Raw genomic sequence first — 66769 nt, forward strand, 5'->3', positions numbered from 1 at the left:
ATATTTTATTTTTTAATATAGTGTTAAAATTCAAAACTAATCATTTAAATTTAAAATTGAATTTTAAAATAATTTTATAAAATATGTTTAAAAATAATATTAGAAACATATAAATAATTATATTACAAAAATTATAAGTTAGTCAGATAATATTAAAATAATATCTGATTAATGTAATAAAATATAAAATTTATATTTCAAAAATTTGGGTTATAATATGAATAATTTTAAAAATAAGGAACTAAAATATTAGATACAAATTTTCATATTTCACCACCACTTATAAAGATAATGAATTTAAATCAGATAGTTGGGAGTTAGCAATTTTAATTTCACTTCAGTATAAATTGAAATAATAACTTTTTTTAATCTTAAAAATTTTCTTTTTTTTATTGAATTAAATTTTGATTTTGATTTATTTCATTATTACATGAGAGAAACCCAACTGGACTATTAGGATTTTCAATTTCAATTCTATTTAGAATATTGAATCGTTAATTAATTTGGTTTCAAGTTTAATTAAATTGATTTTGATTTAATTTTAAATCCAAATCGGACTGTAATGGAGTTTATTCATTATAACAAGAGTTAAACTTTTTTTGGTTTGAATTTATTAATATCAAAATCAACCATAAAATTAAAAAGAAAAATCATAATTTAATTGATTTTATTAGTAACCCATCTCCATTAAATTAAAGATTTCTACATCTTAATTAATTTAATCTTAGGGAAAAAAAAATCAATTTATGGGGCTAGAGTGCAAAATGACATTAACCTTTTCTCAATCAAGTCTGCATTTAAGAAAGGGATATATGGCTTAGGACAAATTGATAGTGTTTAAAACGTGGCAGTCTATAAAACCGAACCAGACACGGTTTGGGCGAAGAAAACCGGATTGAACCGGATAAAAGGAGTTGGTTAGGGTAGTTTTGGAAGAACTGTGCTGGTATATAACATACGAGACATCTCGGTAAGCGGTTTAGGGCTTAAAAGAATAAACGAAGCCGTAGAAGAGGGCTCTTTCTTGGCCGAGCAAACTTATCTTCAAATCTTCAAGGTATATCTCTCCCAGATCCACCCAAACCGTAGTTTCCTTGTTCCTCTCTCCGATTCATCTTAATTTTTTTTTTTCAATTTTTTAAGCTAGTTTTTGTTAATGTTTGGGAAGTTTTCACTGTAGATGGATCGGTACCAGAGAGTGGAGAAGCCTAAAGCTGATACACCAATTGACGAGAATGAGATTCGTATTACTAGTCAGGGAAGGATGCGCAGTTACATCTCATATGCCATGAGTTTGCTTCAAGTATGTTTTCCCGGCTATTTTATTTCTCAGCTTTATTTGCTTTTTTTTTTCCCTTTTTTTTTTCTGTGATTCTTTGCTTACATCAGATGTTAATTGATATTGGTAACTATGTGTGGTCTGTAGGAGTATAGTACTTTGACTGTTCATATACATGTCGACGATAGGTTCAAACTTTGATCTTTACCGTGTAATTCAAAGCGTTTGTGAAATTTTAGAGCCAAAGTTCGGATATCTTTAAGCTGTTAGGATTTTGCTAATCCTTCTACCCCTAAAATAGATGTCAGAGTGGCCTTTTCTGGATGTGGTGACTTTTTATGGATGTTAATTATGTTCTTGTAATTAATTAATTCAACTTACACTTCATGTTAACAACTCAAATTATGTATGGAGGAACGTGTGTTTTATATTGTGTACATGTTTCTACTTTGCTAGCTCGGAAGCACTATAACTATCTCTTTTTGTTGGTTTAATAGTTTTAGATGCCATGACCCCTTTTGTCCTATTTGTTCTTTTATGCCTATTTTTGCAGGAAAAAGGATCGAATGAGATTGTGTTCAAAGCAATGGGAAGAGCCATCAACAAGACTGTGACTATAGTGGAGTTAATCAAGGTTTTTTTTCCGCTTTCCACAATTATTGGAAGGTAATTACTGAGCTTCTTATCATTCAGTAATTAATGGCAATGTACTCTTTCTACTTGTAATGCAGAGAAGAATTGTTGGTCTCCATCAGATCACAGCAATTGGATCCACAGACATAACTGATACATGGGAGCCCCTTGAGGAAGGCCTCCTTCCGTAAGAATAGTCTGGAAAAGAAAATTTCAATGTCTAATATTATTTTTTAAGCATTTGGCTTTTGTTATTGATAACAATTCTAACAATGACCCTTGTTTTAAATAATACAGTTTGGAAACCACTAGGCATGTGTCAATGATTACGATTACCCTTTCCATGAAGGAACTGAATACATCTTCTGTTGGGTGAGTTTTTATAGAACTAATATAAAGCATTTTGTTTGATTTCTTAAATTCTTTCATAATGCACTTTTTTTTTAGGAAGAAACCATGTGAGAGCATAATTAGGCAGGCTGAGGTTTTTGGATGTGAATTGTGATGTTGATTTTTTGAGATTTTACTAATTGCAGACATTATAGCAAGTGAACATTGATTCTAAGTTAATGACTTGCATTCTTTATTGGTTTTTGGAGTCTTTCTTGCCTGTGACTAAATGGCGTGACAAAGAAGTGTGATTATATACATATTTTTTCATATTTTAGTTTTTGATACGCAAATATGCTACTGCCGCCTCAAAAATTTATATTTATTGAGGTTTTGATATGATTGCCTTTTTGTTTGTTTGCCTTTCATAATATAATTGATGCTGAGGAACCAATTTAATGGTAAGAAATAGTTAATAGAATTGCATACAATCTTTGCTTGAAAAGCAGATCGCCATCTTCTGTTATTTGATTATTAAATTTGTATATGCCCTTTCAGATAAATACCATTCTTTAATGTTTCTTTTGCTTTAATGATGGGAGAAGTTGTTCCTGGATGGTATATAGCAAATGATATATAGATAATTTGTAGTGTGTTCTTTAGTAATATATGTGTATCTAAGATGTCAGGACATTCTTGTTTACGAAGTTTATGTCAACTGGAACAAAAAAAATTAATGCCATTTGGGTAGTATAATACATGTTGGTGGACAGTTGAATTTATTGTTATTCCAAAATCTGTAATTACTCGTGAACGCTACCCTTTTCAGGTACCAGTCTCCCTTACCTGCAGAACTGGTGAAGGGATCAGCAGAATTTGATTATGAAGGAGGTGGTGCTTATTTATAATCTATGCACATTCTGAATTATCCAAATTTACATTTGTTTATAGTTAATTTTGTGCTGCAGAGGGCTCACCAAATGGCCGAGGTAGGAGTCGAGGTGGTAGAGGGAGGGCAAAGGGTAGAGGTATGTCTAAATGGCGTTTGATCACATGTTTTTATTTGAAATTTCCAATGGATATGTTATCGTGTGGGTTTGTTGCTGTGAAACCAGCAGCTAATGATTCTTCCTTGCACTTAAACCTAGCTCACTTTCTTGGTTTGTGAACTTAGTTCATGTTAACATGGTTCTTTTTTCATTTACTTAAAGGAAGATCTTGTTCAACTTTAATGGTTGGTTTACAGATTGCCATTATTGGGAGTTTCTATGTATTGCAAAATTGTTCTAGAAATATTTTGTTTGCTAATTTGAAATCTGAGTGATGGAAGCTTCAAATAAAAAGACAGGGTTTTAAGTTATCTGGACTTTTTCATTATATTAACAGAACTATTCTTACTTCAGGAAATGGATTTGTTATCGTATATGAAGATGGCGGTTGGGATCGCAACAGGGGCCATTTCAGAGGTAGGGGAAGAGGACGAGGACGGAGTTTCCGAGGCCGTGGGAGAGGAGGGTACAATGGACCTCATGCTGACATGCAGCAAGATGGAGGTTACAATTATGATGCACCTGCTCAAGGCCGTGGTACATTTTTTTTTTCCTAGTGTTTTCTTTTCACCTGTGATTGATATTTCTACGTTTATGTTTTTGGGGTGTTTCTATGATGGCTTCTAGTGTGAGCTCTAGACTTCATCCTTTTTATATAGCTGCTTCATTATTGGGTTATCCTGGATTCATACTCTAATTTGAACAAAATTCTCTTAACAGATGCGTTGCTTCTAATAAGTGACCTTTAGAACTGTCATGGACATCTAGGCAATCATTTTAATAGACTGTTTTTTGCGCTGTTAATTTCTATGTAACTTATTATTTGATTAAGACCTGTTAGAATAAGATTCATGATATGATACTTGCAACTGATATAGATGGGATGCATGAAATTTTTACCACGCGTGTTACCGTAATTGAGAGTAGTGAAGAGGTGGATGTGCTAGTTGCCATCTTTTTAATATTCAAGAGTTTATAGATGAAACTCGTGCCATTAGATTTTTCTAAATTCCAAATTCTTTGTCAATTATGTGGAGGTGTGTACTTGGTTTGTTGAAAGTTGATCCTGATCTATTATGTTGTAGGTCGTGGCCGCGGGAGGGGAAATCGTGGAAGGGGCCGCGGATTTAGATCCAATGGGCCGATCCAGGCAACTGCGTGAGATGCTCATGTGGCTTTCCTTTGATTGCAGTGCTGTTGACCATGTTTTATGTCTTCTCCAATATCATATTTTATTAGTCTCTTTTATCCAAATTTTCCCCTATGTCCGAATTAGGAGTTTTTTATTTTTATTTTTTTAACTTTAGGACATATTCATCTGTAGCCCTTAGACTAATCTTTGTAGCTTGGAATTGTTGGCTTTGAGGCGTTCTAGGTGTAATGTGTTGCTTGAAGCCTTGAACAATCGTAACTGTGTTTATTTCTTTTGAGCAGTGCATTCTTTTATTTTTCTGTTTGTTTGGGGCCCATTTGGTAGTTTTGGTGCATAATTATTTCCCTTTCTAATGCCATTAATCAATGCTTGGTTCTATGGATTAATTATTAAAAAATGTGAAAAAAAACTATTTACAATTATAATATTTGAATCTGAAACTATTTATGAAAGTAATAGTTGTTTAAGAAAGGGTCATTGGGAAAGAGATTTTAAAGAAACATTTATGATAAAGAAAATGGCACTGGAAATAGCCTTTTTAAAGATACGTTGTATTAGGTGTATAGAAGTTGTAAGGAACAATGTGACGTGATTTTGAAAATATTATTCTTAACGATTTTTTTGAGAACATTAATTTTATATTCTGTTAAAAAGTTGATGATTTGATGTGTTAAAAAAAATTTTATTCATAATGATTTTCTTAGGAGCAAAGAAATATTATCTGTAAGGCGTACATAAAAATTCTATTGGGAGTTGGTTTCATATTTTTTTTAATAAATCTTTGTTTGAAACTTTACTCATTTTTTAAATAAATACTACTTTTTAAAATAATTTTAAATTTACACTACAAACTGATTCTATTTAGCCATCTCTGAAGGGAAGGCGTTGACTAGAAAGGTAATTGCAAAAATGATTTTGTTTGAATTTAATTAATTATTTAAATATAATTTATGTCTTAAACATCATAATAATAATTATTTAAATATTATCTGAATTTATATAATTTTATTTATTTTAGTCAATAATTTATATTTTAAAATTTTAATAATTTTAGAAAATATTACTTTTTATTTATTTAAAAATAATATTAAAAATATTTAATTATTTATTTATATAAATAAATTTTATGAAATTCCTCTAAACTAGGGTATTATTTTTTTAAATTTAAATTCATTTTTAATCTATTTATTTATGTATTAATTAAACTCATTTTTAAAGAATTTAGTGGGATTGAAAATTTAAAAATATTTGATTCATTGTCATGTTTGGATTGGCAATGCCATTGCTAACGAAGCGGAGAAGCCGTTCTGATATATAATAAGAACAAAAGGGATGAATACTCAAGTTTTGAAAGACTTGTTTGTTTGGAAAGAAAGAGGGAATCAAAGAAAATGTATTTTTATTCTGCAAGTTAAATGTATTTATTATACGTAAGGAAACATAATAAAATAATATTATATAGACCGCAAATTCATTTTTTCAAGTGAATCTAAAAACATAAATAAATAAATTAATTCAACCTAAACAGAAGAACCGTTGATGTTTAGCATCCAGGTTGTAATTAGGTACGTAAATCTTGGTCAGAGGAAGCACTAGGATTTTTTTGTCCTCTGATAGGGAGGATTTTTTTTGTTATTGTTTTCAGAGACCTGCTTGCTTTTCAGTCAACAGGTGTGGCTTTGCATTTCCAGGCTCTCAGGATATCATATGGGGTCTTTTGGACCATTATTCAAATTTTTATAAATAAATAAAAAAGGAACTTGTTTTCAGTCTTGAGCATTGCTGTTTGTCGCTGCATGTTCCATCTCAAATCTCATTTGCTGATCACTGCGTAGTCAAATCTCAACAATCTTTTTCTTTTTAGAATATGTCCTTTCCTTTCTGAAGTTTGGCCCTGGACTGTTGAAATATGTTGAAAGGAATTATTTCTACTCTGTCAAGTTGTGGATATTTCCTGCAAGGTGCCTATCTATTATTGGGTTGTTTTTTTCCCAACACCTCTATTTATGCAGTTTATATTTAATAATTTATATTCAAACTCTGTTTAAATAAATTATTAAAAAGAAAAAAGAATAATTTTTTTTATTATTTATTTTTTCTCTTTCTACTTAAATAAATAAAAAATAAAAGATAAAAAAATAAAAAATAATAAAGAGAAAGTTTCTTTCATTTTTTTTCTCTTTAAATTAAGAAAAAAATAAATAAAAAATAGGATAAATTTTTTTCCATTTTTTATTTTTTTTATTCTAACAAAGGGAAAATTATTTTTTCTCTTTGATTTTTTTTAACTAAAAAAAAAGATAGAATAAATTTTTTTTCTCCTTTTTTATTTTCTTTATTTTATCTAAATAAAAAAATATCTTTTCAAATTTATTTTTTCCTTATTATTTTCCTTCTCTCCTTTTTCACTGTAAGTCGATTGAATTTGGTTTCTGAAGGGGAAGTCAGGATGGGCTTCAACATTTTCGTCGAACTTGTAGCCTGCCTTCTATCTCGACCGATTCGCTGCCTAAATACTCATCTAAAACGGAAGGCGGGCCTGTCTTGCTCCGTGGGCGCTGAAACACAGCAATTTTGTTTTTAAAAGGCGGAGAGTATCCCTGGGAACTCACATTTGAATGCAACTACGAAAAGCAAATTTCTCTTTTTTTCAACATAACGTACAATTGCACTATATTTATCCACCCAAATTAAATTTTATGTTAATTCAGGCACTAGTTTAGTCAGAATTTTCTGGGAAAAACCATTGTTAATAATTTCATATACCTCTGTGATATGATCAAGAGCCAAGAGGTTATATTCTCTAGTTTACAGCAGAAGTCCCACTTTATGACATTAATATAACAAAAAAAGGCATATGGGATTAAGGTAATGAAGGCAAAAAGCGAAAAAGCTACATATAAATGGATCAAAATGAAACAACTATTCATTTTACAAGCACATAAAGCGTAAATTAAAAATAAAAAGAACATATTACAAAGCTCATGGTAACAAATTATACGTATGCTTAAGCTGCTGCAGCTTCTAATTTTGCAGCAAAATATGGAAATTTGCAGCTTCTAATTTTGCAGCAAAATATGGAAATTTCTCACCATATATTATGTATCAAGCTCTGTGCTTTCTTGCTTTAGAAAGGCACAAAGGCTTGGTAAGTAGTAGCTAGCTTTTAGTGTTCATGGGTATCATCTCTTTTGATGAGAAACAGAAAAGAATGTGGCGGGCTGCTCTAGTAAAATTATAAGCACGCCTCTGCCAATTCAAACCCTGAACTCCAAAGCCCTTGATGATTTAATTTTAGAATTGTACTGAGCTAGAGAAAGTTTGGCCAAATGCCCAATTTGCTGGAGCAATGTCCGTGAATGATCTGGTCACCCCATCAGTAGTCGTGACTCTGAAGGATAAAGATTGCCCATTGAGATAGGCATTAGATTGCCAATTAGCTCCCCAGTTTCTTGACATTGTCATCCACCCTGTTTTTGAGCCTTTAATGGATACAGATTGGATGGAACCAGCACCTGCTACATTGCTTATCAACACAAGCTCGAAATAGTCTCTTCCATTAACTGTGAATCTAACTCCGCCTTGTTTCTGGCACGGAACCCTGCACCGATCAGTCAGCATTAGATTTATAAAGCAATTGGGATGTGAGAAACAGGCAATATCCAATCAAAAAGCCTAAGCTAACATGGGTTTTGCTTGATTAGTTAATTATCTATGGAAGAATCCCAAGAAGAAGAAAAAGAAAGTTGTTACCTTTGGAACAAAACGGGAATGATTCCTCCTCTATAAATACCAATCTTTTCCCAAGCAGGTTGAGCCATATCGAAATGCTGGAGGGGAGGGTTGCACCAGCCTCCATTGTTGTTTGGAAGGGCAAAATTAGGTGGGCAGAAATTTGTTGCAGTAATGGTCACAGAGCTGCCTTTAATACACCATCTGGGGTCAGCTTGAGAATCACATGTGATTCTGTAGCATTGTCCACATGCAGCTCCATCATTGAATAAAGCTGTGCTTAAAGCAGCAGTTGCCGTCCCATAGCCAGCTGAATACAAGTTACCATATCCACAAGCTCCTCCTGTAGCCAAACAATAATATGTATACAAAGTGAAACATATATACAAGCTTATTCCCTTAAAAAAAAATGAAGAACCTGGAAGAGAGAAGTAGAATAGATGTATACCCGTAGTTCCTGAAGCATCGCTTCCTCCATAAAAAGTAGCATGACCTTTCGTCCACCCAGAAGCCGTGAAGGCATTAACATTTATAGCTGAAGAACAGAAGGATTTAAGCAAGAGTAGCATTGCAAGAACCAGCTTCGCCATTTTCTCAGAGGCACAGAGGGAGACAGTATAGGAAGACAATGGAGGGCTACGATCTAGGGATAGGAAATTGTGTATTTACATTTATTGGCATTTCCAAGCGCACAAGTGGCTCTATAAATAAGGACCAGACTTGTTAATACTGAATGCAAGAACCTCACATGTGGGCTCTGCAACTGCAAGAAGTCTAAACATGGAAACCAATTTTATTTTCTTCTTTTTAATATTGAATTATCTTCTGCAAGAATGAGGAATTCTGACGATAATTCAATTATTCCCACGTTCTCTTACCCCTGCCATTGCATAAGCCCCACATGGTCTTCCCCATCAGAGAGCCGTGAAAACTTGAAAAACCCACAAAGCCCAATATAATTTCTACCTTTTTTCGGCTGGATTAAGATTCGAATTCAAAAACTTATAAATTATAAATAGACTTCATTACTACTTAATTAAAGTTGATTGGCTGTCTTTACTTTCTTTAATGCATTGGTTGTTTCCATCTGAAGTTATAATAAAACCCTCATCTGCGCTTATGTGTTTCTGATACTGAATTTTTGGCTTAGATCATGCCATGTTTCTTCACATGGCATTCCTTTGACGCATTTGATACAAATGCCATTATTTATATTTAGGTGTTTTCTCATGCACATGCACCCATTTGGCGGTGATGGGTTCTTTTTACGCTATCTCATCCTCAGCTGTGATCTGAAAAATAGAAGGTTAAATTATGTCTCATCTAGATCCTCGTCACCATTGATTGGATGTGTATTTACTCCATTCATAGACCACATTCTGATACATGGATCCATCAACCAGTTTTCTCGACTATAATCACAATCACCCAATTGGGTGTCGAAGGATCATAGCATTTGCCAAGCCAATCTTGCGTCTCAACTTTATAGGAATTTGGAAACTGAAAGCTTATAAAAGCTCAGAGATCATTAATTAGACCGGTAGTCATGCCCATGAGAAATTAGGTGGTTTAAAAAAAGAACACCATATATTCGAATCCATTCACGTCTGCAGTTTTATTATATATTTTAGACTAAATTATGGAAGTTGCAGTAGTGGCTCTTGCTCTTGCCCTTACGATTTGTACCATATCTTCCCCTGTGTGTCCACTGAGCTTAAACTACTATGACTACGCCTGCCCTCAGCTCGAGTCCACCGTTACTGGTGCTGTGAAAAAAGCAATGATGAAGGATAAAACAGTTCCAACGGCGCTTCTTCGGATGCACTTTCATGACTGTTTCATTAGAGTATATAATTAATTAGTTTACCATTTCTTTCCAAGTTCTTGAAAATGGCAATACTTGCGCACACATTCTTAATTAATTTTTTTTTTTCCTCATTGTAGGGGTTGTGATGGTTCTGTGCCCCTGGAATCAAGTGGAAAGAACAAGGCAGAAAAAGATGGGCCTCCCAATATTGCATTGCATGCTTTTTATGTATTGATAATGCAAAGAAAGCAGTAGAAGCCTTATGCCCCGGCGTGGTCTCTTGTGCTGATATTTTGGCTCTTGCTGCAAGGGATGCCGCAGCTTTGATAGTTTCCAATTTTAGCGCTAGTACTATCACTTTTTCCCATTTATTCAAACTCGAAACTCCATAATTCTGGAGACAACTCTAACACTAATCAGCTATACTTTAACATTTCTCAATTACAGCAAAGCTTCTTTCAGAGATGACTTAGCTTGGAAAATCTAGTGGCTCTCTCTGGTATGTATATTATATACATGTTAATTAACTTAAAAATTGAAGAGATACTCAATTGATCATTATATAAAATTGTACCTAAAAAATACATGTAGGGGGGCACAGTCTTGGATTCTCACTGTTCTTCCTTCCAAAACAGAATCTACAACTTCAATATTCCACTGTTGACATCGACCCAACAATGAACTCATCATCATTTGCAAAGAGTTTAAGGAATGTCTGCCCCATGCACAGCAAGGTTAAAAGTGCAGGTGCTACACTGGATTCATCAACTACCACATTCGATAACGTTACTAAAAGCTACTTCTCCAAGGCAAGAGTCTTTTATCTTCTGATCAAGCCTTACTCACAACCCCAAAAGCCAGTGCTCTGGTTTCCAAGTTTGCGAGCTCTCAGAAAGAGTTTGAAATTAATGACTCAGTTATGGGTAAATTAGTGTGTGGATTTGAAATTAATGACTCAGTTATTTATTTTTTTTAAATTGAATTAGTTAATATTTTAAATTTTCTCATTTCAAACATTGCCTTGATTCTATTAACACTTTAATCTTTTTAATTATTTTTTATATTTTTTTCTTAGTTAAATGAATCAAAAAATTAAAAATAGTGTGAAATTTCATATGTGCCTTCTATTAATAAAAATGTTTTTCTAATAACAAACTTTGTTCTCAAACCTGCTTTCTAATAAACATTTTTCAAAGAAAAATCTAAAAAAAAATTCAAAAAATTCCCAAAAAAATTCAAAGAAAATTTTATTTATTTTAAAAAATTTATAATAATAAACAAATAACACTCATTTTAATATGCATTGTAGTGAAATTTTTAAATATTAATTTTATTTTTGGAAATTTCAGGGAAAAAAAAGGCATTCTTCAAAAATTTTTTAAAATCTATTTTTATTGAAATTTTTTCTAAAAAAAGTTTTTCTTTGATCAATTTTTTAAAAAATAATTTTAAAAAATTCTTAAAAAATATTAAAACTTATTAAATATATCAAATTTTAAAAATTAAATAGTGATTTAGTTAAAAATAAAAATACTCTTTCATTTATATTTAACAAAAAAAAATATACCTTTTAAATGGAAAATTAACTCATTAATAAATTTAAATTACAATAATTAACTCATTCGAGCGAAATTGTGAGTTATTTATTTATTTATGTTGAGTCAAAGCAACAAAGCCCAAAATAATCCTCCCCACCAATAAGCCCATGAGACCCATATCATGAACCTGAACCCTTGAGTCCATAAAGAAAACATCCCCATAGCTACAGCCGTCGGGAACAAAAAGACCATAGCGTCCCGGAACTGAAACTGAAAATCGATCCTCTTCTTCTCTGTAACACTTCAATTCAATGAGCAATCAATCTTTCGACGAATCGAACATTCTAGAAACCAAACTACAAGATAAGATAACCCAGAAACAAATATCAAAACGAGTTCCAGATTTTGACCAAAACCAAGTTGCTGATGAGGAGTTACATAAGCTCCTTCTACCTGATGTACGCGACCTTCCTCTAATTCCACCCTCTTCAATTGAGACCAACTTCGTCTCCTATTTTGCTCCAGGTTCTATGCTTGCTCTTTTTTCTTGCTTAATGCTGAATTGTCCACTATGCAAAAGCCTTAAGCAAATGGTTTTGCTGTTTCTTTTTTTATGAATTTTAATCAGATTTTATAAAGCCAGGACACGACCAGTACGTTTATCGCCATGCCAATGGGTATATGTTCTGAGCTTTTTTTTCGTTGTTTAAAGTGTTGGGTTTTGATTAGTGTTGAATAAAATGTTGCCATTTTCATGATCGGAAGTTTGTGTGTGATCGGCTTGGCTCCTACCCATGTGGCTTTTAAGGATGGAGGAGGAATCACGGCCGTTGATTTCAATGTTGGCAAGTCTGATCGGAGTGGCATTAAGGTCACTGGAAAGCGCAAAAAGGTATCTTTTGCCTATTCTTCTTTTAAAGCTTTTATAGTTTTAGCTGATAGGCGTAGTTTTTCCAATTTGAAGTTGCATAATACGAATGCTGATTAGGGATTTAAAGGGCCTTGCTTGGGCTGCTAGGTTGATGTGGGAATAAATGTTAGAAGCTTTGAATTAAGCATTCAAGTGCTACTCTTTCTTTTAGCACTTATTGTACATTCTGTTTGTGTAGCAGCTAAGGAAGGAAATATACAATCTAATACGTTGAATTTAATTGAAATAGTAATGGTCTGAACTTAAATATTTCCTTATGTTTACATCTTTCCAAATAAATTATTGTTATTGACCATTACCCTGGTCTTTGTTCCTTAACATTTCAATGGAGGCTATGATCTTGCTACTTGTATCAGATGTAGCATAATTGGGCTTTGTATATAAATGAAAAACATCATATTGGTCTTTTGGAAGCATAATTTTGAAATGAGTATAAAATTTCTGGAGAATATACAGATTCATTTTTGCAGATAGTGCATTTGATTGTGGCTGATTAACTCTTTTATATGTTGATTTATCTGATGTTATTGAACTTAGGGATAATTTTTTGCAGAATGCACAACACTTTGAGTCAAACACGGCTTTGTGTAAAGTTTGCACGCAGGATGCTTTCTATATTGTCAGGTATAACTGTTTCTCAGCCTCACTTCTCCTGCCTCTCCTCCACCCAGGTTTACAATGTTGGAGTTGAAGTTGAAGTTGAAGTTTGTTGTATTGATTTTTGACAGGTGTTGTGTTAAAGGCTCATTGTTGGAAGTAAATGATAAGCTAATCAAACAGCCGGAATTACTTAATTCTTCGGTAAGAAAAGCTTTATGGACAGCAAACATACTTTTGATGCAAAGCTGAAGAAAAGCGCAATAGGTGTAATGTACTATTTTATTCTATTCAGGCCAGCATGTTTTTCTGCTATTTATACTATGAAAACTTTTTTTTTTTGCCTTTTTTGTATGCATTTAAGTGTTTAACAGTTTGATAGTAGTTCATGAACTAGTCCTATATATTATTGATCTTTTAGAGTTGAATTTTTGCATTTGCAAGCAAGCATAGCAGATGGTAGTCTCTGTTTGTTCTTCTCCTTTTGGAGTTTGTTAGTAGTTCATAGACTTAGATGAAGATTAAATCTGTGGATTCTGATACTCAGGATGTTACCATCCTGATTCAGTATGGTAAAGCTTGAGGTGATGGCAGTGACCATGACCATCATCTGGTGTCAATACGAGGCGCCTCCAGAGTTAAATATACTTTTCTTCCAAATGAAGAAAAATATTTCTTTTTTTTATAAGGATAAAAGAAATATATTTCTAGATAGACATAATTACAACAGCTTCTAAAATATGCAAAAGCATAACAGACTTTTCATCATAACCATGATTTTTATTATGTTTTTGGTTGATGAGTAGATTAGCTGTTGCCATTTGCTATATGCATTTAGTCGTTTGGTGATTCAAATTTACAGTCACGTGTTTTCTGTGTTAAATTGCAGGCAGATAGAGAAGGATACATTGCTATTATCATGCCAAAGCCAGCAGATTGGCTGAAGGTCAAGGCTTCGTTACTGAGCCTTGAAGAATACAAGAAAATGAGAGAAGGTAGTTGAGTATTGGGAAACTTGGATCAATTTCTGGCATTGGATTAAAACAAAAAAAAAGTCATGCTGCCTTGCCTAGGTGCATTCGCAGGGAATCTCGCCCATCATCAGTAATTACAGTGCCCTCCCAACATGGCTTTTCTCTAGATCTCAGTGGGGGAGGATGAATTGTAATGCTATCCCATTTTTTGTGTTGTGTTAAATTATTTTATCAAATTTTCCCATTAATAGAATAAGGACAATAATTAAGTAATTGGATTATGTTTCTTTGCATATTTGAGAACAAAAATTAGAGTTATTCAGACTACAGTTTATACGCAAGTAGCATAAGCCACAAGGTCCTCTAATTGTGCTTAATGCAGATTGTACACAGTATTCAGATGTTTCTTGAATTTCTTATCTGAAAAAATTATAGCAAAAACAGAGCTGATATTTAATGTACACATGGAATTCTGGGTTCTCTAACAAATTACTTTGGACGAGTTATGACAATGAAGGTGCTTGCCATGTTTTGTTTTGTATTAATGCAAAAACAAGGGGGGAAAAACCCATTCAGGCTAGTTATCCTTCCCTGGCTGAAGATTACCATGCCATTGCCAAGAATTTTTGCTGAAAGAAAAGATCTGTGATTGTTGTGCAGCCACAATCTCTGGAATAAAAAGCCTTATGGATCTGTTTATGGTATGAAAACAAATACACGTTCTTCAAGCTCATCCAGCTGCTCCTGATAGAAAGAATCACGCACGTAAAACTCTTTCGCAACTTTCTTTACAGTCTGTTTGGTATTGAGTTTGGAAGTTTGAAATTATTTTTTTGAGTAAAAGCACCATTTTAAATGCTGTTGAAAAAAGTAATTTTAAAAAAATTATTTTATTATTTTAGTATTTTTATAATTAAAATTGATTAAATTTAATTTTTAATTATTTTTTAATACTTCTAACTAATATATTTAAAAAAGTGATTTTTTCAACAGCAATTTAAATGATAATGCCAAACAGGTCTTTAGTAGCTCAATAATTTAGTATTTTTACTCCTAACACACATATCAGCAAGAGCCTTCTTGTGTTCTAGCAATGAAAATCATTGATCAATATGTAGGTTCCATTTTGCTGCAAAACCACAGTTTTTCTAAGCAAACTTGTCTTGAGCCCTCCATGAAATAACTTGATTTACTTTCTCAACAAACAAAATGAGCAACCCACAAGTCCTCTGTCCTGGTGATGCTACAAATACAATGCCAACTATCCCATGAAGTGCAATTACTAGTCCTTGCTTCCTTAGAATCCTATCTTAACGCCAAATCAACTAGAAAAATAAAATATATCTTATGCTATGATATGTCCAAACTTAAAGATGAAGATGTTATTTTATTTAATGTAAAATCTAAACGTGTAGTGAATTTTAAAATCAGCAATTTTTTGATAATTTATTTATTTATAAAGTTCTAATGATAAATTTTTTTTTTGTGTATTTTTAATTTTATTTAAACTGAAAATTCATTTGCAATTGTATTTTACTGGTTAAAGTTAAAAATAATAATTTTAATAAATACTATTAATAAACATTTTTAAATATTATTACTAAAATATATAGTATTTCTTCTTCTACTTTTATATATATATATATATATATATATATATATATATATATAATATTCATTCATTGAATAAATTTTTATATATAAAGACATTTCTTCTTCTACTGAAATGGTGCGTAGGAATACGACGCCGTTGAGTGACTACAATTTTTATTAGAATTATTTTAATCTTTAATAATATCAGGCTCTACGCTCCCATTTTTCTCGCTTCCTGGTTGCTGCTCTCTTTCGATAATCAGTGCTATATTCTCTGCTTTGATTAACGTACTTTTATAATTGTTTAGGGTTTTCGACTATGGGTTTTTGATTTATGTTCTTCTAATATTTCGCCTTTTTTTTTATGCCTTTTTAGAACCCATGCTATTGTTTTTCTAGGGTTTTCTAAATTTCGTTCATTAATGTATGTCTAGATTTTTCTTGCTTGATATGCTGTTCGCTTCAATTACATGGTCTCTTCCCCCTTTGTTGATTTTCTTTCTGAAGAGGTGACTTGGGGCTTGGGCTTCCAAATCGCGGAGAAGAGGCAAAGGAAGACAAAAGCCTCAAATTCCCAGAAATTACAGCAAAGAACACACCCAGGCTGAGTTCCAGCAGTCCAGAACATGCCCAGGATGTGTTCCACAGGGGCAGCAGGGTTTTTTTTAGGTCCAGAAACGTCACCAGCAGCCCTATTTCACTTAGGAATTCCAATTATGTTAAGTGGCAGCTGTGGAAATTAGTTTAGAATTAATTTAGAAGCTTTCCAAGTCTTATTAGGATTTATTTTTGCTTTCCTATTTCAGTTTCCTGTTTTAATTAGGATTTAGGTTTGGTGTTTGGTTTGGCTTTAGACTTGTATTAGTGTTTGGTTAGATACCTTACTTATCATTTATCCTTTTATTTTAAAATTTGATCAAAAGTAAAAGATTATATTATCCTTATCAACTTATAACTTAAAAAATACATGCAAAGTAACCAAACCAAATACCGTCTTGATCTAGGATTCTTAATTTATTTTAGTTTATCTAAATTTCCTAGATAGCGGGCATGTATTCCTAGCTAGTTTGGGAGAATTATATCTCTATAAATAGACCTTAATTCTATGTATTTCAGTTAGAGATTTTGATTAATAAAAATACAGCAGAGGTTTTCTCTATTTTTCACTCTGTGCGAGACTGTGTTCTTTTATGAGCTGCACTCTGCGTCAGAAGGCTTGCTAACTTTTAGGCTTTTCTGTGTTCTGCTGCTGAGAAAATTTTTGAATATAGAAGAAATAAGAATTTGGGCATTCCGTGTTTCTCCTTTTCTAACTTTTGGTAATTGTAGGTTCACCTTAAGTAAGCCAAATTGCTACCTTGGCATTTATTTTCACATCTTCTACATTTTTGTCCTCAATGTTAAAACTTATTGGCATCTTAAATTGAATTTGAAATTGCAAGCAATAAGCACAAGGGCCATTGCAAGTGATTGGCTTTCTGATTTTATTTTTTGAGATGCTCTTGGATGAATTGCCATATTCAACAAGCTTATTGATTTCTTGTCACTGAAACCCTGCAACACTGCTATTAAAATCTAAAAGAAAGGATTTTAAAAAAAATGGGGAGAATATCCCTTAATATTTCTGCCAATGCTTTAATAGTTAATGTCTTCCATGCGTGATGGGCTTTTATAGGTGCTAATGAGCTTGAGCTTTTATGATTGATGTGGTTCAGACTTGGTTGAAAAATGGGGAAAAGGAAGTCAAGGGCAAAGCCTCCACCTAAGAAGCGAATGGACAAGCTTGACACTGTTTTTAGTTGTCCTTTCTGTAATCATGGGACAAGTGTTGAATGTCGCCTGTAAGTGTTGGTTTATTTTCTTTTCACTCTGATAACTGATAATATTCACAAACTTTGCATGTATTGATGGGAAATTTTGTGAAATATTTTTTTTTCTCTTATTGATATTTCACCTCTGCTATTGAGGAAAATCTTCTTTTGTTTTGGTTGTGTGTTTAATATGTACATGCAAAATATACTCAAGATTTGGGAAGAACTGTTATAGCCAAAAGATTATGTAATGAAAGGAACCTTGGTAGAAATTTGATGTTCTCAAGTATTTGAACTTATGGTCTTGGTACAGTCTTTTAGCTTTTTGGTTTGGTTGAGGGATTACAAGTGAAATTTATAACTAAGATGCAAGCTTGGTATTAAGTGAGGAATGGTAATTGGTAATTACATTCAAGTAGGAGGGGTGTCAAAGGCAAGTGGGAGACTGAAGGTAATGTGCATTGAAGTTGTAAATTTGTAATAGTTGATGTGATTTCTAAATATCTCATGGAGAATGTGGCACCAGATAAGCTAGAATTGAGTAAGAGGATTCATATAGTGTACTCAGTTAATTGGTATTTAGATTTAGTTTGGTCAAGTTGAGTTGTAAATGTCAATGGTTGATGCTATTGTGAATGTTCCAATCTAAGCTTAATTTGTGCGCTGACCAATGCCACATATATTGCTCTCTGTTAGAACTAAATAATTTGTTTATTTTTTCTCTTGGCTTCAGTGATATGAAGAACTTGATAGGTGAGGCTATATGTGGGATTTGCCAAGAGAGCTTTAGCACTACCATCACAGGTATGCCATATTCTGTATCTTCTGGACTCCATATTGAATATCAAAACACAAGAACATTAACGACTCCTAGCTTATAAGGTTTCCCGAACTTTGCATATAAGGGTAGATCCTTAATTTGAAAAGGTTAGGTCTGTTATCACATTATGCATGCCTAATTACCTCAAGGAATTTTAGTGGACTTCTGTTACTATCTAGCTGGATAATGCAACAAATTTATGAAATTTCAGTTGTCAGCTGAGCTAAACAAAACATAGAAAATGGTTAGTTCAACTCCAATATATGTAGAATTTCATTAAGCAGAAATCCTAAGTTGCTTGTATCGCCAATAGTCTATAAAATGAGAGGATGGCAACATCATATTTAGTTGTATGGCAGATAAGTGAAAGCCTATTGGGTCTTCTTACTATGGACAGAAACATTAAAGATCACAAATCCATTGGAAAGTTTCTGCAGTTAGTTTCTGACAAATTTGCTGATTTCATTTCAGACGTGGAAATTTCTGCTTAGTTTGTTGTTTAGTTCATTTCTGTTGTTTATTTATTTATTTATTGAAGGTGATCATTTCTTTGTGTACTCCATTGCAATTGTTCGAGAAGTGTGGATAGCATGAATATTTTACTTTCTATGATGACTGCCTCTACTCTTCCCATCTTTTTTTCTTCTTTTATATATTATACGTATATATGTTGGAGTTGAACTAAACATTTTCTATGTTTTGTTATTGCAGCTTTAACTGAACCCATAGACATGTAAGTTGAAATCCATACTTTGGTTGGAATTAGATAATAATTATTCATAGCCACTCATTCCAGCTGCTGACGTCTTGACTGCAGATATAGTGAATGGATTGATGAATGTGAAAGGGTCAACAACCTTGAAGATGATGGTGCTTACAGAGCAGAGTAGGTTGTTGTCTCCTCTGCTTCTTTGTGGAAGAGAAAGCTTTATGAAGTCATTTCATATCCAATCACAATGACCTTATTTTAGTTCTAAAATCAGATATGTAAGCGTTGCATGCATAGTAACTATTGGTCCATGCTACACTTGATTCTTGTAACATATGTTCGGTTTTAAGGATGATAAACTTGTTGAAAACTGTCTTTGGGAATAAAACTCGATCAAGTGATGCTTCTCTTCTGAGAAATGTTATACTTTGTTTAAATTTATTTCTTCCTGCACCGTTTCACTACTCTAAATAATACACTTGAAATGGCTAGCTTCGCTAGGACTCACATAATCAATGGGGGCATAAAAAATAATAATATTACTATGAGAAGAAAGAAAAGTAACATTAAAATTAATTATCTTGTTAGAATTTTTATTTGATGAAGATTTCATTTCGTTTAATTGCACACCAGAGACAAGCACATGATAGAATATGGGGCCACAAAGTTGAATTAGCCAACTAAAATATATAAAGCAAAATATATGAGGCCAAAAGACTCTGCTTCTCTTAATTAAATACGTGAAGAGTTTCCAGCAATATCAATGACAAAACGATATCTGACATCGTTTCTTGCAAGTCGATCAAGGGCTTCATTGATTTTGTATGGTTCTACAACTTCAATATCGCAAGTGATGTTAAATTTGCCACATACGTCCATCATTTCTTGTGTTTCTCTCATTCCTCCTGTCATGCTTCCCTTCACTGTTCTCTTGCCTGCAAGTAATATTACACAAATTTATATATGCTTTATTGTTGACCCATGACTAAAAGAAGAAATTATTGTTCATTAGAGAACTTCCACAGAAGGGTGGAGTTTTGCAACTTTAGTAGGTACGTGGAGAAGAATTAATTATTTTCTGCTAACAATCATGTCTCTATTGCATTTTACCATTTATATTTATCATCGAAACTTGAAGAAGTGGGAAAGAAATGGACATTTTACCAAATATCAAGGGGAAAGAAGGTAACTCAAAAGGCCTGTCTGGTGCACCCACTGCCACCAATGTTCCATTCACCTTGAGCAATTCCAAGATTGGCCCAAGGGAGTGATTAGCTGAAACTGTATCCAGGATAAGATCTAGTGTTCTCTTCCCTGCCTGTCACACCAAAGATAATAAAAAAATAAAAAATTTTCAAAAAAAAAAAAACATTGGATAAAATACGTGTACTTGAAATCATGTGGTTTTGAAAATGAATTATGTACTAAACCTGCATTTGTTTAGAATTGGTGCTGACAATGAAATCATCTGCATCCAAGCGTTCTCTTGCCTCCCTTTCTTTAGATGGGGAGGTACTAATCACGGTTACATGGTGACCAAATGCCTTGCCAAATTTCACAGCTACGTGTCCAAGACCCCCTAAACCAACTATCCCTATCCTTTTCCCTGGAGACTTTAGCAGGCCGTTGTCTTTCATGGGGCTGAACACAGTAATTCCTGCGCAGAGCAGAGGCGCTGCTGCATCCATCGGCAGGGTTTCCGGTATGCGCACCACGTACCTTGATGACGTCAAATATTACCAAATTAATTACAGCACTGATTGTATCTGATTCTGAATCACTAATTAATTTTGAAATACCTGTGATCTGCAACCAGCATTTCGGAGTAGCCCCCGTAGGTGATGCTACCATCCCAGAAAATGCCATTGTAAGTGAGCTGAATCTGATCACAGTAATTCTCCTGGGAGCTCTTGCAGAACTCGCACTCCAAGCAGGAAGCTGCCAAGCACCCAACTCCAACCCTGTCTCCCAGCTTGAAGTTCTTTACATTGCTCCCCACCTTGGTGATTACGCCTGTAATTTCATGCCTAAAACACATATATATACAGTTCAGCAAACACGAGTAGATAAGCATTTCTTGCTTGATTTTTGAACAAAAGAGCTGCGATTTGAAAACAAGAAAGGAATATAAACATGTGTTACCCTGGAACCACAGGGTACATGGTAATCCCCCAATCATTCCTCACATGGTGGAGATCAGTGTGGCAGATCCCACAGTACATGATCTTTATGGTTACATCATTGCTGCCATTCTCTCTGCACAAATTGAAGACTTCAACTAGTGAAATCTTGAGAAACGAAATTGAAACTAATTAAGCGAAAAACTCATATAATACTAATATAATACCTTCTTTTGAAAATATAAGGGGTGATCTTGCCAGAGGAATCGTGGGCTGCCCAGCCAGAAACGGTCTGGGTATGTTTTGGAGTTGTTTGAGCCATTGAGTTAAGATTCTGAGATAGAAGAAGAGAGGAGTAAAACTTGAAGTGACTTGACTCTTAGCCTGCCATAGAATTTATAGTGGTTAGTTGGGCCAGGTTGTTGTGTATACGTTGTTAAATTTTAGCCAAAGCAGCCACGAAGATCCCACGAAAGTATCAAAAAAGGAAAACTTGGAAACTTGGGTCTTTAACTAATTCTCATTTAAATGGATGGCTCTGTCTTCAAGTCAAATGGTTTACACCATGCAAATGGGAAAGAAAATGGTTGGAAAATGCAGCTTTTCCACTGAAATTTTCAAAAATCAGCGTGACTTGACTTAAACATTTGCGTTTACCTTGACTTTGACTCGGCATAATACAAATGGGCCTTTGTTGAGATTTTTTTTGTTACACTGTGTTTGGAAAGGGAGGAAAATAAGGGAAAAGAAAATAGGAGGAAAAAATAATTTTATTTTTTATTATTTTTATTTGAATTGTGTAAAAAATAAAAAATGAAAAAAAAATATAGAGAAAATAAAAATATTTTATGTTTTTTTATTTTCTCTCTAAAATAAGAGGAAATATGAGAAAAATATTTAAAATTATAAATATAATTGATATTTTATATTTTTTTTAAATATATAGATAAAGTTATAATTTTATTATTTATAAGGTAACTTTCTTTTCAATATTTTTCTCTTTTAATCTAAATAACTCTCAATTTAAAAAAAAAAGAAAATAATTTAAGAAAACAATTTTTATTTTCATTCTATATTTTCTCTTTTTCATTTTCCATCCCTTTAAAAAGTTTTCCAAACATAGTGTTAGATTCTACCTAAAATTTAAATTTAAAATTTTATAATTTCAGAGATGAATATTTATATAATAAAAATATTATGTGCTATATTAATTATTATTCAATTTATTAAATTAAAAAATTGCCATTTACTATATTCATCTGTGTATAACAGTTACCGACAACGAATGCCTAATACCTTCTGTGCAATTAAATACCAGCACGGGGATTCCGCCTATTTGGCAAGTGGCCTCTTTTTTATTTTATTTTTTTATAATCGGTGGCGATAATTTTTTAATAAAGTAAAATTTTTACAAATTCAAATTTTATAAAATTTTCTTATATAAATTCTAACGATATTCAATTCGATATTTGTAAATAAAAATTATAATTTTTATTAAATTATTTCTTTAAAAACTTTTACTATTAAAATTTAATTTAATCATAATAAAATATAATTCAGCCAGTAAGAAAATGAGAAGAGCTGGTAGTCCATTCTGCAACAACTAGAGCCCATATAGACAAATGGGCACTAAGAGACCAAAACCCACTGAGGAAGATGAAAGCGGCATATCAAATCCATCTATATTAAGCCCAGAAAAACAAAGTAGTTAAATAATTTATTATATAAGATAGAAATTTATAGTAATTACATTTAATTATTAAATAATTGTTTTCACATTATTTTTTTTAAATAATATTTAAAATAAAATATTTTTCCCTTTGAATATCTAACTCCAAATGGGACCTGAGTAGTTTTAATTAGTGGTTAGTATAGTGTGTAATCAAGACTTAATTAAGTTGTTTAATTCTCTCAACAAGTCAAATCCTTCTTAAATTATTAAACCATTTTAATTAATTATTAATTTCCACCAACTTATTATCTAACTTTTGATTTCAAATGGTTTGTAATCTTGCATATCTCCTCTCTCCTTCTATTTATATGGGCCTATTTAATTAATGGCTAAATTTATATATTATTTAAGATTAAAAAAAAAAAGGAAGTTTGTTAGATATGAGTTGGAAATTTTTAAATTAATTAAATTTTAAACATTAAGATAATCTTTTAAAAAATTAATTAAAATTAAATATTTTATATTTTAGCTTAACTTATAAAATTAATTAAAAAATATTAAATAATAAATTTTAAAAATTAAATAAAATCAATATGATAAAATAGCCTATGAAACTTGGTTATAAATATTAAAATAAAAAATTAATTTAATTTTTTTAACATTAACTTAAAATATATCATAAATAAATATGTCCTTTCCTGTTTCATCCTTGTATTCGACGTCTCGACCCATCAACTTCTAGTTACGTCACGCCTTGCGCTCAACGTAAATAATTATGTTTCCAAATATGCCCTTCATGTTGGTTTGTAACTAAAATTTAAAATCTAAATAAAAATCCTTAATAACACGGACCAAACCCCCAACCGCACGCAGTATTTTTTAAAATATTTTTAAATTAATTTTTACATATTAAAATTAAATTATTTTTTTTAAATATAAGATTTTCTATTTTTAATACATTCAGGATAATAACTTTAAATTACTCTTCAATAACATTAAATATAACAAAAATATGAATCCTTATCTTATCAATTGAATTAATTATGTTGAGTATTCACATATTAATTAATTATGTAGTGAAATATAATTATTTTGATTGTGAAAGGGCAGCTAGATTATTATTTTTTTTATAAAAATTTTTCTTGAAATTGTAGGAAAGAAAGGGTTGAATTTTCATATTTTTGTTTAACTAAATATAAGCCACAATGTAATAGATTAAATATTTAAATTTGTGTTTAAATATATATATAGAGAGATCAATACATTATATTAAAATGACAATTTCTTGAATTTATTTTGTGGCTTATATATAATTATTTATCCAAATTTTCTCTCTTTTCATTTTTCTTATTCATATAATAATAATAATAATAATAATAATAATAATAATTTTATTTTTAATTTATCTTTTACCTTCTATCGCCTTCCATTAAGGTAATTACCGAGTTATTCTATATTATCAATGATTTTGATTTAAATTTTTAAAATATCAAAATTAAAATTATATGATTTTTCTTTTAATTTTAATTTTGATTCGTTATTTTTTTTTAATTTTTTAAATAATGATTTTAAATGAAATTAACCAATTCAATCTAGTTTAATTCTACCTTCGGAAATAAATACTTAATTTGACGGACTCTAATAAAATATGTTTGAATTTGAAGAATAATATTTATATTGGATTTAGATTTTATATGTCGTGTATCTGTTACTATAATTTATTTATATAAATAATTAATTAAATATAAAATATATTTTTTAATAATATTTGTAAATTTGTATATATTATATGTTAAATAAATATAATGTTTTTATAAAATCATTAAATTTTAAAATAAAAAGTATTGATAAAAATAATTTTATTATAATTATTAAATAAGACATATAAAATTAAACTAGTTTGGATTATTTTGGATAATAATAATTGAGTTTGATATGAACTTAAATAGTTGATGATAAGTTTTAATGAAATTTAAAATGGGCTCAAATATTGAAAATACTAATTGAGTTGGAGTTTAGATATGGATAGGATGGGTGGAAGGTAAGGTGGACTCAAGAGGTCATGTCCCCCAAAATTTTTTATTTTAATTTTTTTTATAAATTATGTAAATAAAAAAATATTAAGGTGTAATATATAAATTTACTCTGAATTATATTAAAAAAAAATTTCATAATACTCTAAAATTTTAAAACTCCACCTATTACATATCAACTTCTATAAACATCTTATGATACATCACAATTCTCATAAAATAAAATTACGATACTTTTCAGATTCTATTAAATCAAAAAGTAACTTAAATCCACTTTATAAAAGTTATGGTACGTATGATATTTTTTAAAATAAGGGTGTTGCTAATTTTACACCTTCAAGAAAAAACTTAATTAATTATCAAATTTAACATTTTTTAAATTTAATTTTCAATTTATCCCAAATTAAAATGTTTATAATTTCTTAAAAATGTAAAACTCCCATATATAATTGAAATTTCCTTTCAATGCTTTTGTAATAAATTTCATACTAGTAATAATTTATAAAGAAATAAATTAAAAAACTGAAGACTGAAATATTAAAATACTAAATTTATCCCAAATTTAGTATTTTGACTGATTAATGTATGAGTTTTTATATTTGATATTTTAATAAATTAATAATTTAAATTAATAAATTGACTATTAAGGTTTTTTTTTTAAAGTAAGGGATTAAAAAGGTATGAACTCAAATTTAAATTTATCAGTAAATTATATGTCTTCAACCATTAGATAAAGTTAAGTTACATGACTATTAAGTAAATATTTAATAAATTATAAGATTTTAATTTTAAATTATTTTTAATTTCATGATTAATAAAATTAAAAATATTTTATTTTATTAATAAAAATTTAGGATTTGACCATTTGGACTAAATCATTATTTAGATATTTTAAATGAAAATAAATTTAGATTTAGCCTAAATGTCATGTATTTGTGACAAACTTAAAATAATTAAATTATTTTTATCCTATTATTTCAAATTCATCCCATTATAATTAAATAGATCAATTTCACGTGATATCACAATTTATAAATATTTTTGTAAAATTTTTTTTTAATATTTTAAATTTTAAATCAAATATTTAAAATTTAAAATTTAAATTCAAATTTTAAAATCACAACACAATTTGAATTTATATATTAATAAAAAAATTATCATTTCAATTAAATTATTAAATTAAAATAAATAATTCATAAATTAAAAATTAATGAAATCATTTTATTTTATTATTTAATTTGATCCTTTCTAAAGATAAACATCTAGCTCCATCGCTAAATAGAGTGTTCTTTGCGTTGGATGCCATTCCTACCTTCAAGCCTCTGCCGGTCTCCCTCCCCAAACTGCCTAGCCATCTAAACAAAACATGATGTAAGAGAGAGTGAACACTGAATGGCATGTACCTCTAAACGAAAATATGGATGTTTAGGGAGAAAATTTGTACACGTGGCATTGCTTTATTATTTGTTCACCACCTGTGTTTTTGTGTATTATTTAAATACCCCTTCATTGGTAAGTTGGACGGCGTGAGAAGGACAAAAGAAACACAGCTTAAGCAAAACTCTTTTTCCAACTTCCCATAAAATTCAAAGAAGGATATTTTAGTAATTGTAGCTTGCACTCAAAACATAACAAATCCCTGCATCTTCCTCACTACTCCCTGAAAAGAAATCAAATAAAACGGTATCAGAGAGAAGGGAGAAGGAAACTGAGACGGAAGGAGGGGCTGTGACGGCGCGTAAGTTTCACGTGTTAGATCGTCCCCAGATTTTTCCATTTTGGTGCATTTTTCCAATAACATCGTTCTGTTTTCAGTCGTTGGTTGATTAATTAATTAATTATTTGACCAATTTTTGTTTTATATTGATCAAAATACACTGTTTTTTTCCTTTTCTGAAACCCTAATGGCGATGACTGCGGATTCGCAATCTCATTCGTCTCAATCCCCGCGAGGCGCTGGTTCTGGAGATGGTGTCAACAGTCCTCACAGTAGGAAAAATTTGCCATCTCCGTGGGCTAAAGTTGTGCGGGGTGAGCCGGAATCGATTCCGGCTCTTCATCCCTTGACGTCACCGTCGTCTCTTCTGACTTCTTCCAGGGAGCAGCAATCTAATTTTTCTGATTGCTCCCCTCGTAAGCCGCTTTCTACACCGCTGCCGGCAGCAGATAATTTTGTCGGGCCAGATACTTCGGACAGTAACAGCGCCAATGTGGGTAGGCCAAAGAAGCCAGCTTGGAAGAAACCGTTAAATGGCGCAGCTGAGCGTAGTTCTGTGATGGGAGCCGATTCATGGCCTGCTCTATCTGAATCCACCAAACCTTCTCCTAAATCAATAGCCGCCGATTCTTCTTCGAAGATCGTTTCTGATGGGCCTCAGGTTTGTTTTCATTGTCCTTCTGTGTTTAGCATCCAAAAAGTTTCCATTAACGAAAATAATGAAGTATTTCACTTTTCTTTTTGTTATACAGGGTCTTTTGACTAGGTGAATAAATATGTCATTTGTCATTAAGAGAAATAACGTTTAATCGAAATCTGTATATGCATGTTTTGTTTTAGGGACCTGTAATACCTGATTCGCCTCACAGTCAAGCTTCTAGTAATGCAAAATCTAATTCTGTATCAAACTATGCGATGCCAGCTCGACAGAAGTCCATGAAGCGGGGGGGCAGTGGCGGTAGTAGCTCTGGAGGTGGTTATTCTCACAGCAGCTTTTCTCGTTCTCCTCCGCCACCACCACCACTTCCTATATTTGCAATGTCTCCCAATGGTTATGGGAATCTTGTCCCAGCAATACCGGATCAATCTCCAAGAGACGCTTCATACAGGAGTAACTATTGGGAACCTAGACCAGCTGGGGGGTTTGGACCTCAGCCACCTGTGGTAAATGATCACAGACATTCTTCCCGGAGAGGTAACTTTGGACAACGTGGAGATGGTCCCTACCAGAACAATTTTGGGGGAAGGCGTGATCAAGACCGTGGACATTATGGGAATTTCAGGGATGTTCATGGGCACCCACAGAGATCTCCAAGGGGCTTTGTTAGGCCTCCTCCACCCAATACTGCCGCATTTGTTCCACCTCAGCACGTAAGACCTTTTGGGAACCACATGGGTTTTTCTGGTAAGGTTTTCCTAATGAACATGTTTATTGTTTGATGTGGAAGCCATCCAACTCTCTAAAATGAAAGGCACCCTATCTCTGTTGGTTTTGGGATTGACAAAATGTTAAAAACAGCTAGCTTTTTGCTAATTTTTGCAATTTGATTGATAAGTTGTATTCCAAATAATAATTTGGTTTTGCTTATGATCTCCTTTTTTAAACTCCAGTTTATGGGTGGTAGTAACACTCTCCATTCACTAATACTATACATTTTGTTTTATGGACAAAAATAATTTTATTGTGGATTTGGAATTAATTCATTTGCTCTCTTCAGATTTGGTATATATTCCTACAATGTCATTGGAAACCTTTAGGGTGCCTTTCATCACTAATGGACCAGCACCTGCAATGATTGTGCCTGTTCATGAGCCTCCTTTGTCTGTTATGTTAGTCATTCAGATAGAATATTATTTCAGGTATCTTTACATTCTTGACCCTCTTGCTGTCATGATTAGTAACTTAAATATGTCATTTTCCTATTTTCTGTTGAAAAGTTAACCACCTATTACAACTGTTGTTTGCTTCTTTGCAGTGATGCTAATTTAATTAAAGATGAATATTTGAAGTCAAACATGGATAATCAAGGCTGGGTTCCAATTACTTTAATAGCAGGCTTTAATCGAGTAAGTGAATTTTATTAATGATCTTGAGGATCATGATATTTTACCTTGGGGCATAAATTGTTATCCTATACCATAAAATTGGCCGTGTATATTGTTGTAATTTCCAATTGAATGCTTGCCTTGGTCTTAAAACAGCAATGAAGTAATTTCTGGGTCGACCATTTACATTGAGTTTCTAATATCCCAATTGTTTTTTTGCTTCAAAATTCATCCTTTATATACTTAAAAGGTTATTGTTTGTAAAACTTCTTGCAAGGATAAAGTGAAACATTCCTTTTGACCTAGAAGTTTGAGTTGAAGATGGCACATGTCCTTTATTCAGTTGGTTATTCTTTTTGTTTGCTTTGACATATTGCTTTCACATAGCTATATACAAGTTTATAACCAGAATCAATTAATTTTTCTTTTATTACTTGAAGTGGCAAATCGGATAAACTTAGGTTCTGTTCTCTATTATTTCTGATAAGTTAATTTCCACCTAAATTTTCAGCAACCTCCATCATCACCCTCTCCAATTCCCCCCTCGTTCTCCATTTTTCTTTTTCTTGATTTATGGAAGTAGAATTATGCCTTTATCATCAAAATTAATGATGAAGTAAGCTCCTGGTCATTTGTCCAATTGGCGCTATCTTAGGTGTCTCTTTCAGTATTCATTGGGTTTTAATGATAAAGGTTTGAAAAGAGGCTGATTTCATGAAAGTTAAAGGTATGTTCATAAAGGTGAGAAATTTTTCTTTGCTGGGCTGCATGGTCTACTTTTTCCTCTAGTAATTCCCATTTATCAGATAGTGTTTTGTTGAGGCTGTTTAATGCTAGAATGAGATTTTCTTTCTAGAATTTCTGACTGATGGATTCACTCACCTGATTGAGCAAAAACTGTGTCCCAATGAATCTTAAATGTGGATTCCTGGGAAGATGCATTGTGGACAATTGGATTTATTAGTGGACAAAATTCTTGTAAGACATGGGGGATTAGAGAAATAGGTTGTAGAGATAAGCGAAATGTTACAAAATATTTGACAAGTTTTTGTTTTTGGTGTAGACAGCAGGCTAACAGTTGTTTCATTCAGTGTTCTATAATCTGTGATGATCAATTTTGTTCATTGAAATAGCAATTGTAGAATTCTTTTGCTCTCTCTATCTACTTCTTCAAATCATGCTAGTGTTACTGGTTTCTTGTTGGATGATTTAATTAAATGCTTGATTTTGGGAGGATCAATCTTCTCAAATTAAGAAAGGCAGTTGGTTGAAATCATTGATATGGTAAAGCTAACATTTTTTAATGGGTTTTTAAGAATCAGGAAAAGGGTTTTTATGGCATGCTACGAGGTGGGCTGGAGATGGATTTATGTTTTTAGGTCTTGTGAATCATGCAGAGAGCTTTTCAAGTTTGTGAATTTATGCTTAGCAGAATATCTTTGGATTCAGAATATCATTAATTATTTGTGAACTTCTAGAAAGAGGTTACATAATGTGGGCTGCAAGCACATATTTTAGCGTGTAAGCATAGTTGTCCACAGTAGAAAGAGTAGCAGGATTGGAGAACTTTATCTTCACTTTGCATATGTTTGTAGAACTTCATCTTCATTTTGGAGATAGTGATTGAAGTCTAGGGAAGCTGTACTGGCTTTACATTTATATGGAACTACCAGTTAATTTTTCACGATGTATTTAATCAATGCCCTTCCCCTCATAAAAAAAAGGAATACATGATGTAATACTGAAGATATGACGTAGGTAAGAATTTGGGTTTATTTTAATTGCTGCATGCTTGCATCCGTGTATTTATATTTTCAGGATCAGATACTTTGATTAATTTATGGAACATTAGAGCTTAAAATAAAATAAAATTTGAGGTGTAACAAGCCTTTGTGTATTATAGATTTGCATGATGTAGGAGTTTTGGACCCAAATGGATTTCATGCTCTAAGCTGTTTTGAACTTCTTCTTGAGCCTACCTCTAGCATGAGTAGGTTAATGGCAAAAGCTGTCTTTCAAAGTACTAATTTATTCATGATAGGACATTATTAGGAAATGCTTATGCGTAATGGAGGAATTGTTTTTGCCTTGTGTATGACTTTCAAATAACTGTCATCTTTTTTATGTCATTTTTACTACAAGTGGATATTCTTCGTGTTCAAAACTGCATTTAAGTTCTATGTTAGTGTGGTGCATATGCTGGAGTCACCAATCAAACTTGTTGGTTTATATTCTAGTACATTTATTTTCACTTAATTCCTCAAAAAAGGGACATGGGTGAAGTATTGGTGAAATATTAAGGTTGTTCCATTGGACCATTGCGATTTATTGATATGGGTTTAAACTGCTTTTGCAGGTTAAGAACATGACTAAAGACATCCAGTTAATATTGGAATCCTTGATGACTTCAACTCTTCTAGAAGTACAGGTACTTTCATTTGTTATAACATTATATAAAAATATCAAATCAATTTGTTTTGCTATGTGTCAAACTGATTCCAACCCTATAGTTCTGAGTTTTACATGAATTAAACAGTGAACATTTGTTTTTTAGCTTGCACATTGATGTGCTATTGAAATTTAGGGGCTCTTATTTCAACAATTTGGTTTGATTGAAATATTGAATGAAATTTTGATTCAGGGTGACAAAGTGAGAAGGCGTAATGATTGGATGAAATGGATACCTAGTTCTAGCAGGATTCCTACTGACTCAGGCCTGCAATCCTCGAATGCACCAAGCCATGATTTGCTGACGAAGTCGTTTCAAAAGATGACAGTGGAGGAAATGACCCCTAACCTACATAGCAGGACGTTCAAGCCATCTCGTAACCCAGAAGATGCTGTAATGAGTACAACAGGGTTGACATTTAACCCAGAAGATGCTGTGATGAGTTCAACAGAGTTGGCATTTCACTCACAAATCTCTCAACGGGAAGGTATTGACGATGCAAGTTCAAGCTGAAACCATACAGTCTATGCAACCCACCATATTTAAACACAATCCTTTCTGCAGTTGTTTTTAGGGGCAAGGGAGACGAATGCTGATTGGAAGGTCAGATGCAGCTTTTTATTTAATTTTTATTTTTATTTTGTCCATTGCTGTGCCTGGTTTTGACAGAATTTGCTGAGGCGCATGGAAGAAAAACAAAATAAGAAATGTGTAGGTATTTATTCAAGGAAAGCGAAAGAAAGAAGGGGAAAGAAAGAACTTAGGTTTTTAACTGGTCTGAATTGTAATGTCTTTGGTTTTTGTATAGCCTTTTTTTTTTTTTTTTTTTTGGCGTGGATGATTATATTCTTCTTATGGTGGCATTGCATGGATGACAATCTCAGCATCTATATATATATATACATTCGTTTTTTATTTGTTTGTTTACCATTGAATACGATTTTCTCGTCATTGTACATATACAATTATATTTTGCAGTACTTGCACTATTTCTCCATTGAGTTCTTATGAAATCCCATGAGACATTTTTGAAAAATTTCTGAGAATTCTGTTATTTGATGGGAAGGTTGGTTGAATTTTAATGTTTAAACAGAAAAACATTGTAGAGATAAGGATTCCTCTACCAAGTGGGGACTAAACAGTATTGTCCCCTAGTTTCCAGCTTTTTTTCTTTTTTTTCGAAATCCTAGTTTCCATCTACCTGAGCTAAAGTTGGTATACGATTATAAAAGCACCATCCCTCTCCTCTCCTAGCCCTTGTTTGGATGTGTGGAAAACAGAAGGGGAGAAAAATAAATAGAGAAAAATAAAAAATGATTGATATTTTTTTTTATTTGAAAGAGAAGGTTTAATAAATAAAGGTTGAAAGGTGACTTTTTTTTATTATTATTTTTAATTTAAAAAGAAATAATAAAAATATGAGGAAAAAATATATTTATATATTAAAATTATAAATTTATTATATGTGTTTTTTTAATTTTTTCTCTTTTTATTCAAATAAAGAGAAAATAATAAAAAAATATTTTTTATTTTTAATTCTTTATTTTTCATTTTTCTGAAAAATTTCCCAAACATAGTGCAAGTCTCTTCAACCTGCCTGTAAAGGCTATTAGTACGATTCGAACGTGATGGGGAATACGAGTGCGCCTGAATTTATTAGCTGAAGCTAGAAGACGTGAGCTTGGGCAAATTGATGAACTTTTCCCTTCAGAGTTTGACAGCTGTTCGCTACAAGCATCTTTTGACTAGACTCCCTCTCGCTTTGGACAAAAAAATGAATCATTGTTATCGCCTTATTACCTCCAGATTGTATTGCACGATTTTTAATTTAATTTAATAATTAAAATATTTGAATTTTGAAATCTGATTTTAATTCAAAAACAATTTTTTCCAATTTAATTTTAATTCAATTTTAACTTGTCAGTTTCGGTCCAAACTCTGCCCGTATCTACTCCGGAATTGGTTGGATCTTTTTGCACGGTTGCAGAACAAAGCCGGCGCTGGTGTTGGCGGTGTTGTTTTGCTTGTGAATGAAAGAAACTGTCGGCAGCAGTGTTATTAAATCAGGTTTAGAGATTGATAAGAGAAAAGGGATTCAATTAATGATTTAATTACTGGATCATTAAAAAATAATTAAATAATAAATTATTAAATTAATTCAATTCGTTGTGGCCTTGAAAAACATTTTATGAAGTTTTAGATTTAATCTCCTTGTTGATAATAATTAAAAATATATATATACTTTTATTAATAAATTAAATTAATTGGATCACATTAATTTATCGATCGATTCACTGATATAATTTATCAGACCAATTGAATTATATTAAATTATTTCTTTATACAATCAAATTGTAAATTTGAAGCAATTTAGAATTCAATTCATTAATTTATTAATCCAACCAATTTATCTATACCAAATTTAATAACAGTGGCTGTCACTGGCGCCAAAGTGAATGACAAAAAAAGGAGGTCATTTCTCGCAGGCAAATATAACCATTAATATTATCCTAGGTACCCCCACTAAAGAAACACATCAATCACTAATGGTTGCTGTGTGGTGGGTGATAAAATCTGAGGTTTTAGTGCATATCTTATCATGGACACGCCTCTCTGATTATTCTGCTGGGCTGCTCTCCTCATCATTCTTCTCGCTTAGGGTTTTTTTTGTTTGCCACTTGCAATATTTGAAATGGATTTTTAAAATGTGCAGTTTCATGCGCTAAATAGATGTTTAAACTCTTAATGAAATCTCTGTATGCATTTGAAAAGGGTTAGTCTGAATACAAGTTAAAGCGACATCATTGTAAGTTATCAGAATCAACAACCAACTGTTCAAATCACCAATCAACAAATGCCACCATCTTTCTTCCATTTGTTCACTTTGTGCTCTCAAGATTAATTATGCTCACCAATAAGACGAGAAAATTTAACTTGCGATTGATCAATTATTACTTCCACTACATCACTTACAACATTAGCATTTGACTACAGTATTAGCTCTCACCTGAGCTCTTTCTAGCAACTTGCTATATTGAAGCAACCCACTAAACACTAGCCTCCAAAATTTACGTCATTAGTCCTTGCCAAGATGAGCTATATATACACACATAAAAAAAAGTTTTTTTAATGCATATTTGTTGAATTGCAAAAGAAGCAAAAAATATCCCACCTGCTGTCATCTTTTTTAATGTTCATTAAGCAGTTAAACTTTGAAGGATTATTTTCCAATTGGATGACTTTTCACATAACTAAAAATAATCATTTTGAGTTAAATTTTGAATAACAGTCTATCACAACTTGATGTTGGAGATTTTTGTGCACCACCCAACAAATCAGAAAGAGACATCTCTTCTTTCTCCAGTTCCAGTGTCCCTAATTGCTTTCCCCTCTCTCTCTCTCTCTCTCTCTCTGTGATCATGCGGTCGTCCCCGGAAAGAAACGACAATAATAGTAGGATCTCTAGCTCGCCTTCAAAATCATCCTCTACGTGTTCCTCTCCTTCATCTCATCAGGCAGTAAATACTTCATCAGCAAGAAAGTCCATGGAAGACGTTTGGAAAGATATAAACCTAACCTGCCTTCAAGAGTGCCCCGCCAGCCACACCAACCACCACCCTGCTTTTCCCGCTGGTGTGATCCTTCAAGACTTCTTGGTGAGACCCTTCAACAAAGACCCACCAACTCACTCCTCTGGTAGCAGGGTCACTGATTTCTTGGATTCTTTAGCGCCAAGACCTGCCACAACGTTGAGGTTGAATTCTGGGTCTGATTTAGAAATTCTTGAAAGCAATAGTGTCCCCAGAAGGCCAAATAACCCTCAGTTGCATAGTCATGCGAGTGTTGACACATCCTCATTTGGTTCTTCTCTATTCTCTCCCTTTGGTGCTCTGGGTTCTTCATCGGTGATCCCTTCCATTTGCAAGAAAAGGCTTCAAGAAAATCACGGCAACAGTAGCGATCGGAGACATAAAAGAATGATCAAGAATAGAGAATCAGCTGCACGGTCCAGGGCTAGAAAGCAGGAATCTCTCTATCTCTTACCCAAAAAAGATGTTTTCTTTACTTCATGTGATGTTTTCGTAACTTTATTTAGTGTTTTACCCCCTTTTAAAACATGTTCAGGCTTACACGCAAGAGTTGGAACTAGAAAGAGCCCAGTTAACTGAAGAGAATGCTAGGCTTAGAAAGCAGCAACAAAAGGTGAAAAAAAAAAAAAAAAACCCTGAAGGATGTTTTTGTTTAATTTCAGTTTCTTTATTTGGAATTTGCTTATCCCCTTACCCGTAACAAAACACATCCTATTGGTGGATTGACAGACAATGTTTGTGTTTTTGCAGTTCCTGGCAGCTCCCGCTCAGCTTACAAAAAAGCAGAGTCTGTATAGAACCTCAACAGCACCATTTTGAGAAGTAAGAATATATATATATATATATATATATATATATATATATATATATATTATACAGCAATTATCAATCTTTTTTTTTTTCCATTTCTTTCCTTCCATTGACTATGATGACAAATTTCCATTAAAAGAGAAATCCAGAGACTATGTTTGAGTGAGATGTTTTGAAATCTAATTACAATGGGGCTTCATTTTCTATTTAGATACATCTCTATCAAGCTGTCCAATAACAAAGCAGGTGGAATAGAAAAAGACGGCCAAGGGAGAAAGAGTTGTGTGCGTGTGGATCCCAAGCTACACGACAAACTGTGGGCATTTTGTTCTCTCTTTTTCCCCACCAAAAATATTATATATAAATGTTATTCCTTGACTTTCTTGTCTGTTTCTAGTACTGTGTGGTTTCTTTTCTCTCCTCCAACTCCAATCACGAGGCTTTGTTGGGGAGAAGGAGAAAGACTTGTAAAATATAAATGCTTCATGAGAAACCCCATTTGATATTTTGTTTGGCTATAAATATCTATATAGATACATGGGTTTTACTTTTCTTATAAAAAAGAATAATATATATATATATATATATATAGGTGGGACATGTTTGGCTATCAATATCACCTTATCTCTGTCTATGATTATTGGTTTCTTCTTCTTCATCCTTTTCTCCACCTGGTAGGTTTTGATTAAATTTAGTTATTATTTTTTGTAAATTTCAGTTTAAATTAAATTCACTAGTTTAAATTATTCCCAAACATGGCAAAGCGTGAAGCTCATGCTTAGTGGATGCACGTGGCACAGTGAAAAGCAATCCAATTACAATGTACCTTGAGAAGAAATGTCACCAATCCCAAAACCCTGAAATGCACGTGATCCTTTGCACTCTGTCGCGTGACTGCTATTTTGTTCCTAAATTTCTTTCTTCTTTTATTTTCCATAATTCCAACCAAAGGGTTAATGCCAAACAAGTCTCTCTCTCTCGCCTTGCAAGCAATGGGTTTTTCTTTCATTAAATTCCGAGGTGCCAGCCTGTTTTTGTTGGCCCAATCATATTATTAGTGGGTCCATCTTTATATGAGTGAAGAAAGGTTCGACAAAGGTTTCAGAGATTTGGGCCCATTTTCTATGTGATAGGCCCATTTCACGTAGAAAAATTCCATCTACCTTTTTATTTTTTAAAAAAATTTACATTAATAAAATGACATTTTATAAATGAATTTTTAATATTGTCTAATTAATATGTTTAAGAATATATATTTTTAAAGACAACTTCAATAATAATTAAACAAAATTATATGGCGTATGGGATATGGAGTAAGAGCTTAGGCTATTTATGAGCCAATAAATTGTCGTTCTATTGGGACTAAAGACAGTGAATGCGATTAGTGATAGGGCATACAGAATGGGTGGCAATGGAAGGAAGGAAGGAAGGAGAGGATCTCATTAATTGTTATACCTTATCTTTGGTAACTAAAATCAATAAATTATTATAGGGGTGTATTAGTGGCTAAGTCACTTACTTATTGGGATAATGAGTTCCTTTTATAAAATCTTCTCTAATTCAACTTCCATAAAATAAATCACTTCATACGGCAAAGAATTAAAAAAAAAAAAAAAAACTAATCCAATTTAATTGACAATGCAATTTGGGTGGGTGGCCTCATTGTCTAGTTCACTTTTGATTCAATTTCAATTTGATTCTAGGTATTATTAAGTTATAATAAATTTTTAGACTTATTTATATAGTTTTTAATGTAAAAAAAATTAAAATATAAATTCAATATAAAATTTAGGAAATAAAAAGAAAAGAAAAGAAGTTTTAATTTGAGTCTGTTTCAATATAGAATTATCATCTCAAATTGGCTGATTCTAGGCTTGGTTCAAAGGACCCTAAATAGATCCCCTAATTCTGATTCAAAGCCGGTTCAAAGTATGAAATCATTGGCTCAAACCGATTTCAGAGTTGACTCAAATCAATCCTAGTCTAGTTCACGGGTCGAACCTCCCTTACCGGGTGGGGGTTGGTGGATATGAATTATTGGCAGTGGCGCACTTTCATTACTAGCTTTCAAGGAAAATTTTGGTATATTAATGAATTTTAATTTAATAATTTTAAAATTGTAAAATTAAAAAAAAAAATTAAATGAACTAAAAAAAACTCAAGTGGAATTCAAAGATTGGAAATGCAATTTGGCCATTATTATGCATGGAATGGAAGATTCTTTTCCCCCAAATTCTAAAATTTAATCATTACATTTGTCTAATACATAGAACATCAAGTAATTTGTTGCCCAGGTAGATTCCCAACCGAAGTTATACAGAGCGAACATGATTATGTGCCATTTTTTTTTTTTTTAAATCTGATAGAATTTGAGATATAAAATATATAATAAAATTTATTAATTAAAAACATAAATATATAATATTTATGTATTAATTTTATAATAAATTAAATTTAAATAAAAATTTTTCGTAGATGATTATTTTTGCGAAAAATGATTGCCTCTATCTCAAAAGGAGCATATTTGCATGATATCATAAGCTGGCTAAATAAAAGCCTTCTCATCCGTCAATTTTACTTTCAACTCTTCATACATGTGGGATCATGTTCATCATGTCATCGCTTTCATTTCAATTCTTTTTTATGTTATCAAGGAAAAAAAATTCTTAAATATGTTGATTATTATCTCAATTCAATTTCTGTTTTTTTTTTTTTTTAATTTAAAAAAGTCAAATAATATGTAATTATATAATGTGAATTATATAACTAGTTGGCTTTTCCTTTCAAACTTTATTAAACATTTTAATAAGATTTATTATGCTAAATCATTTCTTATTCCTATCATATCATGATAAGCTTATTTATTTTCTTATTTTGTATAACTTTAATATGCTTAGTTTTTCATATTGCTAATATATCATACTATAATTTCATTGCAGAATCTGCTTAATTTTTCATAATGATGCTTGTTGATTTTTACTACAAATAATTTTGCGAATATATCCTCTTCAATTTTATAAGAATTTAATTTAATTGATTTTTTAATTTTCAAACGGGAAATCTTGATGAATTTCTTGATATTGAAAAAAGGACATGACTTTCCTTTTTGCAGGAAATTCAAACTAGGAGAACCCCTTCTGACCATAGTTAGGAAATTAAGCTACCCATCTGAATAGCATGAATGCTTCAGTTGCTCAATTTTGTTACCTAAATTTTTGCCTTAGGCCCTCATAAATTTTAGATACATAGAATGGATCGCATGAAGTAGTGAAACTTCTTCTATCTATATTACCTATCTCCACTTATACTATATTCACCACCACCAGCTGGTAATGGTAGAAGATGAGCAATGGCGCACTATGGGTGGATATCAGTGTTAGATTGACAAGTGTGCAATTACGTGCACAAAGAACCCACCATTTTTGGGTATTATAAATATCACTAACTTGGCTGGATAAGAGCTCTATCATAGACATAACAAGCCATGCATCACTAAACCAGAGAGAGAGAGCTTCCAATTCAATCTCCTTGGAACAGTTCAAGCCATGAACGGTCTTATCATATTCTATCTCTTATTTCCCTTGTCTTGTCTGATAGAAACAGGAGTTGCAGCTGCAGATAAGGATGGGGTTTACATTGTTTACATGGGAGCTGGCAAAGGTTACTTGGAAAACGATTACGTCCAGCTTTTGAGCTCTGTGTCAAAAGGGTATGCATATCGGGAATATTTATATATCCTTCTTGTTATATCACTAGCAATTTTCATTTTCTTGGTGTACTTATTGGTTATTCAATTTTCTTGGAATGGTGATTATTATGCCAGGAAAAAGAATGCTATATTGCGCAGTTACAGGCATGGATTTTCGGGTTTTGCTGCTCGTTTATCAGAAGCAGAGGCGCAATCAATTGCTCAGAGACCTGGAGTTGCATCTGTTTTTCCTGATCCTGTCTTCCAACTCCACACAACTCGTTCATGGGATTTCTTGAAGTATCAAACTGATGTTGAGATTGATTCCAATCCCACTTCAGACTCTAGCTCATCCTTTAATGGATCGGACACGATCATTGGAATAATCGATACAGGTGAGCCTCAAGCCCTACTCAAAACTCACAAGAATGGTTGCGGTTATTCTATTTTCTAACAATAATAAAGTGGAACTTAGGCATTTGGCCCGAATCAGAGAGTTTTAGTGACAAGGACATGGGTCCAATTCTATCACGCTGGAAAGGAACTTGTGTAAAAGGTTACAACTTCAACTCATCCAACTGTAACAGGTAAGTCTGTTCTTCCAACTTGAACATGAATTTGATAAATCCTTCTTTTGTTCTGTGTTTGATTGTTATCTAAGATTTTAAGTTCACAGAAAACTAATCGGAGCAAGGTTTTATGGAAGCGAAGATGATGAAATCTATCAAACACCTAGGGATATGATTGGACATGGCACTCATGTAGCCGCAACTGCAGCAGGAGCTGTGGTCTCAAGTGCATCATACTACGGCCTGGCTGAGGGAACTGCGAAAGGTGGCTCCCCAGGGTCAAGGATCGCTGTGTATAGAGTATGTTCACAGAATGGATGCCAAGGCTCCAGCATACTAGCAGCATTTGATGATGCAATTGCAGATGGCGCTGATGTACTATCAATATCACTTGGTTCACCATCCTCATTTGCGCCCGATTTAAACAAGGATCCTATTGCCATCGGAGCATTCCACGCAGTTGAGAATGGGATCACCGTTGTCTGTTCTGCAGGGAATGATGGCCCTAGCTCAGGAACAGTTGTAAATACTGCGCCATGGATTCTGACGGTTGGTGCTACAACCATTGACAGGGATTTTGAGTCAGATGTTGTGTTGGGTGGAAACAAGGCAATAAAGGTAATGATACTTCTAACAGGAACCAAGTTTCAATTCCTTAGTGAATCTATCTATAGTTTGAACTTTTCTAGAAAACATTTGTCTAATACTACCATCAACAATGCACCATCAGATTAATTGATTATATGGTTAGAAGTTTCCTATTTCTCAATGTGATTTTATCATGAAAGCCAGGCTTTTGGTCAAGCCTATTTAACATTAATGTTGAGCTACTGTTGAAATAAAACACAACCTTAAATATGTTAATTATAGGGCATTAAAAATTAGTATAAAGTTAAATTTAAAATATTTTAATCCAAAATAATTAAATATTTTTTTTTATCATTTAAAATAATGCTTTTAAAATACATTAATTGAAAATGTTTGGGTTTTTCACTTCACTTCAGGGCGAAGGTATAAATTTTGCTAATATTGGAAAAGATCCAGTGCACCCTTTGATATATGCGAAGTCAGCCAAGAACACTGATTCAGCTGAAGATGAAGCAAGGTATACGATAATGCAGTCCACAATGAGCATATTTATAGCTTGAAAAACTTGATGAATGCACACAAAAAAAGGGTTTAATTATTTTTATGAGCCATGGAATTCTCTCATGCACTAATATTTATATCTAAAACATGCATTGGTTCAGAAACTGCAAGCCAGGTTCCATGGATAAGGAGAAGATCAAAGGAAATATTATACTCTGTGATAATGAAGATGGTGAATACTCAGATTATGAGAAGAAGGGGGAAGTTCAAAGCTTAGGAGGAATTGGTCTAATTTTGGTTGATGACAAGACAAAGGCCGTTGCATCCACTTACAAGGAATTTCCGATGACCGTCATCAGTTCAAAGGATGCTGCTGAAATTCTTTCTTACATAAACTCAACTAAGTAAGACAAAAGACTATTGTCTTGATCTGAAGTTAAAGATCAGCTGCAGTGAATAGAAACTCATTTAAGTGTTTCAAGCAATTTATAGTTGACAAATTTGAAAACTTACACAGAAATCCAGTTGCAACTATCTTACCTACCACAGCAGTGACAAAATATAAGCCTGCTCCAGCTGTTGCATACTTCTCAGCTAGAGGTCCTTCTTCCATCACAAGGAACATCCTCAAGGCAAAGTCTCTTATTCCTACAATCCGATTGCATTCCGGACGATAATTTCTTTGCAAATATCACCAAAAGCTCAAACACAAATAAATTTTTGCCCTGTTTTTGTGGCTTTGCAGCCTGATATTGCAGCACCAGGAGTTGACATAATTGCAGCATGGATGGGCAATGATACACAGGAGACTGTTAAAGGAAAAGAACCCCCACTATTTAATGTGCTCTCAGGAACTTCCATGGCATGTCCACACGTTTCAGGAATTGCTGCAGCAGTCAAATCCCAGAATCCCACGTGGAGCCCATCCGCAATCAAATCAGCCATTATGACCACTGGTTAATATCTTAAAAAAGAATGTAAATTGAATAATTCAAGTTCCCCCCAACGCATAACTTTCTTTTTCATTTTTTTTTTTTTTCTGTTTCTTGCCTACAGCATCTCAAACAAACAACGTTAAGGCCTCTATAACGGCAGATTCAGGTGCCATAGCCACTGCTTATGATTATGGGGCAGGAGAAATAAGCGCAACTGGACCACTGCAACCGGGGCTAGTTTATGAGACAACTGCCATTGACTACATAAACTTTCTATGCTATCATGGATATGATACATCCACAATAAAAGTCATCTCGGCAACTCTTCCGGATGGTTTTACTTGCCCCAAGGATTCAAGCTCCGATCTCATATCTAACATCAACTATCCATCCATTGCAGTTTTCAACCTCGCTGCAAATCAGATTAGGAATGTAAGCAGAACTCTTACAAACGTTGGCGGAGATGGTGCCACATCATACACTCCAATGCTTTCTTTGCCTCATGGACTAGGAGTTGCAGTCGATCCAATGGAACTAAAATTTACAGGGAATGGACAGAGACTGAGCTATCAAGTTGTTTTCAATGCACCTTCACCTCTGGACGATGTGTTTGGATCAATTACTTGGACTAACGGAAAATTCAAGGTCCGCACCCCATTTGTTGTAAGCAGTAGAAGTAGTAAGAAGTGACAACAATTTGTGGCAGTGGCACGGGTGCACGGATGTAATTTACAATTAATAATGGCTGCTGTAGTACATTAACTCCACAAATTAGTATGAACTGTAAAAGCCAATTAATGCTGCATTTTCTTTTTCAGTATATGCTGACGACGCTATCTCAACTCCACCTTTTAAAACCACTAACATCGGGGGCACTGGACCTCCTTCAAATCACACGAAACTTGAGCTTAGAATGGCTTTTTTGCCATTATGATCCAAATTCCCTTTTTTCTCTATCCTGGAGCACTATCATATGGCATCTCCAGGCTATCTGCCCATTTGGTTCACAAGTTACCAAGCAGAATACCAATGGATGACTTTATGTGATCCCAACAACCCTTGAGCTATCTTGTTCACATTAAACAATTGTTGTAATGCACCGTGTCATAACAGAAATATTGGATCACAGAAGACAACATTAGGCAAATTAAAGCACAAACTTAACAAACAGCACAAACTTAACAAACAGGTTACAACCAGACATCAGAGTTGGTGATTGTTTTGGGTAGGGAACAAGGCAAGTAAAATAACAATTGTTTGCAAAGTAGTAATCCGGAACACCCATGTCCAACATAAAAGGGGAATTAGGAATACACTTTCCTGGCCTTTCACTCAAAGGCCCATTGGTTTTCTCGGCGAACTTCCTCCTCTTTCTCAGGTGTAAAGTCATTCCTGATGTTGAAAGTCGCGCAAATTTCCTCTGGAGTTTTGCCCTTGATCATGTCTGCTGCTGTCTGACAAGTGTGATCCAGCAAGCTCTTGATGTTTAGATATTTGGCAGCCTAAAAACCAGACAACTTTCATGTCAAAACAAGAACCCTTTTTCCAGTGGAGTATTGAAAGGTTAAAATCATTGCCACATCACAATCATGACACAATTTGAGACAAATTCAAGCAGACAGCACATCAATAAAAGCAATTTGCTCACAGAATTATTAAGCATTGTCCTCTTTAGGAGGATAGTTGTTTGGCCCCTTAGCCTGCACTTGATTGTTAGTTGCACATTGGAAACTATAGTTTAACTTATAGAAGCCATACCTTACACCTTGAAGACAGCTCACACACAACAACACTTCTAGGACAAACATTTATTGAGAAAAATATCAAGCATCGGCAGCACTGCTACCCTTTCATTTCTAGAATGCTCATGCATCTTTCTTCAATTCTAGTTTTCGCAATTTCAATCCACTGGGAGGTTGGGGGCACCTCAATGCCTCGTCTTTGGACTTCCCCTGCAATTTCTTGTATGATGCAGAAGTCTCAAATAGTGTGTTGCTCCCTGAGAGGGAGTAGCTGCCAACTGGCGATTCACACAACCACCAATACCGCTACCATACTACTTGGGAGCTATACTTCAAGCCTATGGGACCTATGAAAGTAAACTGAGGATACAGCTTACACTCTAATGAACAAAGCAAGGAACAATTAGACAGAATTAATGTGCACTATGCACTCATTCATTTCTTCCCTCAATCAGTTAAAAAGAAAAGAGAATATACCGGAAAAAAGAATTTCTAGAATAATTGTCTAATCTTTATCCATGTCAAAAACTAAATTTTAACATTCAAATAAAAAAAAAATAGCAGATAGAGTTTAGGTTTAAGAAGAGTGGAAATAGATGCAAGCATCTATATTAAACCAAAAAAAAAATAATTATAATCATCTCTAAGTCACAGTCAAACCACCCAATTTATTTATTGGTGAGAGTTATGTGCAGAGTAACAAAGAAAATACCAGAATTTAACATCTTAAACCCAATATTACATCTTAACAGAGAGCAATATAAAGGAATAAACAGATGTAAAGGAGGGTCAAGAAACTTCAGCTCCGACATTCACAGGTGACAATCCAATGTTCTAGATGGAAAATTTTCTTATTCAACTATTGGGACTGGCATTATTGCCAGAACAAGTTTTATTTCGGCGCTTACAAAAAACCCTAAAACTAGACCTAAAATGCTTAACCCTCGTCAATTTTCTCAGCTAAGAAGCAGTACAGCCAGAAACAACAAAGGCTTACAAATATGCAAGATATAATTTCATTCCTTTTAAACACATATCTAATCAAAATAAAAAAGAGAAAAAAAAAACCCTAGCAATAATCACCCATAAATATCACAAAAGATTTCAAAACTCGCACAATTCCATATCCAAATAATGCCATAAATAATGATCTACGAATTAATATAACAAGAATTAAACAGAAAACAGACCAGGATGAGATCGAAGAGAGTAGCCTGATCAACTTTGACGAACTCAGCGTCCCAGACCTTCAACTTGTCATCAACAGAAGGACGATCATCAGACTTGGAGGTCTCGACATGCTTCTTACAGTACTCAATTACCTTAGAGAGAATTTTGCTGGTGACATTAGGCAGAGGGATACCGTTATCTGCGCAACTGACCTCTATCGCGTCCTTTATCGTCTGCGATTCCAGAGCCACCGCCTCATCCACCTCAAAGGTCTCTCCGTCTGAGCTTTTCAAAGTGATTTTCTTGCCTGTTGACATTGTTACTGTGGCCGGTGGTGATTCTTCTTCTACCTCTGAGATTTCTGATTAAGCTTTTTCCTCCTCTTAGTTAGGAAACCCTGAGTCCCTACAGATATAACATGCGATTTTATGTTTTGAGAGAGAAAAGCCCGAGGTGCGCACGCATAGAGTGCCTATTGGACAGGACTAAGTGGCCTTTGCTAGGCTTTTTAATTTTAATTGTTGGGAAATTCAAATTGCAAACGAAAATGGAGAAAAAAAATATAGGTTTTTGTTTTTTATTTTTATAATTTTATAAATTACTAAAAACTATATTTTTATATATTATAGCTAAAATAATAGGTTAAAAAAAATCAAATATTATAATTAGATTTGAGAAAAAAATTAATAATAAGTTGTATTTTTCTTTAATTCCAATTTCCATAATGTAATGTAACGTTTGAAATTTTAAATTGGGTTTGAAATTTAAAATTTTAAATACATAAATTTAAAATTATCATATTTAGTTAATAAAAAAATTTTAAAAATAATTTTAAATTTAACGTCTAACAAAAAATTTTTTATTCCATCATCAAAAATTCAAATTAATGGATTCAAATCATAATTTGATTAAAAAAAAATCCATAAGAGTTTTTTTTTTCCTTATTATATGAATATTTAGTCTTCTCCAGTAACTTGTGCCATAGGATTAAATCAAAAATAGCATAGCTGCTAATAAAACTGCTTCCCATTGATTTTATTTTCCAGAAATTGCACATATTAACAGTGTAATAATGATTAACTATCTGAAAATAATTTTGAATTTCCAAGAAAAGAAAAATAGAAAAGAAAAGAAGACATCAATCAGAAGGACCAGTTCGACCGAAGCATGAGGGCAAATATTCTGGCATTACTTTCCACTGCATATGCAATGCCTGGTTTTATACTGAATTTGTTCCCTAAATTTAATTTTAGGTATGATTCGGCCTGCAAATGGGTCCATTTACGGGAACCCTCAGCCATCATCCCACTTACACACATACGCCATCCAGATTCATCTTCAGAATCATCGAACAAGTTGACAGCCCATTGTAACGGGTTGGAATTCGAATTGTTCATTTCAATCCAACCACTAATTGTAGTGTTCTCATCAAGTTCTGTCTCCACCTTCACAACAATTGATCCTGTTGAGAAAGTTTGAAGGGTGTTTGTTTCTGACAATGGAGCAGATGCTTCGACCATTGTCTCAGGAGCTTTATGATGCTTCAGAAAGGCCATGGGAATGGCGAGGGCTCCAAGCTTGGCATGGTGACTAGATGATTTTCGTAACTGGTGGACACCCAAAAGTGAGAGTTTTATTCCTCTAGGTAGTTGACAGACAAGTCCGCCGAATGTACTGAAGCACCGCCCAATTCCATCAGAACATGGTTGCATTCCAAATCCAGAAACAGACTGAGCCATTGAAGCAGTCACATTTGATTTTCTTACTTTCAAGCCAATTGTACTACCATTAGGCTGATTCAAGAGTGGTGGCCCAACACATGAAAGATCAGTCAGGCCCTTGAATAAAAAGAGAATCCTGATTATTTTACAGAAATATTAGAAACTTTATTAGCAGAAGTCCTAGTCAAAGAAAATACACATAGGGATCAAGAAGAGATCATCTGTCATTGACAATGCAGTTCTGACAGAAAATGGAGTTCACAAACTGCATTAGGAAGAGCACCATGCTCCATCAATTAAACTAATTTGTCCTATGGATGGAATCTAATGGTCACAAGAAAAACAGAAAGAAAACTGCCAGAAGGTAAAAGTTTAAATGTCATTTGACACTCAAAAAGGGGTGAGAAACCAGCAACATGCATTCCATCTGTTTAAGATGATCTAATCAAAAGAAGTCAATATTCATGGTAAATGTTCGTGATTTCATCAAATATATATTTAGATTAGAACATAACAGTCAATTTAATGAAATCACAGCAACACAATATAATTGACATATGAACAAAAAATGAAGGTAACCAGCAATATTAACAAATAGAATATACCTGGTTCAAAGAGTTGGTAGTGATTCCAAGATCTCTGAACTGAGCTCCCACTGGGGATGCAATTGCAGAGAACCAGTCACTAATATTTGCTATGTATGATACCTTTGCCAGAGAAAGTGCACTTAGTGAAACTTCGTCATCACATTTTGTAGTTCCCACAAGCTCAGCCAGAAGTGCGTCCTTCTCCCGGATAGTTGTTTCAAAAGTGAACCTTGAATCAATTCCAGTTTTAATTCCTGCTCTACCAAGAGCATCGTGATGCCGCTGATCAACATTGCCCAACAATAATATTGCCCCCAGCACATCAATCTCTCCCCTCACATGGGTACTGGCTTCTTGAAATGGACTTCTCTTGGATGCTTTATAGAAGGAAAGCGTTCGCTCAACCTTGTCTTGCCTGTCCCTAAGTTTCATTAGATCTGAAAATGCTTCTCGTTGCAACCGCTTCAGGATCTCAATCTGAAAACAATATAATAAGAACAGTGTAAAGCTCAAGCATTCAGCTTGTTGTTCCCTATGGAACCAGAAAATTGGTCAATGCAAATTGCAACAGGAGGTACAAAACGAGTTCCTGTCCAATATAACAAATTACACATAAATAGGTGCAAGTTCCAAATAAATGAGACCTCTGCTTTTTAGTGCAAGGAGATAAGAGATCAAAACCACAAAAAAACTTCATGGTGAATTTTAATATTAGTCAACTAAAAATGAAGAGTAATATGTTCGAAAATATCTGTCATATCCATAAGCGTACAAAAGCAACAAGTAAAATGTGTATTTGCCCTGGAAGCAAAACAAATATGCATATGAAACAAGGGTATGGCAGGCAAAACAAATATAGACTTGAATAAACTGAAAATAAGTTAGGCAAATAAGCTATTGATCTATCAGACCAACAGGTACCACTGTTTCGCAATATGAAGAGCTAATTAGAGATAAATAATCCCCATTATCAAAATAATAATTCTTTCTTTATGAGATGATGGCTTTTCATGAAACAGAAATACGGATTGTTGAATTTCAGTTCAAACAAGCTAAAGAGCCCAGGATTGCATCAAGTAAACAAAGAAACTGTAAATTGGATACTCCAAAAAGTATATAATCAGTAAATGGCTTAAAATGGGGTATAAAATCGGAAGCATTTCTACCTTCTCACTAAAGAGATCAACACTTCTCCAGACATATAACCAAATCAAATTAACTGGAAGAAAAACAAAATGTACAAGAACAAAAAGGACAACTTCATACATTATTGAGAGGAAAACAGTAGATGTGATCAATTTCAGCAAGCAAGAATAAAGAAGAAGGGGGTGGGGGCGCAAATTCCAAGTACCGGATTTCGGCGAGTAAAATTTTCCCGGCGATGAAGAAGACCGTCGACGAATCCTTGGCCAGATTTAGCAAGCCCTTTAATTTTGTCTACCAACAAAGCCACAGGCTCCATTTCAGAGAAATTCTAAACGTAAAACCCTAGAGGACCTCTGGAATTGACTAAGGGCAAGAGTGGTTAACTGCTTAATAGTCCTTGTCCCAAAGTCGTTACTATCCCCGATCAGGCTTCGGTCCAGTGCTGATCCGGTTACAGTTCAAGCATTAGATTATTTGAGAAATCAAATTCGAGTCTTATTTATATTGGTTAGTTTTGTATTTAATAATGATTATATTGTAAAATATATTTAAGATAAATTAAATTTTAAATAAAAATAAATTTAATATTTTTATATTAATTTAAGGGTTATTATCATTCTCATTTGAAATTTAAAAGATATTTGCATCCACAAAGTGAAAATGATAATAAACAATCGAAGATATTCAAACAGTCATCGACACATAAGGACGTGAAAATGATAATAAATAATCGAAGATATTCAAACAGTCATCGACACATAAGGACACAAACATACAGATTGCCACATTAGAGACCATTATTGGCTTTCAATATCAGACATTGGCTCAAGGGTTGCAATCTGCAAACAAAATTTAATCAAGCTTGATAAAAAAAAGTTGATCAAGTTTAGATTAGCAGAAAGGAGCCTAAACGAAAGAAGTTTGAAGCTTTTAGATGAAGATTTCTCACTTGTCATAGTTAAAAATTAGCTAGACAATTTCTTTTGTTATAAGCTAGATAGCGGTTATTTGTGTGATTGCATTTTCCCTCTTGTTTTCTCTTCTTATATTGAGTTGTATTTGATGGAAACTATTAAAACCATAAACATTTTTTCTAATACATTTCTTTAGAATTTTTTTGCCAAAAACACAGTAGATTAACTGTTACCTGCTAAACAATTCCAAGAAAACTGAACACTCAAATGCGGGTCCAATGTTTAATTAGTTTTATTTGATTGATATTTGGGTTTCAAGCTAACAAAAAGATTTTCAATTCTATTGTCTAAACTCCAGATATTAAATCTGTTAGGGAGGAGAAAGAGAGTGGATAAATGACTATGCCAATGATCTACAGGAGTCAAAGTTATGGAGAAATGGATGACCTTGTCCCCAGAACTTAATCATAAGTCAAAGTTGGATTCTTCATTTCTGGTTTTGGATTATGATGCTGTATAACAAAATAGTGGTGATTCAACATTAGTAAGAAGTGCAGAACGATAGTATCATTGTATGTTAAAGGAAACAGCAGGATTAATCGCCATAATGCTTTTTGTTTAAATTTTGCAGCATTTTTTTGTTGCTCACCAAAATCTTGGCATTTAGGTGGCAAGAGGGAAGTCGGTTCAATAGGGCCTGAGTTTAGAGATACAAAAATAGTTGTTACAGACTTCACTTATAAGTGTCAACTTTTAAATCAATTTTTTTTATGATATTATATCAAACCAATACTTTCATACTAATAAATTCAGAGTTTAAATTATAACCGTTTATATTTATTAATTAAATATTTCATTACAAATTAAAGTGAGCCAATGTTTATTATCACTTTAAGTTTAATGGACAATCGAATGTAAAGTGCATTAGAATTATAACATTGTTTTTGTGATTCTCACATACAAGCTTAAGATTTTGGAACAGTAGTTTCTTGACATATGAAACCAACCAAGAAGAACTTTGATTATACATTGCAATCTATGGTTAAAGAATTACAAGAACTTACGAAATATGTTAAGCTGGAATCTGCTGGGGTCATGTTCAGTGTTTAAGCCTCTGCTTCAACAATTGTAAGGATATTGATCAATCGTTTTTCTGACTTGATAAATATTCTCTAAAGTCGTTTGCCTTGTGTGTGACTTTCAAATAACTGCCATCTTTGTTATGTCATTTTTACTACAAGTGGATATTCTTCATGTTCAAAACTGCATTTAAGTTCTATGTTAGTATGGTGCATATGCTGGTTTCACCAATCAAACTTGTTGGTTTATATTCTAGTACATTTATTTTCACTTAATTCCTCAAAAAAGGGACATGGGTGAAGTATTGGTGAAATATTAAGGTTGTTCCATTGGACCCTTGCGATTTATTGACATGGGTTTAAACTGCTTTTGCAGGTTAAGAACATGACTAAAGACATCCAGTTAATATTGGAATCCTTGATGACTTCAACTCTTCTAGAAGTACAGGTACTTTCATTTGTTATAACATTATATAAAAATATCAAATCAATTTGTTTTTCTATGTGTCAAACTGATTCCAACCATATAGTTCTGAGTTTTACATGAATTAAACAGTGAACATTTGTTTATTAGCTTGCACATTGACTACCTAAACTTTCTATGCTATTATGGATATGATACATCCACAATAAAAGTCATCTCGGCAACTCTTCCGGATGGTTTTGCTTGCCCCAATGATTCAAGCTCCGATCTCATATCTAACATCAACTATCCATCCATTGCAGTTTTCAACCTCGCTGCAAATCAAATTAGGAATGTAAGCAGAACTCTTACAAACGTTGGCGGGGATGGTGCTACATCATACACTCCAATGCTTTCTTTGCCTCATGGACTAGGAGTTGCAGTCGATCCAATGGAACTAAAATTTACAGGGAATGGACAGAGACTGAGCTATCAAGTTTTTTTCAATGCATCTTCACCTCTGGACGATGTGTTTGGATCAATTACTTGGACTAACGGAAAATTCAAGGTCCGCACCCCATCGGTTGTAAGCAGTAGAAGTAGTAAGAAGTGACAAAACAATTTGTGGCAGTGGCACGGGTGCACGTATGTAATTTACAATTAATAATGGCTGCTGTAGTACATTAACTCCACAAATTAGTATGAACTGTAAAAGCCAATTAACGCTGCTCAGTATATGCTGTCGACGCTATCTCAACTCCACCTTTTAAAACCACTAACATCGGCGGCACTGGACCTCCTTCAAATCACACGAAACTTGAGCATAGAATGGCTTTTTTGCCATTATGATCCAAATTCCCTTTTTTCTCTATCCTGGAGCACTATCATATGGCATCTCCAGGCTATCTGCCCATCACAAGTTACCAAGCAGAATACCAATGGATGACTTTATGTGATCCCCACAACCCTTGAGCTATCTTGTTCACATTAAACAATTGTTGTAATGCACCGTGTCATAACAGAAATATTGGATCACAGAAGACAACATTAGACAAATTAAAGCACAAACTTAACAAACAGCACAAACTTAACAAACAGGTTACAACCAGACATCAGAGTTGGTGATTGTTTTGGGTAGGGAACAAGGCAAGTAAAATAACAATTGTTTGCAAAGTAGTAATCCGGAACACCCATGTCCAACATAAAAGGGGATTAGGAATACACTTTCCTGGCCTTTCACTCAAAGGCCCATTGGTTTTCTCTGCGAACTTCCTCCTCTTCCTCAGGTGTAAATTCATCCCTGATGTTGAAAGTCGTGCGAATTTCCTCTGGAGTTTTGCCCTTGATCTTGTCTGCCACTGTCTGACAAGTGTGATCCAGCAAGCTCTTGATGTTTAGATAGTTGGCAGCCTAAAAACCAGACAACTTTCATGTCAAAACAAGAACCCTTTTTCCAGTGGAGTATTGAAAGGTTAAAATCATTGCCACATCACAATCATGACACAATTTGAGACAAATTCAAGCAGACAGCACATCAATAAAAGCAGGTTGCTCACAGAATTATTAAGCATTGTCCTCTTTAGAAGGATAGTTGTTTGGCCCCTTAGCCTGCACTTGATTGTTAGTTGCACATTGGAAATTATAGTTTAACTTATAGAAGCCATACCTTACACCTTGAAGACTGCTCACACACAACAACACTTCTAGCCTTCTAGGACAAACATTTATTGAGAAAAATATCAAGCATCGGCAGCAATGCTACCCTTTCATTTCTAGAATGCTCATGCATCTTTCTTCAATTCTAGTTTTCGCAACCTCAATCCACTGGGGGGATGGGGGCACCTCAATACCTCGTCTTTGGACTTCCCCTGCAATTTCTTGTATGATGCAGAAGTCTCAAATAGTGTTGCTCCCTGAGAGGGAGTAGCTGCCTACTGGCGATTCACACAACCACCAATACCACTACCATACTACTTGGGAGCTATACTTCAAGCCTATGGGACCTATGAAAGTAAACTGAGGATACAGCTTACACTCTAATGAACAAAGCAAGGAACAATTAGACAGAATTATTGTGCACTATGCACTCATTCATTTCTTCCCTCAATCAGTTAAAAAGAAAAGAGAATATACCGGAAAAAAGAATTTCTAGAATAATTGTCTAATCTTTATCCATGTCAAAAACTAAATTTCAACATTCAAATAAAAAAAAAAAGTAGATAGAGTTGAGGTTTAAGAAGAGTGGAAAGAGATGCAAGCATCTATATTAAACCAAAAAAAAAATAATTATAATCATCTCTAAGTCACAGTCAAACCACCCAATTTATTTATTGGTGAGAGTTATGTGCAGAGTAACAAAGAAAATACCAGAATTTAACATCTTAAACCCAATATTACATCTTAACAGAGAGCAATATAAAGGAATAAACAGATGTAAAGGAGGGTCAAGAAACTTCAGCTCCCACATTCAAAGGTGACAATCCAATGTTCTAGATGGAAAATTTTCTTATTCAACTATTGGGACTGGCATTATTGCCAGAACAAGTTTTATTTCGGCGCTTACAAAAACCCTAAAACTAGACCTAAAATGCTTAACCCTCGTCAATTTTCTCAGCTAAGAAGCGGTACAGCCAGAAACAACAAAGGCTTACAAATATGCAAGATATAATTTCATTCCTTTTAAACACATATCTAATCAAAATAAAAAAGAGAAAAAAAAAACCCTAGCAATAATCACCCAAAAATATCCCAAAAGATTTCAAAACTCAAACCATAAAGCACAATTCCATATCTAAATAATGCCATAAATAATGATCTACGAATTAATATAACAAGAATTAAACAGAAAACAGACCAGGATGAGATCGAAGAGAGTAGCCTGATCAACTTTGACGAACTCAGCGTCCCAGGCCTTCAACTCGTCATCGACAGAAGAAGGACGATCATCAGACTTGGAGGTATCGACATGCTTCTTACAGTACTCAATTACCTTAGAGAGAATTTTGCTGGTGACATTAGGCAGAGGGATACAGTTATCTGCGCAATCGTCCTCTATCACCTCTATCATGTGCTTTATCGTCTGCGATTCCAGAGCCACCGCCTCATCCACCTCAAAGGTCTCTCCGTCTAAGCTTTTCAAAGTGATTTTCTTGTCTGTTGACATTGTTACTGTGGCCGGTGGTGATTCTTCTTCTACCTCTGAGATTTCTGATTAAGCTTTTTATATTTTGAGAGAGAAAAGCCCTAGGTGCGCACGCATAGAGTGCCTATTGGACAGGACTAAATGGCCTTTGCTAGGCTTTTTAATTTTAATTGTTAGGAAATTCAAATTGCAAACGAAAATGGAGAAAAAAAATATAGGTTTTTGTTTTTTATTTTTATAATTTTATAAATTACTAAAAACTATATTTTTATATATTATAGCTAAAATAATAGGTTAAAAAAATTCAAATATTATAATTAGATTTGAGAAAAAAATTAAAAATAAGTTGTATTTTTCTTTAATTCCAATTTCCATAATGTAATGTAACGTTTGAAATTTTAAATTGGGTTTGAAATTTAAAATTTTAAATACATAAATTTAAAAATATCATATTTAGTTAATCAAAAAATTTTAAAAATAATTTTAAATTTAAAAATGTAGTTAGCGTCAAACAAAAAATTTTTTATTCCATCATCAAAAAATCAAATTAATGGATTCAAATCATAATTTGATAAAAAAAAAAAATCCGTAAGAGTTTTTTTTTTCTTTATTATATGAATATTTAGACTTCTCCAGTAACTTGCGCCATAGGATTAAATCATAAATAGCATAGCTGCTAATAAAACTGCTTCCCATTGATTTTATTTTCCAGAAATTGCACATATTAACAGTATAATAATGATTAACTATCTGAAAATAATTTTGAATTTCCAAGAAACCAGATAGTTCTGATTGGTAAAGAAAAATAGAAAAGAAAAGAAGACATCAATCAGAAGGACCAGTTCGATCGAAGCATGAGGGCAAATATTCTGGCATTACTTTCCACTGCATATGCAATGCCTGGTTTTATACTGAATTTGTTCCCTAAATTTAATTTTAAGTATGAGTCGGCCTGCAAATGGGTCCATTTACGGGAACCCTCAGCCATCATCCCACTTACACACATACCCCATCCAGATTCATCTTCAGAATCATCGAACAAGTTGACAGCCCATTGTAACGGGTTGGAATTCGAATTGTTCATTTCAATCCAACCACTAATTGTAGTGTTCTCATCAAGTTCTGTCTCCACCTTCACAGCAATTGATCCTGTTGAGAAAGTTTGAAGGGTGTTTGTTTCTGACAATGGAGCAGATGCTTCGACCATCGTCTCAGGAGCTTTATGATGCTACAGAAAGGCCATGGGAATGGTGAGGGCTCCAAGCTTGGCATGGTGACTAGATGATTTTCGTAACTGGTGGACACCCAAAAGTGAGAGTTTTATTCCTCTAGGTAGTTGACAGACAAGTCCGCCGAATGTACTGAAGCACCGCCCAATTCCATCAGAACATGGTTGCATTCCAAATCCAGAAACAGACTTGAGCCATTGAAGCAGTCACATTTGATTTTCTTACTTTCAAGCCAATTGTACTACCATTAGGCTGATTCAAGAGTGGTGGCCCAACACATGAAAGATCAGTCAGGCCCTTTTTCTGTCAGAATAAAAAGAGAATCCTGATTATTTTACAGAAATATTAGAAACTTTATTAGCAACAGTCCTAGTCAAAGAAAATACACATAGGGATCAAGCAGAGATCATCTGTCATTGACAATGCAGTTCTGACAGAAAATGGAGTTCACAAACTGCATTAGGAAGAGCACCATGCTCCATCAATTAAACTAATTTGTCCTATGGAAGGAATCTAATGGTCACAAGAAAAACGGAAAGAAAACTGCCAGAAGGTAAAAGTGTAAATGTCATTTGACACTCAAAACGGGTGAGAAACCAGCAACATGCATTCCATCTGTTTAAGATGATCTAATCAAAAGAAGTCAATATTCATGGTAAATGTTCGTGATTTCATCAAATATATATTTAGATTAGAACATAACAGTCAATTTAATGAAATCACAGAAACATAATATAATTGACATATGAACAAAAAATGAAGGTAACCAGCAATATTAACAAATAGAATATACCTGGTTCAAAGAGTTGGTAGTGATTCCAAGATCTCTGAACTGAGCTCCCACTGGGGATGCAATTGCAGAGAACCAGTCACTAATAATTGCTATGTATGATACCTTTGCCAGAGAAAGTGCACTTAGTGAACCTTCGTCATCACATTTTGTAGTTCCCACAAGCTCAGCCAGAAGTGCGTCCTTCTCCCAGATAGTTGTTTCAAAAGTGAACCTTGAATCAATTCCAGTTTTAATTCCTGCTCTACCAAGAGCATCGTGATGCTGCTGATCAACATTGCCCAACAATAATATTGCCCCCAGCACATCAATCTCTCCCCTCACATGGGTAGTTGGGTACTCGCTTCTTGAAATGGACTTCTCTTGGATGCTTTATAGAAGGAAAGCGTTCGCTCAACCTTGTCTTGCCTGTCCCTAAGTTTCATTAGATCTGAAAATGCTTCTTGTTGCAACCGCTTCAGGATCTCAATCTGAAAACAATATAATAAGAACAGTGTAAAGCTGAAGCATTCAGCTTGTTGTTCCCTATGGAACCAGAAAATTGGTCAATGCAAATTGCAACAGGAGGTACAAAACGAGTTCCTGTCCAATATAACAAATTACACATAAATAGGTGCACGTTCCAAATAAATGAGACCTCTGCCTTTTAGTGCAAGGAGATAAGAGATCAAAACCACAAAAAAACTTCATGATGAATTTTAATATTAGTCAACTAAAAATGAAGAGTAATATGTTCGAAAATATCAGTCATATCCATAAGCGTACAAAAGCAACAAGTAAAATGTGTATTTGCCCTGGAAGCAAAACAAATATGCATATGAAACAAGGGTATGGCAGGCAAAACAAATATAGACTTGAATTAACTGAAAATAAGTTAGGCAAATAAGCTATAGATCTATCAGACCAACAGGTACCACTGTTTCGCAATATGAAGAGCTAATTAGAGATAAATAATCCACATTATCAAAATAATAATTCTTTCTTTATGAGATGATGGCTTTTCATGAAAAAGAAATACGGATTGTTGAATTTCAGTTCAAACAAGCTAAAGAGCCCAGGATTGCATCAAGTAAACAAAGAAACTGTAAATTGGATACTCCAAAAAGTATATAATCAGTAAATGGCTTAAAATGGGGTATAACATCGGAAGCATTTCTACCTTCTCACTAAAGAGATCAACAGTTCTCCAGACATATAACCAAATCAAATTAACTGGAAGAAAAACAAAATGTACAAGAACAAAAAGGACAACTTCATACATTATTGAGAGGAAAACAGTAGATGTGATCAATTTCAGCAAGCAAGAATAAAGAAGAAGCGGGTGGGGGCGCAAATTCCAAGTACCGGATTTCGGCGAGTAAAATTTTCCTGGCGATGAAGGAGACCGTCGACGAATCCTTGGCCAGATTTAGCAAGCCCTTTAATTTTGTCTACCAACAAAGCCACAGGCTCCATTTCAGAGAAATTCTAAATGTAAAACCCTAGAGGACCTCTGGATTTGACTAAGGCGAAGAGTAGTTGACTGCTTAATAGTCCTTGTCCCAAAGTCGTTACTATCCCCGATCAGGCTTCGGTCCAGTGCTGATCCGGTTACAGTTCAAGCATTAGATTATTTGAGAAATCAAATTCGATTCTTAATTATATTGGTTAGTTTTGTATTTAATAATGATTATATTGTAAAATATATTTAAGATAAATTAAATTTTAAATAAAAATAAATTTAATATTTTTATATTAATTTAAGGATTATTATCATTCCCATTTGAAACTTAAAAGATACTTGCATCCACAAAGTGAAGATGATAATAAACAATCGAAGATATTCAAGCAGCCATCGACACATAAGGACACAAACATACAGATTGCCTCATTGGAGACCATTATTGGCTTTCAATATCAGACATTGGCTCAAGGGTTGCAATCTGCAAACAAAATTTAATCAAAGTTGATTAAGTTTAGATTAGCAGAAAGGAGCCTAAACAAAAGGAGTTTGGAGCTTTTAGATGAAGATTTCTCACTTGTCATAGTTAAAAATTAGCTAGACAATTTCTTTTATTATAAGCTATTTAGCGGGTATTTGTGTGATTGCATTTTCCCTTTTGCTTTCTCTTTTTATATTGAGTTGTATTTGATGGAAACTGTTAAAACCATAAACATTTTTTCTAATACATTTCTTCAGAAATTTTCCGCCAAAAACACAGTAGATTAACTGTTACCTGTTAAACAATTCCAAGAAAACTGAACACTCAAATGTGGATACAATGTTTAATTAGTTTTATTTGATTGATATTTTGGTTTCAAGCTGACAAAAAGATTTTCAATTCTATTGTCTAAACTCCAGATATTAAATCTGTTAGGGAGGAGAAAGCGAGTGGATGAATGACTATGCCAATGATCTACAGGAGTCAAAGTTATGGAGAAATAGATGACCTTGTCCCCAGAACTTAATCATAAGCCAAGGTCGGATTCTTCATTTCTGGTTTTGGATGATGATGCTTTATAACAAAACAGTGGTGATACAACATCAGTAAGAAGTGCAGAACGATAGCATCATTGTATGTTGAAGGAAACAGCAGGATTAATCGCCATAATGCTTTTTGTTTAAATTTTGCAGCATTTCTTTGTTGCTCACCAAAATCTTGGCATTTAGGTGGCGAGAGGGAAGTCGGTTCAATAGGGCCTGAGTTTAGAGATACAAAATAGTTGTTACAGACTTCACTTGTAAGTGTCAACTTTTAAATCAATTTTTTTTATGATACTATATCAAACCAAGACTTTCATACTAATAGATTCAGAGTTTAAATTATAACTGTTTACATTTATTAATTAAATATTTCAATACAAATTAAAGTGAGCCAATGTTTATTATCACTTTAAGTTTAATGGACAATCAAATGTAAAGTGCATTAGAATTATAACATTGTTTTTGTGATTCTCACATACAAGCTTAAGATTTTGGATCAGTAGTTTCTTGACATTTGAAACCAACCAAGAAGAACTTTGATTATACATGGCAATCTATGGTTAAAGAATTACAAGAACTTACGAAATATGTTAAGCTGGAATCTGCTGGGGTCATGTTCAGTGCTTAAACCTCTGCTTCAACAATTGTAAGGATGTTGATCAATCGTTTTTCTGACTTGATAAATATTCTCTAAAGTCGTTTGTAGCTGTCCCTGATAATTTCGAGTTTTTCAAATTTCATTGTATTGAGCTGCATCAAGCCTCTTTTTATTCAGTTGAGTATCAATTCTTAACAGGCTTTGTGAAGAATTTTTCATATAACGAACATAATTATAATAGAGTGATGATTTTCTATTGTTTTGTTGTTGTTACATATTTCTACGATCTACTAAGCACAAGCACATTCAAGAGTATCACATGAGTACGTGTAATTTGTTTTCTTTCAAGCCTACAAATCCACTAATCAAAAACCAGATTTTTCATCATGAAGACAAGGAATGAATTTTATTGTTCTTTGTTTTGCCATTTTACTTGTCCCACTATAGCATGGTTACACCCATGGTGTTCAAAACTTGGCAATGGTAACATCCACATTTGATACAGTTTCAGGCTCACATCACCAACCCGGTAAAATCAAGTCAAGCACTTTCAATTACATTCCATATGCCATTTGATTCAAAACTATCAACATACTATTTATATCTACAGGAAAATGAAACTTGCCACCATGGCGCCACCTTCCATTTACTCCCTTTTGTTCTAAGATAAAGGGCTTCAACAAAAATCATAAGGCCCATATTGTGTCCACATATGTACATGGGGGCCACATATATTCATACTGTTGTCGAAAGGCAAAATTAACCTACCACTTCCATCTTTCGTTCACCCTCTTTCCTACTAAGAGAAACTGAGAAAGGGCTTCAACAAAATCATAAGGCACAGACTGTATCCACACACATACTTGGGTGCCCCATATATTCACACTATTAACGACAAAAGGCAAAATTAACCTTCCACTTCCTAGTCCTATGAATCAAGATGACCGACTTTAGTTGTTAAAGACTCTCTGGCCACAATTTGCCTCCATTTATCTTTAAGATCAGCAGGACTTCGACTTACATGAAATACATCTCGACCAAACTCTAAAATTTTCCTCCAAGGAATACTTTTATTTTTGGTTGAAAATTTTTGAAGTCCTTCCTGTCACGCAACAATAAATAACCCATGAATTACAAATTATAACATAAAAAAAAATGTCTTACGCTGCTCTCAACAATACAGAAAGATCCAATTAAAAAACAAAGAGAAGTTTTACAGCTGCACTTCTCTAAAGTTTTGAGACCGACTCAACCATATAAACGGACTTGATGGATTTAGAAGGAAGGTGATTTGCATTTTAGATTGGCAATCCCCTCAAATCATTAGAACAATTTAATGGTGTTAGTTTTCGCTCTCTCACAACTCCAAAGATCGACAAATCAAAGGAATACAATGCCTAGATTTGATACAGATACGTCATGTTTAAAAGACAGAATTTCTAACTTAAAATGAGAACACAGATGCTGTAGAATTCCTAAGGAAAGCAACCTGATTTGGCGATAACAATGGCGTACGCATGGATGCTGTCGCAAGGTGTTTTGCAGTCGCTGGACGAACACTCACCGAAGTGGGAAAGAGTGAAGAGTTAAAGAAAACCATTTGTACAAAAAGAGGATAAATTAAAAGAAACCACTTTGAAACAGGGATTCTAGGTTCGGGGTCCATATACGAGCGGGAAAAGTGTTAGACATCCCACCTCGTCCCTCTGTGAGGGTAAACAGATTTAACATTATGCTCTTTACCAATTAAAATCAGAAGTTAGGGGGGTTAGAATGATGGTGTTAATCCCTTTGATAAAAGGGAATATTTAATTTTTCACTATTTCAGGTTACCCAGATACATAAGTACATGAGACGGCCCTTAGTGAATTGATGTTGCATAGCGGTTTTGGTTTAGGGGATCACTTTGCGTATTGTGTTATTTTAGTTTGAATTTGAGGTAACCCGGTAAAAGCCTCTGCCGATAATCTGCTTAAAGTTTGAGTGGGGAATCTCAGATATGAACTCTCTTCCGATCTTCGCATATTTATTAAAATTTGGTTTGAGAATCGGATAAGAACTCTCCTCCGATTTCATAAATATTTATGAAAATTTTTTGATTGAGAACCAGATAAGAACTCTCCTCCGATCTCTTTAAATATTTATGAAAATTTTTTATTGAGAATCGGATAAGAACTCTCCTCCGATCTCTTTTAATATTTATGAAAAATTTTGATTGAGAATCGGATAAGAACTCTCCTCCGAATTTTGATTGAGAATCGGATAAGAACTCTCCTCCGATCTCTTTTAATATTTATGAAAAATTTTGATTGAGAATCAAATAAGAACTCTCCTCATATCTCTTTTAATATTTATGAAAATTTTTGATTGAGAATTGGATAAGAATTCTCCTCCGATCTCTTTTAATATTTATGAAGATTTTTTATTGAGAATCGGATAGGAAATCTCCTCCGATCTCTTTTAATATTTATTAAAAATTTTGATTGAGAATGGGATAAGAACTCTCCTCCGTTCTCATTTAATATTTATTAAAATCTTTGATTGAGAATTGGATAAGAACTCTCCTCCGATCTCTTTTTGTTTAAATGAGGATCGGGTAAGAACTCTCCTCCGATCTCTTTTTGTTTAAATGAGGATCGGGTAAGAACTCTTCCCCGACCTCTTGAGATTTAATTGCGATTGTATGTCGTAAAGACCTTAGACTAAGGGTTCTGACATCCGAAGACGCTGAGAGCCCGAACAAGGCTTCTCTTAATCCGTTGGTACCTTATAACTAGGTAGGGGATACAAATTAAATTTTTTTTACCGATCTCCTATGTGATTGCCTTACCAATACCTTTTGACAGGCAATATCCGATCTCTTCTGTTTACTAGTTGGGGATCCAATCTTACCTCGATCCCCCAATATACCAAGTTATCTCCCGAGCTAGTCTAGTGGTTTGACTTCATAATTTTCTTCTGATTTATTATCCAAACTTTTATTATTTTGAAGAAACTCTCGTGTTAAGATACAGCTACCAACATTTTACCAAAATACCTATACGTTACTCGGGACCAGAACACCTATATTTGAAGGTAATAAAGGCTAAAAAAAAAGTAAATAACATGAACGGATGAACAAAAGGTAAACTCAAGAGAATAACCACCTTCGTGGGGTCTTTAACATAACATAAACTTGACAAAAATTACGAGCATAAAAACAAAGAAAATAAATATAAAAAAAAACGAGCACTTGGTAAAGCAACGGTCTAAACACTCACCTGTAGGGAGTTGAATCTATTGAACTAACTATGGAGTCACAAATATAGTAGAGCTGCGTGCTAATAGTCTGGGGACTAATGCTTGCCTTGAAATGAAGAGTACCAAGTTAAAATGCAGTCGAGCCGAAATGACAATAATCGGGTTTGAATGAGATTGAGCTTGGAAAATAAGAGTGGATATAAAGATGATGAAAACAGAACTGAAACTAAGAGAGGGTATCGCAGAGTAATAAACAAACTGAAAATAAAGAGTTTCAGTGTCCAACACTTCTTCAAAGAAAATACTTTAGAAAACTGGTTTCTGAAGTTTTTTCTATTTTGAAAGCTCAAAAATAGCAGAGTAGCAAAACTGAATCAATTTTCAGAGCCTTTCCACTATAATCACCACCCTTTTTGTTCTTTTTCCTCCCTTTAACAGTTTTCATGCAGGTATTTATAGGGACCGGGGGCTCCCGATGAAGGGTCAGGATTTCCTTTGAGGGAGATAGAAGGTTTGGATTTTAAAGGACACGATCTGATGCCTGAAAATTGAAGAGAATCAAAATGGACGGTCGAGATCTTATTTAGAATATTTGTCCTTTCTCTTTTCTAATCCAACGGCTCAAAATCTTCTTGTCAAGGGAGATCCGAGGGCTGGGAAAAAAAAGCGTCAGTCTTGTCGTCTTCTTTTTGATCCAATGGCTCCGGACTTGTCCTTGCAAGTAAAATCAACGATGGAGATCGAGATGTACAGGACTGTCATGACACGTTTTGGCAACCTGTCAGTAATGTGGGCGATTTTGCAAATGAGGCGTGCGGTGGAGATTTGATCTCGTCTGCCACGCTTTAACTACCTCGACTCTAATTATGACGACAGTTATTGGAAGTTGTCTTATTCTCTCTTTGCTTTCCGATCTCCCATCCCTTCCGATCTTTCTAATACGATCCTTTTCCGATCTCTCATTCCAGGCCCCTCTCCCGATCTCTCCCATTCCAGAATCTTCTCTTCTATCCGGACTGGTTCAGTCAAAGCATTTATTCTTTCGGTTACCGAGGCATCCGCTTTGTTTTCCGCTAGCAATAAATGCTCAGACCTTCTCTATATATATACCTTCAACGGGACATCCTTTTCGCATTTCATTTTCTCCTCTTTTTGCTTTTTACTTTTCCTGTTCTAGCCACTCCGGTAATAATCCCGGCCATGGCAGCTTCTTTTATCTTTTTCCGACTGTTCACTTTGTTTATCGACTGAAAATTTATGACCCTGGTGATCAGAAAATCACGATGGCTACCTCTGATGACAGTGAGAGAACCGGACTAATTTACCAATCCAGATCGAGAATATTGATCGTGTCCATCTTGAGTCGGTCGACCGATATAATCGGCGAACCAATTTCGAGCAAGAAGACTGCTAATTTCCCTCTTATCATTGGTGACTGCCCTTCGAAGTTCACTTGGCTCCTCACCACATTGGGTGTCCCGACAGCGGCTCGGTTCCGAGCGATAACATTGACGATGACCTCTCCTATCCTCATGAGAGTCATAGTCACCCCATCTCGTGGCTGAATCAAAATATATGTTGAGCTGTACATCTATCCGATGTCGATGGCTGGTTTCCTGATCAACATATATTTTGATTCAGCCACGAGACTAGGTTTTGACATAGGTCTTTATTAGGTAGGATGTACCGCCGATCTCTAGAGATTGCCCAAATGATGTAATCTGACCTTTAATGTAATCCGATCTCTAGAGATCGCCCACATGATATAATCTGACCTTTAATGTAATCCGATCTCTAGAGATCGCCCACATGATGTAATCTGACCTTTTGGAAATGAAATTTTATTTTGATAATTATCATTTTACTATTATTGCATTGATTATTTTCTGATCTCTAATGTGTTTATCCGATCCGATTCCTAACTGAATAGCCCTTAGCCGATCTGTAATTCTGAACATCTACCTTAATTCGCCGATCCTTAACTAGCCAATCTCCCCTTATTTATTTATGGAGTTTCTGGAATGTTCTTGTGATGTGTCAGAAAAGCTGGCGAATCCCACTAACCGATGCGCCGCTTGGGACATTGTGAGCATTAAATGCTCAGACGGGTATAAATAGGGGATGGGTCAGCCAGTTGCTCCCTTATGTCATTTTTAGCATCTCGCGAGCGATTCCAAAATTCTCTCATTTTTCAAGTTCTTCCGACACCTATCACACTCCGGTAAGGGTTTTGATCTTTCTTTTAGTTAAATTTTCTCTTTTCTTTGAAAATGAGCGGCGCTGAGGGTCAGAGAGCGCTAAGCCCCCCTTCCGTTCATGTCTCGTGGTCGTCAGATGAGGTTGAAGTGGTCGGACCAAGCGGGCGATCTGAACCTCTTACAACCTCCGTTTCAGCCCGTGGTCAAGTGGCACCCTCATGACGAACGCATTCCTCAGGGAGAGAGAGCCTTCCCGTGGATGAGCTGCCGTCCATCCTTTAAGAAATCGATTCGCAGACGATTAGCCAAGAATACAATCTTCGGACCAACTCATACGAGCTCATCAAATGTCATGGTGATCTCCGAGCCGATCATTTCTTCGAAGAAAATGATATGATCATAATATACGAAGAGCAATTAAAAGTCGGGCTGCGGTTTCCTCTTGATGACTTCTTCAAGGACGTTCTGAAATTCCTCCAAGTATGTATAGCCCAAGTGTAACACCCCAAAATTTTTAATTTTATGAGCATTTTTAGTATTTTAATTTTATTAAATTTTTGGAATTTTTTTGAGATTTTTCGGATTTTAAAAATCGGGTTCGATTTTCCGAAAATATAAACTTTGATGATTTTTAAAAATTAATTTAAAGACCACGTGGCAAAACTAAAAATATATTTGGAGTCTACGTATTTTTCTGAGTTTTCTGGAATTTTTTCGAAATTTTTGGACCTCGTTTTCGGTCCCGAGGCAGAGTAAAAATTCAAAATTTTGTATTCTGAATCGAACCGGACCGGATCGGACCGGTCGAATCGGACCGGCCTTTTTCCTTCTTCCCTTTTTCTTCCCCGCGCGCGTCGTCCCTCTCCCTTTTCTCTCTCGTTTCTCTCTCCTCCCCACCCCCAGCCAGCCACCTTGACCCCGACGGCCGCGCCTTGACCCTCCCAGCCAGCCGGCCGCCGCCCAAACGGCCGGAAAAACGCGCGCGAAACGCCCCCCTGCGCGCGCGCGTCGATTCAGCTTCCCCGGCCAAATCCGGCCGATCCGGCCACCAATTGGACCGGGTCTTGTGTCTAAAATCATCTACTCGGCGAGAGCTTTCCATAGACACCAAGAACGCCGAAATCCATCGAGCGGTTTGTCCGATTTTTGCTCGGGAAGATTTTAGCCCATTTCGACTTTTGGGCTAGATTTCTCGAAAACCGTGAATCCCACGAGAAAACCGAGGCCACCAGCACGCTCCATTCGTCGAGAGCTTCGCAACGACATAAATTTCAAATTTTTCCGACACCGTTTTTCGGTGGGTCCCACGGAACTTCGAAGTGTTTTTCCGGGCATTTAATGAGCTTAGAAAATTCTGAAAAATTTATGTACTAACCCCCGTATTATGGGCTTCGTGTAGGTATCCTCGATTCGCGGAAATTCGACAGTTGACCAGGTCTGCAAATTTCGGGCGAACGGACCGTTCTGGAAAAGTCTCGAATTGGACCGAGGTTTTGGCTAGCCCCATTGTCGACGTCCCGAGCGTTCGAAGTCGGAATCGGCAAAGGTAAACCCGAACCTTGCTTTTTCGTAATTTTCTAGTGCTTAAATAGGATTAAAAATCCATAAAATATTCGTGGTAACTTAGAAAATTACGATTCTTTTTGCAATAGCTTAGTAATATTGCTAAAGACCTCGGGGCAAAGTTTTATAATTTTTAGAGCTTGTTGGGCAGTTTTTGCAAAAATGATCAATAATAAGGACTAAATTGAAATTTTGCATATTGTGATGGATGATCGATTTGATGGGCCTGAGGAGGGTGTGTGATATGATTGAACTGTGGATATATGGATTGTGAGTATAGAAATGTGTTTTGAACCCTTTTGCAGGTTGGGTAGGTCCTAGGTATAGGGAGACTCACGGATTTTACGACTTAGGACGTAATTGGTCTTTTCTTTGTTTGTATTGAGTCGATTGTATTAAATAATTGTAATATAATTGTCGTGAGCGGCCTTCTTCCTCCGCCTCACGCCTCGGTGACCATCGTCAAGTCTGTGAGTAAAATATTAATTTTAATTGTAATTTCGGTATTATTATATGTTCAAAGATGCCCATGCATCACTTATATGCATATATTTATGTAGTTAAACTCTAGGCATGATTTATGTTGCATTGATAATCATAAAGTGCCATGAATGTTGTTGTGGTAATTTGGAGGCGGTGCGTGCGTTGGCGTCGTGTGATGTGGTGTGGACTATGGATAGGACGGGTAGTCACGGCTTGAGTTCTTCATTGGGACCCGATCCTTCTGGGGTAGTCACGACTTGAGTTCTTATTGGGACCCCGATTTGGTTATTAAGTGGAAGTCCGAAATGAAGTTCTTGGCACTGTGTTGGATTTAAGAGAGTCAGATAGGATCAGCTCCCATATATTATGATTGATGTTACAGGGTGCGTGAGTGCTCCAAATTACCTTTTTGATGTTATGATGTGAAAATGTTGTTGATGTTGCATTTCACTCTACAGGGTGCATTAGTTCTAGATAGTTATAGAGATTATGGTTAAAATTGATATTTTACTCTCTGAGTCGAACGCTCACTCTGCTCAATATTTTTCAAAGCTACAGGAGGATTTTATTTTGGTTAACTCGCTTTTCTCCTCGCAGTCAATTATTACTGCTTGTATAAACTTGTT

At 34.1% G+C, this 66769-nt stretch overlaps 12 protein-coding genes, 1 long non-coding RNA gene and 1 pseudogene across 16 annotated transcripts; 7 read left to right on the forward strand and 7 right to left on the reverse strand.

Moving 5' to 3' along the window:
• Nucleotides 1-916: 916 nt before the first annotated feature.
• On the forward strand, nt 917-4747 carry LOC110655926 (uncharacterized). 2 transcript variants are annotated; one of them, XM_021812433.2, is made up of 9 exons: nt 917-1057; nt 1181-1303; nt 1833-1913; nt 2011-2099; nt 2210-2284; nt 3072-3133; nt 3211-3270; nt 3646-3828; nt 4377-4747. In XM_021812433.2, exons 2-9 carry the CDS (start codon nt 1181-1183, stop codon nt 4451-4453), a joined length of 750 nt encoding a protein of 249 aa, XP_021668125.2. In that variant the 5' UTR covers nt 917-1057; the 3' UTR covers nt 4454-4747. The 2 variants fall into 2 exon arrangements, with proteins under 2 accessions (XP_021668125.2, XP_021668126.2); XM_021812434.2 differs by having other exon boundaries at nt 943-1057; nt 1169-1303.
• Nucleotides 4748-7501: 2754 nt separating this feature from the next.
• LOC110655925 (expansin-A11) lies at nt 7502-8997 on the reverse strand. The gene is made up of 3 exons (XM_021812432.2): nt 8625-8997; nt 8198-8519; nt 7502-8045 (listed from the first exon to the last, which is right to left on the reverse strand). The coding sequence occupies exons 1-3, from the start codon at nt 8764-8766 to the stop codon at nt 7739-7741; spliced, it is 771 nt and encodes a 256-aa protein (XP_021668124.2). The 5' UTR covers nt 8767-8997; the 3' UTR covers nt 7502-7738.
• Nucleotides 8998-9768: 771 nt separating this feature from the next.
• Nucleotides 9769-11066, forward strand: LOC110655847 (peroxidase 64-like; annotated as a pseudogene).
• Nucleotides 11067-11726: 660 nt separating this feature from the next.
• On the forward strand, nt 11727-14296 carry LOC110655924 (uncharacterized). The gene is made up of 6 exons (XM_021812431.2): nt 11727-12046; nt 12150-12198; nt 12287-12413; nt 13006-13076; nt 13181-13253; nt 13939-14296. Exons 1-6 carry the CDS (start codon nt 11833-11835, stop codon nt 14050-14052), a joined length of 648 nt encoding a protein of 215 aa, XP_021668123.2. The 5' UTR covers nt 11727-11832; the 3' UTR covers nt 14053-14296.
• Nucleotides 14297-15744: 1448 nt separating this feature from the next.
• On the forward strand, nt 15745-19375 carry LOC110655923 (transcription elongation factor 1 homolog). Of its 2 annotated transcripts, XM_021812430.2 has the most exons (5): nt 15745-15904; nt 17332-17457; nt 18161-18231; nt 18959-18980; nt 19065-19375. In XM_021812430.2, the coding sequence occupies exons 2-5, from the start codon at nt 17345-17347 to the stop codon at nt 19135-19137; spliced, it is 279 nt and encodes a 92-aa protein (XP_021668122.1). In that variant the 5' UTR covers nt 15745-15904; nt 17332-17344; the 3' UTR covers nt 19138-19375. The 2 variants fall into 2 exon arrangements, with proteins under 2 accessions (XP_021668122.1, XP_057986754.1); XM_058130771.1 differs by lacking the exon at nt 15745-15904 and having other exon boundaries at nt 17310-17457.
• Nucleotides 19376-19517: 142 nt separating this feature from the next.
• Nucleotides 19518-21467, reverse strand: LOC110655922 (probable cinnamyl alcohol dehydrogenase 6). The gene is made up of 6 exons (XM_021812429.2): nt 21304-21467; nt 21099-21212; nt 20756-20983; nt 20387-20675; nt 20121-20274; nt 19518-19891 (listed from the first exon to the last, which is right to left on the reverse strand). The coding sequence occupies exons 1-6, from the start codon at nt 21396-21398 to the stop codon at nt 19689-19691; spliced, it is 1083 nt and encodes a 360-aa protein (XP_021668121.2). The 5' UTR covers nt 21399-21467; the 3' UTR covers nt 19518-19688.
• A 4913-nt stretch (nt 21468-26380) lies between these two features.
• On the forward strand, nt 26381-31908 carry LOC110655915 (la-related protein 1C). Its single transcript, XM_021812419.2, has 7 exons — nt 26381-27159; nt 27339-27903; nt 28217-28358; nt 28475-28565; nt 30901-30972; nt 31186-31480; nt 31558-31908. Exons 1-7 carry the CDS (start codon nt 26686-26688, stop codon nt 31587-31589), a joined length of 1671 nt encoding a protein of 556 aa, XP_021668111.2. The 5' UTR covers nt 26381-26685; the 3' UTR covers nt 31590-31908.
• A 2236-nt stretch (nt 31909-34144) lies between these two features.
• On the forward strand, nt 34145-35898 carry LOC110655917 (protein FD). Its single transcript, XM_058130772.1, has 3 exons — nt 34145-35196; nt 35334-35405; nt 35605-35898. Exon 1 carries the CDS (start codon nt 34413-34415, stop codon nt 35160-35162), a length of 750 nt encoding a protein of 249 aa, XP_057986755.1. The 5' UTR covers nt 34145-34412; the 3' UTR covers nt 35163-35196; nt 35334-35405; nt 35605-35898.
• Nucleotides 35899-38808: 2910 nt separating this feature from the next.
• Nucleotides 38809-42494, forward strand: LOC110655914 (CO(2)-response secreted protease). Its single transcript, XM_021812418.2, has 9 exons — nt 38809-39102; nt 39217-39476; nt 39557-39668; nt 39758-40268; nt 40655-40755; nt 40901-41143; nt 41257-41371; nt 41485-41695; nt 41796-42494. Exons 1-9 carry the CDS (start codon nt 38939-38941, stop codon nt 42362-42364), a joined length of 2286 nt encoding a protein of 761 aa, XP_021668110.2. The 5' UTR covers nt 38809-38938; the 3' UTR covers nt 42365-42494.
• Nucleotides 40814-41420, reverse strand: LOC131171280 (uncharacterized). Its single transcript, XR_009141854.1, has 2 exons — nt 41280-41420; nt 40814-41186 (listed from the first exon to the last, which is right to left on the reverse strand). It is a non-coding gene; the product is annotated as an uncharacterized LOC131171280 (long non-coding RNA).
• A 318-nt stretch (nt 42495-42812) lies between the features above and the next one.
• Nucleotides 42813-45082, reverse strand: LOC110655919 (SKP1-like protein 1B). The gene is made up of 2 exons (XM_021812427.2): nt 44607-45082; nt 42813-43176 (listed from the first exon to the last, which is right to left on the reverse strand). The coding sequence occupies exons 1-2, from the start codon at nt 44901-44903 to the stop codon at nt 43003-43005; spliced, it is 471 nt and encodes a 156-aa protein (XP_021668119.1). The 5' UTR covers nt 44904-45082; the 3' UTR covers nt 42813-43002.
• Nucleotides 45083-45590: 508 nt separating this feature from the next.
• LOC110655916 (uncharacterized) lies at nt 45591-48489 on the reverse strand. 2 transcript variants are annotated; one of them, XM_021812422.2, is made up of 3 exons: nt 48246-48489; nt 46913-47371; nt 45591-46424 (listed from the first exon to the last, which is right to left on the reverse strand). In XM_021812422.2, the coding sequence occupies exons 1-3, from the start codon at nt 48354-48356 to the stop codon at nt 45729-45731; spliced, it is 1266 nt and encodes a 421-aa protein (XP_021668114.2). In that variant the 5' UTR covers nt 48357-48489; the 3' UTR covers nt 45591-45728. The 2 variants fall into 2 exon arrangements, with proteins under 2 accessions (XP_021668114.2, XP_057986756.1); XM_058130773.1 differs by lacking the exon at nt 48246-48489 and adding an exon at nt 48161-48175 and having other exon boundaries at nt 46913-47483.
• Nucleotides 48490-51483: 2994 nt separating this feature from the next.
• On the reverse strand, nt 51484-53658 carry LOC110655918 (SKP1-like protein 1A). The gene is made up of 2 exons (XM_021812426.2): nt 53291-53658; nt 51484-51846 (listed from the first exon to the last, which is right to left on the reverse strand). The coding sequence occupies exons 1-2, from the start codon at nt 53597-53599 to the stop codon at nt 51673-51675; spliced, it is 483 nt and encodes a 160-aa protein (XP_021668118.2). The 5' UTR covers nt 53600-53658; the 3' UTR covers nt 51484-51672.
• A 749-nt stretch (nt 53659-54407) lies between these two features.
• On the reverse strand, nt 54408-55854 carry LOC110655912 (uncharacterized). Its single transcript, XM_058131601.1, has 4 exons — nt 55846-55854; nt 55601-55780; nt 54997-55110; nt 54408-54806 (listed from the first exon to the last, which is right to left on the reverse strand). Exons 1-4 carry the CDS (start codon nt 55852-55854, stop codon nt 54408-54410), a joined length of 702 nt encoding a protein of 233 aa, XP_057987584.1.
• Between the last annotated feature and the right edge of the window lie 10915 nt (nt 55855-66769).

Source organism: Hevea brasiliensis, chromosome 12 (assembly GCF_030052815.1).
Source record: "Hevea brasiliensis isolate MT/VB/25A 57/8 chromosome 12, ASM3005281v1, whole genome shotgun sequence".
Taxonomy (NCBI): domain Eukaryota; kingdom Viridiplantae; phylum Streptophyta; class Magnoliopsida; order Malpighiales; family Euphorbiaceae; genus Hevea; species Hevea brasiliensis.

What these genes read in the sequence shown, in the direction of transcription:
- LOC110655926 (XM_021812433.2), top strand. Translation starts at nt 1,181, where the DNA reads ATGGATCGGTACCAGAGAGTGGAGAAGCCTAAAGCTGATACACCAATT. An exon ending in CTATAGTGGAGTTAATCAAG is followed by an intron (nt 1,914 to 2,010) that starts GTTTTTTTTCCG and finishes CTTGTAATGCAG; the next exon opens with AGAAGAATTGTTGGTCTCCA. An exon ending in AGGGAGGGCAAAGGGTAGAG is followed by an intron (nt 3,271 to 3,645) that starts GTATGTCTAAAT and finishes TTCTTACTTCAG; the next exon opens with GAAATGGATTTGTTATCGTA.
- LOC110655925 (XM_021812432.2), bottom strand. Translation starts at nt 8,766, where the DNA reads ATGGCGAAGCTGGTTCTTGCAATGCTACTCTTGCTTAAATCCTTCTGT. An exon ending in CGATGCTTCAGGAACTACGG is followed by an intron (nt 8,520 to 8,624) that starts GTATACATCTAT and finishes GTTTGGCTACAG; the next exon opens with GAGGAGCTTGTGGATATGGT. An exon ending in ATTCCCGTTTTGTTCCAAAG is followed by an intron (nt 8,046 to 8,197) that starts GTAACAACTTTC and finishes TGATCGGTGCAG; the next exon opens with GGTTCCGTGCCAGAAACAAG.
- LOC110655924 (XM_021812431.2), top strand. Translation starts at nt 11,833, where the DNA reads ATGAGCAATCAATCTTTCGACGAATCGAACATTCTAGAAACCAAACTA. An exon ending in CGTCTCCTATTTTGCTCCAG is followed by an intron (nt 12,047 to 12,149) that starts GTTCTATGCTTG and finishes AATTTTAATCAG; the next exon opens with ATTTTATAAAGCCAGGACAC. An exon ending in CGGAATTACTTAATTCTTCG is followed by an intron (nt 13,254 to 13,938) that starts GTAAGAAAAGCT and finishes GTTAAATTGCAG; the next exon opens with GCAGATAGAGAAGGATACAT.
- LOC110655923 (XM_021812430.2), top strand. Translation starts at nt 17,345, where the DNA reads ATGGGGAAAAGGAAGTCAAGGGCAAAGCCTCCACCTAAGAAGCGAATG. An exon ending in CTTTAGCACTACCATCACAG is followed by an intron (nt 18,232 to 18,958) that starts GTATGCCATATT and finishes TTGTTATTGCAG; the next exon opens with CTTTAACTGAACCCATAGAC. An exon ending in TTAACTGAACCCATAGACAT is followed by an intron (nt 18,981 to 19,064) that starts GTAAGTTGAAAT and finishes TCTTGACTGCAG; the next exon opens with ATATAGTGAATGGATTGATG.
- LOC110655922 (XM_021812429.2), bottom strand. Translation starts at nt 21,398, where the DNA reads ATGGCTCAAACAACTCCAAAACATACCCAGACCGTTTCTGGCTGGGCA. An exon ending in CCTTATATTTTCAAAAGAAG is followed by an intron (nt 21,213 to 21,303) that starts GTATTATATTAG and finishes CAATTTGTGCAG; the next exon opens with AGAGAATGGCAGCAATGATG. An exon ending in TTCTTTCCCCTTGATATTTG is followed by an intron (nt 19,892 to 20,120) that starts GTAAAATGTCCA and finishes TATTACTTGCAG; the next exon opens with GCAAGAGAACAGTGAAGGGA.
- LOC110655915 (XM_021812419.2), top strand. Translation starts at nt 26,686, where the DNA reads ATGGCGATGACTGCGGATTCGCAATCTCATTCGTCTCAATCCCCGCGA. An exon ending in TCGTTTCTGATGGGCCTCAG is followed by an intron (nt 27,160 to 27,338) that starts GTTTGTTTTCAT and finishes GTTTTGTTTTAG; the next exon opens with GGACCTGTAATACCTGATTC. An exon ending in CAACTCTTCTAGAAGTACAG is followed by an intron (nt 30,973 to 31,185) that starts GTACTTTCATTT and finishes ATTTTGATTCAG; the next exon opens with GGTGACAAAGTGAGAAGGCG.
- LOC110655917 (XM_058130772.1), top strand. Translation starts at nt 34,413, where the DNA reads ATGCGGTCGTCCCCGGAAAGAAACGACAATAATAGTAGGATCTCTAGC.
- LOC110655914 (XM_021812418.2), top strand. Translation starts at nt 38,939, where the DNA reads ATGAACGGTCTTATCATATTCTATCTCTTATTTCCCTTGTCTTGTCTG. An exon ending in TTGAGCTCTGTGTCAAAAGG is followed by an intron (nt 39,103 to 39,216) that starts GTATGCATATCG and finishes TTATTATGCCAG; the next exon opens with GAAAAAGAATGCTATATTGC. An exon ending in TCACAAGGAACATCCTCAAG is followed by an intron (nt 41,372 to 41,484) that starts GCAAAGTCTCTT and finishes GTGGCTTTGCAG; the next exon opens with CCTGATATTGCAGCACCAGG.
- LOC110655919 (XM_021812427.2), bottom strand. Translation starts at nt 44,903, where the DNA reads ATGTCAACAGGCAAGAAAATCACTTTGAAAAGCTCAGACGGAGAGACC. An exon ending in CTCTCTTCGATCTCATCCTG is followed by an intron (nt 43,177 to 44,606) that starts GTCTGTTTTCTG and finishes TCTGGTTTTTAG; the next exon opens with GCTGCCAAATATCTAAACAT.
- LOC110655916 (XM_021812422.2), bottom strand. Translation starts at nt 48,356, where the DNA reads ATGGAGCCTGTGGCTTTGTTGGTAGACAAAATTAAAGGGCTTGCTAAA. An exon ending in ATTTTACTCGCCGAAATCCG is followed by an intron (nt 47,372 to 48,245) that starts GTACTTGGAATT and finishes TATTGTTTTCAG; the next exon opens with ATTGAGATCCTGAAGCGGTT. An exon ending in CTACCAACTCTTTGAACCAG is followed by an intron (nt 46,425 to 46,912) that starts GTATATTCTATT and finishes TTTTTATTCAAG; the next exon opens with GGCCTGACTGATCTTTCATG.
- LOC110655918 (XM_021812426.2), bottom strand. Translation starts at nt 53,599, where the DNA reads ATGTCAACAGACAAGAAAATCACTTTGAAAAGCTTAGACGGAGAGACC. An exon ending in CTCTCTTCGATCTCATCCTG is followed by an intron (nt 51,847 to 53,290) that starts GTCTGTTTTCTG and finishes TCTGGTTTTTAG; the next exon opens with GCTGCCAACTATCTAAACAT.
- LOC110655912 (XM_058131601.1), bottom strand. An exon ending in CTACCAACTCTTTGAACCAG is followed by an intron (nt 55,111 to 55,600) that starts GTATATTCTATT and finishes TTATTCTGACAG; the next exon opens with AAAAAGGGCCTGACTGATCT. An exon ending in TGACTGCTTCAATGGCTCAA is followed by an intron (nt 54,807 to 54,996) that starts GTCTGTTTCTGG and finishes GCCTTTCTGTAG; the next exon opens with CATCATAAAGCTCCTGAGAC.